Source organism: Botrytis byssoidea (genome assembly GCF_014898295.1).
Source record: "Botrytis byssoidea strain MUCL 94 chromosome Unknown BBYS_017, whole genome shotgun sequence".
Lineage (NCBI taxonomy): Eukaryota > Fungi > Ascomycota > Leotiomycetes > Helotiales > Sclerotiniaceae > Botrytis > Botrytis byssoidea.
Window position 1 is genome coordinate 788,226 of NW_024065858.1, and position 58,227 is coordinate 846,452.

General features: G+C 42.1%; 18 protein-coding genes across 18 annotated transcripts; 10 read left to right on the forward strand and 8 right to left on the reverse strand.

Moving 5' to 3' along the window:
* Nucleotides 1-571: 571 nt before the first annotated feature.
* On the forward strand, nt 572-1,366 carry EAE97_008301 (uncharacterized protein; the record flags this gene model as incomplete). The annotated part of the gene is made up of 1 exon (XM_038878815.1): nt 572-1,366. The coding sequence occupies one exon, from the start codon at nt 572-574 to the stop codon at nt 1,364-1,366; it is 795 nt and encodes a 264-aa protein (XP_038730495.1).
* Nucleotides 1,367-3,661: 2,295 nt separating this feature from the next.
* Nucleotides 3,662-5,192, reverse strand: EAE97_008302 (uncharacterized protein; the record flags this gene model as incomplete). The annotated part of the gene is made up of 4 exons (XM_038878816.1): nt 3,662-4,035; nt 4,089-4,633; nt 4,693-4,847; nt 4,953-5,192. The coding sequence occupies 4 exons, from the start codon at nt 5,190-5,192 to the stop codon at nt 3,662-3,664; spliced, it is 1,314 nt and encodes a 437-aa protein (XP_038730496.1).
* A 4,907-nt stretch (nt 5,193-10,099) lies between these two features.
* On the forward strand, nt 10,100-10,795 carry EAE97_008303 (uncharacterized protein; the record flags this gene model as incomplete). The annotated part of the gene is made up of 1 exon (XM_038878817.1): nt 10,100-10,795. One exon carries the CDS (start codon nt 10,100-10,102, stop codon nt 10,793-10,795), a length of 696 nt encoding a protein of 231 aa, XP_038730497.1.
* A 1,308-nt stretch (nt 10,796-12,103) lies between these two features.
* On the reverse strand, nt 12,104-13,497 carry EAE97_008304 (uncharacterized protein; the record flags this gene model as incomplete). Its single annotated transcript, XM_038878818.1, has 2 exons — nt 12,104-12,981; nt 13,035-13,497. 2 exons carry the CDS (start codon nt 13,495-13,497, stop codon nt 12,104-12,106), a joined length of 1,341 nt encoding a protein of 446 aa, XP_038730498.1.
* Nucleotides 13,498-14,306: 809 nt separating this feature from the next.
* Nucleotides 14,307-16,031, reverse strand: EAE97_008305 (uncharacterized protein; the record flags this gene model as incomplete). Its single annotated transcript, XM_038878819.1, has 1 exon — nt 14,307-16,031. The coding sequence occupies one exon, from the start codon at nt 16,029-16,031 to the stop codon at nt 14,307-14,309; it is 1,725 nt and encodes a 574-aa protein (XP_038730499.1).
* Nucleotides 16,032-17,640: 1,609 nt separating this feature from the next.
* EAE97_008306 (uncharacterized protein) lies at nt 17,641-20,326 on the reverse strand. Its single transcript, XM_038878820.1, has 2 exons — nt 18,072-20,326; nt 17,641-18,016 (listed from the first exon to the last, which is right to left on the reverse strand). Exons 1-2 carry the CDS (start codon nt 20,282-20,284, stop codon nt 17,857-17,859), a joined length of 2,373 nt encoding a protein of 790 aa, XP_038730500.1. The 5' UTR covers nt 20,285-20,326; the 3' UTR covers nt 17,641-17,856.
* Nucleotides 20,327-20,763: 437 nt separating this feature from the next.
* Nucleotides 20,764-22,950, forward strand: EAE97_008307 (uncharacterized protein). Its single transcript, XM_038878821.1, has 3 exons — nt 20,764-21,601; nt 21,724-22,373; nt 22,422-22,950. Exons 1-3 carry the CDS (start codon nt 21,286-21,288, stop codon nt 22,488-22,490), a joined length of 1,035 nt encoding a protein of 344 aa, XP_038730501.1. The 5' UTR covers nt 20,764-21,285; the 3' UTR covers nt 22,491-22,950.
* A 448-nt stretch (nt 22,951-23,398) lies between these two features.
* On the forward strand, nt 23,399-24,444 carry EAE97_008308 (uncharacterized protein; the record flags this gene model as incomplete). The annotated part of the gene is made up of 3 exons (XM_038878822.1): nt 23,399-23,473; nt 23,587-24,053; nt 24,114-24,444. The coding sequence occupies 3 exons, from the start codon at nt 23,399-23,401 to the stop codon at nt 24,442-24,444; spliced, it is 873 nt and encodes a 290-aa protein (XP_038730502.1).
* A 3,852-nt stretch (nt 24,445-28,296) lies between these two features.
* On the forward strand, nt 28,297-29,683 carry EAE97_008309 (uncharacterized protein; the record flags this gene model as incomplete). The annotated part of the gene is made up of 3 exons (XM_038878823.1): nt 28,297-28,303; nt 28,373-28,738; nt 28,794-29,683. 3 exons carry the CDS (start codon nt 28,297-28,299, stop codon nt 29,681-29,683), a joined length of 1,263 nt encoding a protein of 420 aa, XP_038730503.1.
* A 2,257-nt stretch (nt 29,684-31,940) lies between these two features.
* Nucleotides 31,941-34,027, reverse strand: EAE97_008310 (uncharacterized protein; the record flags this gene model as incomplete). Its single annotated transcript, XM_038878824.1, has 5 exons — nt 31,941-32,165; nt 32,219-32,689; nt 32,738-33,629; nt 33,682-33,763; nt 33,901-34,027. 5 exons carry the CDS (start codon nt 34,025-34,027, stop codon nt 31,941-31,943), a joined length of 1,797 nt encoding a protein of 598 aa, XP_038730504.1.
* A 5,424-nt stretch (nt 34,028-39,451) lies between these two features.
* EAE97_008311 (uncharacterized protein) lies at nt 39,452-40,569 on the forward strand (the record flags this gene model as incomplete). The annotated part of the gene is made up of 2 exons (XM_038878825.1): nt 39,452-39,711; nt 39,786-40,569. 2 exons carry the CDS (start codon nt 39,452-39,454, stop codon nt 40,567-40,569), a joined length of 1,044 nt encoding a protein of 347 aa, XP_038730505.1.
* Nucleotides 40,570-44,312: 3,743 nt separating this feature from the next.
* EAE97_008312 (uncharacterized protein) lies at nt 44,313-44,717 on the reverse strand (the record flags this gene model as incomplete). Its single annotated transcript, XM_038878826.1, has 1 exon — nt 44,313-44,717. One exon carries the CDS (start codon nt 44,715-44,717, stop codon nt 44,313-44,315), a length of 405 nt encoding a protein of 134 aa, XP_038730506.1.
* A 592-nt stretch (nt 44,718-45,309) lies between these two features.
* EAE97_008313 (uncharacterized protein) lies at nt 45,310-46,690 on the forward strand (the record flags this gene model as incomplete). The annotated part of the gene is made up of 2 exons (XM_038878827.1): nt 45,310-46,232; nt 46,318-46,690. 2 exons carry the CDS (start codon nt 45,310-45,312, stop codon nt 46,688-46,690), a joined length of 1,296 nt encoding a protein of 431 aa, XP_038730507.1.
* Nucleotides 46,691-47,512: 822 nt separating this feature from the next.
* Nucleotides 47,513-49,560, reverse strand: EAE97_008314 (uncharacterized protein; the record flags this gene model as incomplete). The annotated part of the gene is made up of 7 exons (XM_038878828.1): nt 47,513-47,981; nt 48,036-48,261; nt 48,314-48,419; nt 48,521-48,864; nt 48,921-48,989; nt 49,041-49,253; nt 49,401-49,560. The coding sequence occupies 7 exons, from the start codon at nt 49,558-49,560 to the stop codon at nt 47,513-47,515; spliced, it is 1,587 nt and encodes a 528-aa protein (XP_038730508.1).
* Nucleotides 49,561-49,916: 356 nt separating this feature from the next.
* EAE97_008315 (uncharacterized protein) lies at nt 49,917-50,782 on the forward strand. The gene is made up of 4 exons (XM_038878829.1): nt 49,917-50,228; nt 50,281-50,337; nt 50,400-50,643; nt 50,706-50,782. The coding sequence occupies exons 1-3, from the start codon at nt 50,036-50,038 to the stop codon at nt 50,549-50,551; spliced, it is 402 nt and encodes a 133-aa protein (XP_038730509.1). The 5' UTR covers nt 49,917-50,035; the 3' UTR covers nt 50,552-50,643; nt 50,706-50,782.
* A 239-nt stretch (nt 50,783-51,021) lies between these two features.
* EAE97_008316 (uncharacterized protein) lies at nt 51,022-54,029 on the forward strand (the record flags this gene model as incomplete). The annotated part of the gene is made up of 9 exons (XM_038878830.1): nt 51,022-51,221; nt 51,268-51,312; nt 51,364-51,655; nt 51,720-51,847; nt 51,900-52,279; nt 52,327-52,550; nt 52,597-52,871; nt 52,922-53,388; nt 53,446-54,029. The coding sequence occupies 9 exons, from the start codon at nt 51,022-51,024 to the stop codon at nt 54,027-54,029; spliced, it is 2,595 nt and encodes an 864-aa protein (XP_038730510.1).
* A 275-nt stretch (nt 54,030-54,304) lies between these two features.
* On the reverse strand, nt 54,305-55,262 carry EAE97_008317 (uncharacterized protein). Its single transcript, XM_038878831.1, has 2 exons — nt 54,862-55,262; nt 54,305-54,773 (listed from the first exon to the last, which is right to left on the reverse strand). The coding sequence occupies exons 1-2, from the start codon at nt 55,152-55,154 to the stop codon at nt 54,338-54,340; spliced, it is 729 nt and encodes a 242-aa protein (XP_038730511.1). The 5' UTR covers nt 55,155-55,262; the 3' UTR covers nt 54,305-54,337.
* Nucleotides 55,263-55,548: 286 nt separating this feature from the next.
* EAE97_008318 (uncharacterized protein) lies at nt 55,549-57,942 on the forward strand (the record flags this gene model as incomplete). Its single annotated transcript, XM_038878832.1, has 1 exon — nt 55,549-57,942. One exon carries the CDS (start codon nt 55,549-55,551, stop codon nt 57,940-57,942), a length of 2,394 nt encoding a protein of 797 aa, XP_038730512.1.
* Between the last annotated feature and the right edge of the window lie 285 nt (nt 57,943-58,227).

Consider the following 58,227-nt stretch of genomic DNA (forward strand, 5'->3'; position numbering starts at 1 on the left):
AATCGTTCGATTGTAAAAGAAGAGATAATTTCTGGAAAGAAGATGATTTTGGTTAACTAAACAAGTCGTCGTCAATTAAAATATTCGATTCTCTTTCGAAAGCTTTTCAATCAATCGCTATTCTATACTCAGGAGTGAGGCATTTCTTTCGTTTCTCCTTTTGTTCAACATCTAGATCAGCGACATGCCCCTCCCGCTGGAAGACGTCAAGTCAAGCTTTTGACAAGCCTCTAACTCTCAACACCAATTTCCTTGGCAGAAAACAAAATGAAACCATTGATACTACGATGTTTTTGGATGTTATCACTTGCAGTCACAGTCAGATTGTCAGATATATGCAGCGCAGTCACAAATCTCATCGCACTTTCCCTTCTAAGGTCAACCAAATTTCCACAGAGTCGAGTAACAGCAGGTAGGTGCCTAATCAAGTATGCTTCACGAGGTGAGATGAATTATTCATAAATTCCGTAAGACTTTCGCAAAAGCATCTCTTTTCTCTCTCTACAGTGTTTGTATTTTTCATATCAGATCGCGAAATCTAGTATTTTCTTTTGTATTCTCAAACGCCACCATGCATCCACACTCATACCTCGGCCCAATCGTCCTCCTCACGAGTGTCACCACCATCGTATCCGCTCTTCCAGAAAAAGAAATCCTTGTGCCCATTCTGCCTCGTCAATCCTCCGAAGAGAATTATCTCACCTCCGTCTGTTCTCCAAATATAACCTCAGGCACCATCCCCTCCTGCATCGAAGTAGTAAACATCCAATCTGCCTGCGCCCCCAACGGCACCACGCCTCTTGATTATCTCGCTCACGCACAATGTATGTGTAATGGTGGATTTTTCAGCAATTGGCTCGGATGTCTCAATTGCGATTATGTACATGGTGGACGATCCCCAGCGGTCGTCAGCGCATTTAATACTATTATCACCAGTGCGTCCAATCAACTCTGTACCGGTACACCTACAGCAAGTTTTGCGGCAATTTTCAATAGTTTGGGAGGAGGTGATGTAGCAGAGGGAACGGCAACTCAATTGACGGATTTGTATCCGAGTGAGACGGCGGTCAGTCTTTATTATACTGCGAGTGGAAATCAAGGACTAGGCGCTCTTACGGGAAGTGCAACGGGAGCTACGAAGACGGGTGGTACGTCGGCGAGTGTGGCGGCTACGGGATCGTCATCGGCTTCTGGTGTTTCGGCTACCGCTACGAAGACTAGTGCGGGAAGTGCTGGTACGACGGCAAGTGGAACTGGATCTGCAACTGGAACTACATCGAGTTCGACTGCAGGCGCTGCACCAACCGGGGTCATGAGGGGTTTCTTGGGAATGGCTGTTGGTGGGGTTGTAATGGCTGCATTGTGATTGATGTGATCGATGAGAATGGGCGAAGAAGATGAACGTGCTGTATGACTATTCGAATTATTAATTTTTAATGCCAATACCATGAAGACAATGTGCAGCTTCGAGATCTTAAATGTTCTATTGTTCCCCTCGACCCCTTCGTGTATTTTAAACTCAAGCGAGATAGTCAGATATTCAAGTATCTACTGGGTAACTAAAATCAGGAGTTTTGGGAAGTCAAGACCATCACTGGGTTGAATCATATGGGAAATAGATCCCCACGCAAAACATCAAATTTGAGGCTCATCATTCAAGCCGGATACAAATGCCTGGAACATCGTATCTAAGATAAACATAGATTCCGGCCAGTTGTTGCGCGAGATCAATCTTCAAATCAAGGCTTCGAAGTGTTGTCAAAGAATACTTTATCGGTGTAGGTCCTCCACTCACAAAGACAAAGATTTCTCTCTTCTCCAATCCATCAGTATAATGAGTTTCCCTGATTTGGTGTGTATCCTGCCTAATCCGTATCAAGGGAGTCGAATGCAAAATTGCAATATGCACTATATCATACAATTTCCCCAGTTCCTGCTACATGGGATAAAAGTTCAGGACCCATGAGTTGGGTCAATCCTATAGATTCTTCATCCCCTAGATTCATCTCTGTACAATGGTACAGAACCAATTTCGTTCTATCCCCCAGGTGTCGTTTATCGAAGTCACTTGAATGGTCAGTCACACCAATACAATCTTTTCACCTCCCAACAAAACTCTAAAGATCACAATGTATGAAATAGAAGTCTCCAGGATGATACCTCTCGAATGAAAAAGACAGCAAGTGTGATATCGATCGACCTCACACTTTCTCTCAAAGTCATTCATCCATCCATCTATCTTCCTTCTGTTTTCCTTCCGAGTTTCCATCCAAATATGGATACGAACGCAAAGGAATTTCCTACTCGATCTCAAGTTTGTAGTCATCTAGGGAAGAACTACCTTCTTTCAATCCAAATGCCCATCTTCTTCTTCTTCTTTTTCATTCTCCTCTGTTTTTACAGACACATCAATCAAAAAGCCAAATGAGAGCATTCAATAAATCCAATCAACCTATCAAACAAGTGAACTAGTGGAATTTGTCACCATCATAACCATAACCACCGCACAGAAGATTCAACCCAAACTAACGTGGTCAAATATGGCGTGAACGGTTGTCTCCGACGAAACATTATATAAACCTCGTAGAAATGTTTCTACCGAGTCTTCACATCTCTCGGGGAAGAAAATGGTATTTTAGAAGATTGAAAGAGGGGTACTAGTAAGAATGAAAAAAGACTACGAAAAAGGAGGAAACTCATCATATCCAACCCACCCTGTCACCTCTTCATCAAAACCCCAATCCCCCCCAAAAAATCACTCAAATATCCCATTCAAGCCATCCACCAATATCTCCCCTCCTACCATAAAGCCACACCAAAATAACTAACACACGCACACACACACACACATGGACATAGCCTACCTTCTAATATCTTATCCCCGTATATACATACATCTCTCCTCCATACCCATCCTATACTCCACAAGAGTATTCACTCGCATCTTAAGTCTTGATACATGGGTCATACACTCGATGAAAATGAAATCCCATACAAAGAGAAAAGAAAAGATTTTTTTTTTCATCCAGACGGCCATCTCCATTACAACCTCAATTTCAATCTTCCTTCTTCCTTCAAAGTCCCTCCCATCTCTCCTATCCCTCCCTTCACTCCCCCATCAAATCCCCCATCAAATCCCCTCAAACATTCCAATCTCCCAACCTCCAAGCCTCTCATCAACCAATCACCGCCACCCTCTTCCTTCTAGTACCAAAGCGCCATTAGCGATACCTACATATATACAACCTCGGATCCAAAGAGTTTTCTTTCCATGATGATCCGCCGATTCGTGCAACCTAATATGACGGAGACACTCGATATCTCCAATTTTTAGAGCAGAGTGGAAAGGCGAATGCAACACCTATACCCCATACGGAGCTAATGCAATCAGAAAGATTCACTTTATCACAACACAGTAGAATTACTTCTATTATTCAAATGAAGAAATCCAGCCTTCAATAGTCTGAACACCAAGGTCAACCATAATCATATCTCATAACGAATTTATCACTCAAGGGTAGAATTAAACAATTTGACAGATAATTTATTTCATTTCATTTAATGTCATATCACATAGTAGCAGCTTGAACCATCAAAGCCGCATACCTAAAAACCCATTTCCTTTCCCATCCCATTTCAATTATACAATCATCTTCCCTACTTATGCCTTGTTGGCACCAGAAGAACCACTGTTCTTCGCTCTCTCACCATAAGCCTTGGTGGCATAATCACCACCAATGACGATCAGATCCTCTGGTCTGTAATCATGCTTGCCAGACAAGTAGCTCTCGAGAATAGCCTTGGTACCATCGGCATATCTCTTTTGAGCATCCAAAGATGTACCAGACATGTGAGGAACCATGGCGTTTCCACCACCGAATGGGTTCTTTGCGTAGCGGAGTGGGTGGTCCTTTGGTGCTGGTTGAGGGAACCAGACATCTCCTCCGTAACCGCGAAGGTGACCAGACTTGAGAGCCTCGGCAACATCTTCCTTGACAACGATGGCACCACGGGCGGTGTTAACCAACCAGGATCCTATTTTTTATATTAGTTTAATGATGAGTAAACGGATGAGAATTGGAACATACCCTTCTTCATCTTGGAGATCAACTCCTTGTTGAAAAGACCACGGGTCTTCTCGTGGAGAGGGCAGTTAATGGTGACAACGTCACATTGAGCCAACATCTCCTCCAAATCGGTAACACGTCTGCAACCGATCTCTTGCTCAACCTCTGGCTTAAGAGGTTGGTAATCGAAGTACAACAATTCCTTGCAGTCGAATGGCTTCAATCTTCTCAAGACACGCTCACCAATTCTTCCAACAGCGACGGTACCGACGACCTTACCCTCAAGATCGAACTCGTTCTTGGCAGCAGCGGCAACATCCCATTCACCAGCTTGGATTTGCTCGTGTGCTGGGACAAAGTTACGGACGAGAACCAAGATGGTCATGACGACATGCTCAGCGACGGAGACAACGTTGGATCCAGTAACTTCAGCAACGGTGATACCACCGTTGGTCTTGTTGGCAGCATTGAGATCGACGTGGTCAGATCCAATACCGGCAGTGATGGCGATCTTGAGGTTCTTGGCCTTGGCAAGACGCTCGGCAGTGAGGTAACCTGGGTGGAAACTAAGAAGGGAAGCATGTTAGAATCTGCGAATTGATATGTAGGAAGATGGGTAGCATACGGAGTGGTAATGATGATCTCTGCGTCTACCAAGTGCTTGTCGAATTCGGAGTTCTCTCCCTCCTTGTCGGAGGTGGTGATGAGCTCATGTCCTTGATCCTCGAGCCATTTGCGGATACCAAGCTCGTTCTCAGTTGTGCCAAGAAGCTCTGGAACCTAATTGTATTCCTGTTAGTCAATTGATTCAAAGATAGATACTCAATTGAAGTAGTTGGACGACTACCCGCAATTGAGTAGAGGGGTAAAGGAAATAAAACATACCTCTTCGGCGTGCTTCTTTCCGTCGTACAATACGAGAAGTACCTTGACCTTTTCACGATGATTACCCGTTAGCATTCTGATATTTCCAAATTTCTGATTGAGCTTCTGTGGGCCAAAAGCAGTCGATCGCGTCGTCCATGTTGGTGTGGTTCTCGCAACAGCAGAAGCTGTGAAGATTGACCGAGCACAGGGAGACGGTCTTGTTGCCAAACGAGAGAGGGAACGAGTGAAAAATACCATTTTGAATTATTGTTTTATTATTTGTAGTTGAAAAAAGTGTTGATTGATTGTTGAATAAGTAACAAAGAGGATATATCTGTTGTATGGAAGTTGTGTTAGATGTATGTATATTTAGGAAAGTGCGGGGTTCGGGATGTATTAACCTATATTGGCAACCACTGTTAGTAACATGTACATCGACCAATTGACAAGATAAATGGAATGTGAGGCTTCAAGGATCAGAATAGAGTTTGGAGGATGCCAATGGTGTTGATCTCTTGACCATATGAAGCTATCCATACTTCCCATCTACTGTTGTTGTCGATGGGAGGGGTAGAAGCTTACCTTTGTTTTGAATGTCTGATATATGAAAAAGATGAAGATGTAGAGGAAGTATACGACCACGAAGACGGGAGCAGCTCTTCAATATATATAATGTTCGATACCTTCGCTGCCTCCGATACCCCTCAATAAATTCGGGATATCACGACTACATTCCATAGTAAGAAGTCTTGGTATTTTCACCACTTCCCCTCTTTTTCCAACAATATTTGGTCCAAACTATCCACAAATGAAAAGTGGTCGACTCGGAGGACATCATCGCATTCTCCACTTACAGCACATAAATAACCAACGAGGTAACTGGTACGAAACTCATGAGACTCGGAGAAGGGAAAAGAATCAATCATTCATCGATCGTCCTGCCGTGTTTGGCTGTATTGTGTGGTCAAAGGCCCATTGCCAAATTGGTCCGCGTTTCCGAATGGCAACGGTATGATGGCATGATGGTTGGATGGGTGAATCGGTATTCGGATTCTTTGGACTAGTTGGTCAAGGTGATTTCTCGTAGATTCGTAGAATATTTCTAGGGGTAGCTCGGTAGCTTTACGGGGAGCTATGATTCCGCACGTTTCCGGTACATGTATGGTCCACTTTACTCAAGCTAAGCTCAGGAACAGAAAGAGCTTCACGTAGAAGTGGATGAGAGACGATGCATTACATTGCTCGCCACTATCTAGAACGTTGGGTATGTGATGATGATCATGAAGCACACGATGATCATGTAAAAGTATGGAATCTATGGAATCTATGAATGTACTATGAAGCACATGGTGATCATGCACAAAGGAGAGAATCTATGGTAGTATTGTGAAGCATTCGATGATCATGTAAAAAGTATGTATGTATGCCCTATGAAGCTCAATAGACTGACTGCCAGTGACTGGTCGATGTTTCACCAGGTAGTGATAATCAATCCCATTCTTAACCTTTACCTCTTTACCTCTAAACTTCACCCAGCTAGCTGTCTTCTCTTCCCCAACCCGTTGTAACACATATGCACCTTTCTGTCGTCTGGCCTCTAGACCTGCATCATAGACCCTACATATCATGTCCACTCACTTTGTATGCATATCGAGAAACTGGCATAGCTGTCCTTCTGTTTGCTTGTTTGTCTGACTATCTGACTATCTGACTGACTGACTGTCTGCCTGTCTGTCTGTCTGCCTGTCTGCCTGCCTGTCTGTCTGTCTGTCCTTCTGTTTGCTTGTTTGTCTGACTATCTGACTGTCTGTCTGTCTGCCCTCAAATGATCATTTCCCATCAATTCTCCTTCCTGCGGGCCTGCGGGGTAAAGCGTTATTGTGTTACATCACATCCCAAGTTCCCAACCAATTACCCGCCGGACATCTCTCGGCGTGGACCCCACCAGCCATTCGGTATCTTATCAAAACCACTCGCTGGTACCATGCGACTCTCCGAACTTCCCCTTCATTCTACATACGTAACAAAAATTCGGTATCTACACATCATCACGATAACCAACATCGAGAAATCTCCGTCTACCATGGACGACGCTCCAAATCTGGTCTGACCGTGCCGCGAGCGTGCTTCAATTCCGCGTTCAATAAATGCACCTCAGAAGTTACGCGGGGTATAGGTCGTGAACAGATGTGCATCCGTGCCTAGTCCTGGTTCGACATGTGCAGTGTGCAGACCAGTCAACGTTGAATGGGTGTGGTGGCATTGCATTTGGGGTCCAATATACTTCTTGGCAATGTTCGAGACCGATGATATGATTTGCACGGGACCAAGAATAGGGCGGCTTCAGTGGCAGGTATCCGCGGTAATTAAGAGGCCCTAATTAGTGACTAGTACACCTTGTTGTCTTCATATCCAAATCAAGACGAATTAATCGGGTTTCAAAGTCGCAATGTAGTCTTGGCAATCACTCCCTCATTTTCCTAAATTAAGAACGTCAATCAAATGAGTTTTTTGCATGTCAAAACGCTCAGTGGTCAAGATACGGACTCTGTTCTAATACAACGACTTAGTTATTTCATCTTTTGGATGTTAATGCTTCCACAATTGCTGCCAAACGCTTCACGAAAGAGCGACGCGGTGTATAGAGCAGAGAGCAGACAAACCTCCGCATTGGAAACTTCGCATCTCTGAAACAGGTTAGGTGGCTCTCAAGATTGTTCGAGCTGTGATGGAGGTTGAAAGCCAGCCTTCAGAGAATCTTACGGTGCATCACTACAGAGCAATGATCTCGCATGGCCGTGTTAACCAAGAGCACGAGAAGAAAAATTTAGAAGGCCTACATTTAAACCCAAGGGTTACATCTTGCCTCCTCCTCTTTCCGAGCTTTGGAACTCTTCTTTGTCCCCTAGAAGTATTCCCGTTCCTCTTTATCTGCTCAACCCTCCAAAGTAAACTCAAACTTTCCTTTTCTTTGGATTGAAAACGGGATCGGAACATTTGGAGATTTCTCTTGATAGTCTCGATTGAAAAATACCCGTTCAATCATCTATGACACAAACTAGAAGTAGTACGAAAGCCGTTTTCTCTTTTGGTCAAGGAGAGGAAAGGAACTAGGTGAAGTGAAGCAAAAATAGGTATGCATAGTTTGCAACGCGATCATTATATTCGTGCTTCAGCTTGAACATTTGATCACTATGATATTTTGCTTCATAACTAAGATTAAGCAATCTTAGCTTTCTCATTCAGATCTATCTTGCTTCATCTTCTCAATCCATAAATTTCGTGTACCCCCCTCCTCAGTTCTCAGATCACACGAAAATCTTTCATACTTTAATAACCGATAACTCCTTTCCATTTTTTAAGGACTTTTTCAGTCCTGATGTCCCCCACCCAGCGCCGGTATCTCAAATTCAATTGTATCCAGAACAATCACATTCATAAGCAAGGATCGGTATTGATACAAATACCCTTGATCACAGATCAGGAGCAATCACTTTGCTTGTTCTGAAGGGGTATTCACTCATAATTCTTTCATCAAATTGTTCCCAGCCAGCAATGTAGTTATGTCGAGGGCTTTTCCAATCTTTCATTTCTTGTTCTAGTTCGAGATGAAGTACATGAAGATATTGTAGATCTCGACAAAGATTTGGAGCTAAGACACGATATTCAAGCTCGGAATGAATATTTCATGTTGTTCAGAAATAGTACCTATCCACGATATCGTAACCAATCACGAAAGTGATCCCTATAGAGCACTTTGCCGCTATTCTCCTGTTCGCTTGTTTCGACATGTCCTATCGCAGTTGCTGCTCTATGGTAAATCTAAATCAAGCCAAAATTCCGAATATTTGATCCAACAATGAATGGTGTAAATTATCTTGAGATTACTTAGTAACATTCAGCATTGTTTTTTTCGGGATTGTTATAACAATTCTCGATTGTTATCCCATTTCTTCTCTTACGTATGATATCAACTTGAGATATATATAAAGAAGTTATTTCTAGTATTGAATGAGTGCGCGGGATCAGATTCTCGGGGCTGGGAACTCATAGTTGGCTATTCTGTGAATGCTATGGCTGTTTTCATTTATTATTTCCTCCCTCGCAGGCAATATTCACTTGAATATAGACAGCTTTTGAATACACTTATATCTAAATGTATTTTTAGAGTAAAACAGCTCATTCCTCAGTGGTTCTGACCTGAATACCTATTTTTGAGTGTATCATAGCCTGGTGTGAACATTTTCGAGTCACCATTCCGTCGTCTGAGACTCATTTTCGTGAACTTTTAACTCCAGTACCTGGTTCTTGTCACTTTGATACCCCTCAAGTGCATCTTTTGAGTCAGAATACCCTCCATTAGGACTCATTATCCGAACTTCAACTCGAACACCCTATTACAGTCACTTCAACACTCCAATATCAATGTTTTCGAATCAGAATACCCTCCTTCTACAGTCATTTTGCATGCCACTAGGGGAACCGAGCAGGGGGGTCTTGGAGATAATAGAGGACGTGTAGCCCATCAAGTTTCGCTTTTCACAACGAAACATTCTCACAATACATCAAGTACAACAAACTACTTGCAAACTTAAGAGAATTCTTTTATCCTATTTCCAACTCAAATCCAGAAACACCTACCTGATACTGAGAGCTTAACTCTAGCCATCTCCAAAGCCGATCCGTTACATCAAATCTCCCTTAGCCAGGATCACTCATATTTGGACGAATCCGACTCTTTTTATTGCTCGTAGCTACCTAGTCAGGCCTCAGAGTTGTACCCAGCTGGATTCAGACCATCTTCTCTTCATTTAAAGTACTCAAAGCTTGATTGATATCCACATTCGTGCCACTAAGTTATGTCTAACTCAAACCGAGAAGCACCAAACTATGATGGACGGGTACGAAACAACCCTTTCAGAGGAGATGTAAATATTCTTGTCGGAGGGGTCGCACCGTGAAGATCAACTTCTTGGGAAGTAAATACAGCTGGAAGCTCGAACGCGACAGTTGGAAGAGGCCGAATCACACCCCAGCTTTCGCGAATCATAGGGTCCACTTCAGCTGATGTATATGATCCGCAAGGCAATTTCGATACCCCGAACATACCATTGGAATTTTGGCGATCAGGAGGATTGACACAACTAAATCCACCCGCACAAAACATGGAGCCATTTGGTCCACGTTATCCGTGGGGAACTTACGTAACGGATTATATATGGAGGACGTTCTTGCTGAACAGCTGGCATGGGGCGTTCCTTGATATTGACGCGATTGATCTATACCTATTCGTAAGACTGTGCTGTAACCTTCGTCTTACAGTAGAAAACCCTCCAAGTCCAGAGGGTATCGCCGGTATTACCGCCATCTTGGATGACCAATATTTAGAAAGACAAGAAATGATATTTCCGCCCCGTGCAGTGTCATATTTGAGTCCTTTCAATCCAATTTTGGTCCGCGACCTGTTTGAATTCCTCGGGTATACAGGAAATCCATATCGGCAATGGCCTGTAGATAGAGTCATCGAATGGGTCGACACAGTACACGGCGATGGTCACGAACAGAACGATCAACTGATTTATCTTCGGAACCCCTTAAGTAACTCTATAGATCGGTATTACCGTTCACATCCACAGGGCCCACCCAGACTCGTAGCTCGAGCTAATATTGACTGGCCTCCCAGCATTCATAGATTTATGGATATTCCAGTACCGGTTGTTGTTAATCTACTAGCTACGCCCGTCCAAAGTGATGCAGGATCAAGCGGCCATCACCGTCATTCATCGGGTTCCTCGGGCTCCTGGAGAAGTCATGGATATAACGAAGGACATGGACACCAGAGGAGAAGACATCATCATTAGGACAAATATCAAAGATTCCAGATTTTGCGCCTGTCGACAGGAGATTCGTTGCCAGTTTTATTCGTCCAGGGTTGTTGGTGAACTGAGAGAATACGGTTGGAAAGCAAAATTACATAGATATATTGATTAGAGTATGGATGCACGGGCCGCACTGTTAGAATATAAATGGATAGAGAGAGGTCTGATGCGCTAGCCGCACGACTGAGGACTTTTACTTGGAATAGGGCGCAGATAGACACTGATTACGAGACGCTGAATGCGGTACGCTGGTCACACTGCCTGGAAATGAATCTAGACTACTTAGAAACCAATAGAGAATATTTAATAACGTCGCTTTTTACACTATCTACTCTCGATTATTACATTTTGATACATCATTCCATGCTCAACCCTTAGCGAGAAACTAGGATCAGAGTTCCCTTTCAATACAGTACATGAAAGCTACGAAAATGACAGTAAATATCGTTCAGCCCGAGTCATCCAGATCGAAGTGTCAAGGCCTCATTTTAATCTATTCCTCCATTTTATCATCTATCGCCATGGGTACAGTTATAAATCTTTCGAATGTATAAAAAGGAGTCTTCTGGAAATGTGTCACTTGCATCTCCGAGAGTATGAATTGAAACTTGTAGATAGAGTACAATTTAGAGGGGGAAAATATATTTTCTGTCTTTTACAAGCGTAAATAGAGACAATTTGATCAAGTGAAGCTAAATCATGTCAAAAATTTCATGAAACTTGACACGGCAAAGTAAGTTTTTATAGATTAGTGTCTCTTATAGCTTGATTTGAGATATATTTGAGGGTTCCATGATTGAAGATGGTCTGTGATACCATTCTTGTTTCCCATATTACTGAAATATTCTAAGATGCGTGTAGATAGATTTGGTGCTTCGGGGTATACATTTGGGTGGTGATACATATTTATAGTCACCATGTTGGGAAAACAAGGACCAACGCTGAAGGCATACTCAAAGACACTCGATCAGAGGCAGACATCGACTGAAGCGATATCGAAACTAGAATGTTAAAAAATTGAGTGTGAAAAGCAACGTTGCTAAATATTATCTATCTATCTCTAAGTGTTCTACCCATGTCTTGCAGTAGTGCGACCAGCGCCTCTACGTCTTGCATCTTCCCATGCCTTAATTAAGCAAACCCTCAGTCGTGCGGCCGGCGCATGAGACTTTCCGGTATCTAATTATGCTCTAATGGAGCGACCAGCGCATCTAATGTCTAAATCCCTCTATGAAATGCCGCCAAAGTTCTGCAGAGCGCTCTGTCTCCGAATATCACGTTCTTTTGCCTTCAATTCAATGACGTGGCTTTTTTTCCCTTGCCTGTATACTCCACATCTCGATTAGAGGACTGTGAGTGATGATGACTATGCGAGGAGTTTGAAGTCGAAGCTCTAGAATGTTTAATATTTCGTCTCAAATGTCTTGATGGCTCAGGTTGTTGTTCTTTTGAAGTTGACCCTGGAGCTTGACTGCCTAATTGATTGAGCTTCAATTTCCAAACCGCTTCTCCTTTGCTATTAACTGTTTCTTCATAGATGAACTCTTTGATTCGCCAGTCCCATCGGAGGGCTCTATCCGTCAGGGCAGTCTGATAACTGTGGTTCCAATGACTCACAATGGTTTCTGGCACGTTGCGAAGAACAAGTCGAGGGGACCATCCAGAAAGCCACACCCATCCCTCCAATATGTTGAATGCTTTTCCACGGTTGATGTTGTTTCTATTGGCCATTATGGCGAACAAGGACCTCACTTGCTCCACAGTGAAGGCGCCTGGTCGCCTCTGAGATACTCCTCCGAAGCCTGGTGGTCTGCCGGCTTCATTGAGTATCGCCACTATGTCACGTAGCCAATTTACCAAGTTACCTCCGTCAGGTCCTGTCATACCTTCAACTATGGTGTCAGGTCTTTCCACTGATCCTAGATGAACTGTAGTGATGTATGCTAGTCGATATAAGTCTACATGATCAAACATAAGACAGATCCGTTCTTCCTCACAACCCTCTTGACCCTGCCATGTATCTCTCCATAGATCGGCCCCGGGACCCTTATTATGAGGATAGGGGCTGTGGAACGCCGGATTATATCCTGAGTCCCAAGGAACAGGAGACCATATTCCATAGAGTGGTTCTTTAGTAACTGTTCCCAGGTTGCCGGTGAACCTGTAGACTGGGGGTGGATGGAGGAAGGCGCCCGTGAGGGCGGGGAGATTTGTCGTTGACGTTCAACAAAATCGCGAGTAGTAGTCTGTCTCTCAGCGAAATTATGAGCAGCTGCTAGACTGCCATAATTCTGAACTTGCTGAGGTTCTATTATTGATGGATTAAAAGCACTTGAATTCATGGATAGTAGCGGTGAACTATGCTGCTGGAACTGTTGCGTGGTCTGTGGTTGAGGTTGGGCAATATTTGGGTTGTCAAATGTAGATCCATATTGTCTTCCTGGGTCTGCCGTATAAACTGCTGGAGTTTCGGTATTTGAATATGAATGTTGGCTTCCTGATAAATAATGTTGGGAATCGTATGAGGGAGTATATGAATGATGATCTCCTGACGCAAGAGAGGGTTCACCTTCCAGCGGTATCCTCCCGAGCACTGGGCCCGCCGCACCACTGATGATTTCATTGCGAGACCAATTAGCTCTACGGTATTCATCATACGTAAAGGGAACTCTGTGGTCAGACATGACTGTAGAGTAAGATTTATGAGCAGCTCCTGGCTTATTGGTCGATCTAGGCTGGTAAAGGGTGATAATGCTGAACTTATGAGTCTGGCAGCCAAATACTGCAAGTAGATTCCCAAAGCAAGCTTGGCAACGGGAATGCCTAGAAACGTTGCTAAACAGTAAGGTAATGTGTTGCTGGAGATAAAGAATAGACGGTGATAAAGTGTGATATGGGGTAATGTTAAGAAGATTGTCTTGCTTCACAACTGTTTTGTTATTGCGTTGTATTCTAAAGTTGTTTCGTACTTTGCAGACTTGAATCAAGAGGGTCGCACCGACTCCTATTATTCTCAAAATCCCCCTGTAGTCCTTCTCTGAAAGACTTCCAAGATGACTATAAAAGAAGAGCATTCTGACTCGAAAAATGCATGTGAAGAGTGACTCAAATATGGTATTGGAGTCAACGACACAGGATATTACTCCAATGCCTGACTTCTTTGGCTCGCACATGCTCTATCAAAAGAACCTTCCGGTTTCTAGTTTCTATTCAAAGGTAGATATAGAATAAAGTGATACCAAAACTATTGTGTTAAGAATTTAGTGTAAAAGCAACGTTATTAAGTATTATCTATCTATCTCTAAATACTCTAGCCTTTTTTGCTTCATTATTACAACCATTGCATCTATTCTTGCCCACTATCCATGTCTTGATTAGACATATCCTCAACCGTGGGGCTAGCGTATCAGACTTCTATATCTAACTACATACTAATAAATTCCAGCGCATCTACTATCAACCAATTGTTCTCTATTTCCTATTCAAAAAACCCTCACTGGGTCCCCCGCTTGTAGTGAATTTTACCATCTTTGCCCATATATTGAACCCTCGTTGTATGTTTTTGAGAATCCGAGCTGTTTGTCTCTGGATGTGGATGTTTAGATGATGATACTCCAGGTTTTACGGTGATGACATTGGCACTTTTTCCCTTTTCTTGTTTGCGGCGCCATCTTTCCTCCTCTAGTGCTAACCCTTCTGCCTCCTGTATACTCGACTCTCCCCAACCCAATCGCTCTAGTCTTTTCCCCGCAAAGTTCAGTTCTTCTGGATCATTCTGGATATATTCTTGGTGGTCGTATTCTGCTTGCTCGGCAGTTATATTGGTCCAAAAATGAGCTTCAGGAGGTACTGGTGGTGGGGATATAAAGGTTTGTGGTAAGTGCCAGATGAGTCGGTCACCGTCTCCTTTCTCGCGGTAGAGGAAATAGTCAATTCTCCAGTGCCAGCAGAGCCTTTTATCCGCAACAGCAGTTTGATAATCGTAGTTAAAGTAACGCATAATAGCTTCTGGCAGACCTGCTACGAGTTTCTTGGGAGACCAGTATGGATATGGCTTAGGCGTGGAACTCGTAGGCGAGGGACTCTTATGCTTAGAACTCTTGCGATGCTTCTTATTATCTTTGCTTTTCCTTGCCTGTTCTTCCCTTTCTCTTATCTTCTGCTTTTCGCGTTCCTGAACCCGGCTATTATTGATTTTCAGCCATCCATTTATGCGCCCAACTGCTGCAGCACGATTTTTGTTGCTTCTATCGGACATAATGCGGAGAAGCCCTCCCACTTGCTCCACAGTGAAGCCACCTTTTGGCCGTAAATGACTTACAATGTTAAATCCATACGGTCTACCAGCACTGTTGAGGATTTCTGTTGCCATCCTTACACACGTCTGATTATCTTGAATGCAATCGACAGTTGAACTCAAAGTCGTAATAATGTACATTAGTCGATAAAAATCCACATGATCAAACAGGCAACAGATTCCCATTTCTTCTTCAGTCCTGTAAACACCAGCCCATAAGTCAGCCACAGGGCCTTGGCCTTCACTTTTGAAACTGGGATCATCTCCTGAATTCCAGTTAGCTGGATAGTCGTCAACCCCATAGGGAAGTTCTCCTTGCTCTTTGTACGTAAACACGCTAGCGGGAAACCTTGTCATTACGTCCTGATAACTAGCTGCGGACGTATCTGTAAGCCTGCTGGGAGTATTTGGATGAGTCGGCAGCATGGCATAATCAGAACTATTTGGTGTAAAAGATCTATTTTCCACTTGCGGCTTCAGGTAACCCAGACCAGCTACTTCATAAATATCTTTGAAGGATGTTGTATCAGGCACATTTTGATCTTGAAAGTTGTTTCCAGACGAGGCTGATGCCTCAGTTGTTGTTGTTTCCGCGTAAGAAACGGCTCCAGTACCAAAAGACGATCCTTGATACACAGGCGGCGGCGCATCAGACTTGGGAGCCGGTCCTGCTGCAACGTCATCCTGCTTCTGGTACTGCCCCTGGTAGTAAGGGGAATTATCGACTTCATCGTATCCTTCTGTGTAGTGCTGTAATAGTGGTGCTGGCGCTGGTGCCGGCGCTGGCTGGACAATATTCTGTTGACGATCTCTTACCTCAGTGTTTCTGACATGGTGTGAAGATCTATTTGGTGATCCATGGCTTGGAGCACCTTCCGTTGTCTGCCTTTTTTTTCCTTTCTCTCGACGATGGGAAGACATTCTCGTAGGAATCGATTAGCCCTTAGATATTTGGAGGTTCAGAAGTCTCAGTCTAATGCCCACTAGAGACGACGTCTAGAAGTTTCAGTGTCTATCACTATGTTGGACTTGCACAGTCTTGACTGAGGATAATACGCCGAAGCTGCTGTCGAACAATGAAGGGGTGTATCGATGATGATAAAGCTCAAATATTGGCGTAGGAGCCGGTCAAAGAAGAGAAATAGGCGTTGTGTGGACAAGATGGTTCTGCTCAGAGTTGATATTATGCTAGAGAAAAGGTTGCTCCTTGATTTTGAAGTACTGTGTTTCACTTCAATGTATTTCGAGGATGCCTTGTTGATTGCAAACTCGAATGAAAAGGGGTGCACCGTTCCTTAATATACCCACGAACCCCCTGTAACTTTCTCCTGGGAAGCATTTGGAATGACTGTAAAGTGAGGTTATTCTGACTCAAAATGCTCATGTTGTCATTAGAATGTATACTGAAACAGGCATTCGAGTCAAAACAACCGAGATATAAGTCCCATTGAATCCAAAAATACATCTAGAGACCTCGGAAGTATGAATATATTCTTTATAGAATATACGAGTCAGTTTCGCTTGTAAACAATGACGCAATAACCAAGAATATTCATGTTGATACCAAAAATAGACAACTATGAGCCCTTGTTGCGATATAGGTGAATACGTACATATGAGCCCACGAGCGTATTGAATATAGCTCTCGTAGTTTTGAAGCTAGAATGGATATACGCAATACCAACCGATAGATTACAACTATTTTGAAGATGTTATAATCATCACCCAGGTGATACCAGTAGTCCCAACCCCTATGACTTGGGTCCGCATATTTATTCACTCCTACGAATAGTCTCCCTATACACCATTCAAGTCCAAGTCATATGCAGATGATAAGTAAATAAGAGGAATTAGTCCCACCATTCCGAAAATAGACAGTAGTGAATCTCAAAATCCTCGCCATGCCCCAGACTAGTCATTGTTGACTCGGGTATACCGTATCTTGACTTGAAATAAATAACTCAACGTCGAAAAGTAAATTTCATTGATATCCCAGTCAGATTAAAAAAGGAAGACTGTAAAGTAGGTATTCTTCGGACTCCAAGACGTAACTGTAAGTGACTGGATATGAACACTATGAATTGATATCATTTTGAGTTAGCGAAAATAATCATTCCTGACTCCAAAACTATTGTATCTTGACTTGAAATCTTTCTCTCGAGATATGGATATACTTGGAATAGATATCCAAGTCAAAAACATGTGTACATAGCTAAAGACACTTAATATAACTACGTGACTGGCGGTCTATTACTTGATGAAGGCATCATGAATGGATGTACATTCTTCAAAATACGCGAAAAATGACATTATTGACACGAAGTTAGAGGATGTCGCATTGATGTCGTTGATTATGAATAGGGCTGTTATTTCTATGATTGTATATGGGCATACTGTTGGGAATGGTTAGGATTGTGAGTGGAAGTGTCCTTGAAAAAATGAAAAGGAGTCATCGGTTATTCAATTTGGGGTAGTTGCACGTGATTTGAGGGGTAGGAAACAGCATATGCTATTATTGGTGGATTCATGGGTATCAAGTATGATATGAATTTGAAAACCAGTAATTATTGTTCAGCCATCAAGGCAGGTATCATATTAATCACACAACAAGCTTGAGCTCGAAAATAATGATCGCTTCCTCATATATGCAACCCCAACTATGTATGTTCTACCCCATGAACCTCACTTCCCTCTTTTCCCTTCGACCTCCTCTCTCCGCCTGCCAGCCCCTTCATATACCATCCAGCTAAGCGCCACCCTTTCTATTCCTCCTCATCATTCTCTTCTTTTGAATAATTTGTGCCTTCTTTTTTTGTTTGCTGTCATCATCGCCTTCGGCTGCTTCGTTCCTTGGTCTCTTTCTATCCTTTTGTTCAGATGCGTCGTCTTCGGCTTTACGTTTACCCCTATTTAATAGTTAGTACGTCATACTTGTTAATGCAAAAGGGGGCGTAGACTTACCTGAGAGCGATTCTATCGAAACTCTTTTCCTTTTCAAATTTCCCACCTTTACCAGCTCCCTTGATGCCCTTTCCACCCTTTCTCATCGATTTCATTTGTGTATCTCTACCTGCCAATTTCTTCGAGCTGACGATTTCGCCCTTGGCAATCTTATCGGTCACTTCTTTTGAGCGATTGCGAGCTTTCTCTTCGTGTTCTTTTCTTCTGGAAACTACTTGTGCGTTCTCAATGGCAAATTCTACGATCATTCTTTGTGTTTTCCCTTGGGAGTTGATGAGTGCGTGGCCGTTCAACCATCTTAAGCCCATGAGAGCCCATCTGTGACTCGAATATTCAACGAAACCATATCCTCTTGATTTCCCGGCACCGCTCTCCTCGCTAACTTTCTTGCCTTCTCTACCCTCAAACACAACTTTAGCCTGTCGAACGATACCTTTGCCTTTGGCCTTTCTTTGCTTTTCAGCCTCACGCATCTCTTCGCCTCCTCGTGAGATTTCTTCCTTGGAAAGTTGCTGACGTAGTCCTGCCTTAACATCTGTAGCAAATCCAACAACGGCTTCACGAGCCAGAGCTTTGAGAGCTTTAGAATCGATATTGCGGGGTATGTTACGTATGGCCAGACGCGTGAGACTGAGATGTAGAGTTGGGTTTCCTTGAATAAGCTTCTTTCTTTGCATGGCACTATCCTCGCGCATCTTTACCTCGGAAGGTGGGAGTATATCGTAGAGAGGGGTGCCCTTTGCGACAGTACCTTCTTGAAGAAGGTAAAGCTTTCGTTTATCTTTGTCGCGGTTATCACGGAAATGCGATCCCTCCTCTGTAAGCTTCACTGCTTGATCTTTCTCAACAGCCTTGGATATCTGAAGTAGTCTGCCTTCGATGGTATAAGCACCCGTTGAATCTGCGTTTTCAGGTTCCAGGAGAGAGTGCTTGATTTGTGGAGTATCACCTTTCTTAATTGCATTTGCGCCGGTAGGTTGATACTTGGGGCAATTTCGGAAACAAGACTCAGCATCTTCGACGTTGTAGAAACAGACAAAACCGGTCCCCTTAGGACGGTCTGTTGCCTTATCCATAACCACTCGAGCATATCTAACAGGACCGAATTGTTCAAAGTGTGCCTTCAAAGTTGCGTCGAGAGTCGTAAAGGGGAGATTGCGAATAAAAAGTGTTGTTGAATTGTCGGTAATGAAATTTTTCTTTGGCTTTTCTTCTTCCATCGTCTCATCTTCAGCTGTATCATCAAAGTCGTCGTCATTTTCAATATCGTCGTCTTCGTCGTCCTCGTCGTCTTCATTCTCTTGATCGGCTTCAGGATCACTCTCGTCCTCAGACTCTAATTGATCTCCAAAATTCTTCATGAAATTTGCGACATCATCGTCCACATCGTCGTCGTCTGCCTTGTCTTTTGGCTGTTTGGGCTCATCCTTTGGTTTTTCCACATCCTCACTAATACCTGCATCCTCGTTCTTCTTCTTCTCCCAAACATCCTTTTCGACAGCCCAATCAACGGCCAATTGTCTGCCATCAATCTCACGCCCATTGATTGCAGCCAATGCCTTCTCTGCATTCTTCTTGCCCCGCATAACAATAAATCCGAACCCTGCTTCCTTTCCTTTGACCTTGGGCATTGTAGCGAACTTGACCTTTCCAAAACCCATGAATAGCTTGGCCAATTCGTCGGGGGTTTTGACGCTCCATGGCAGATTTCGGATGATAAGTTTGGGGGGTGCTTTTGATTCTGCCAATTTCTCTTGTCGGGCTTTCTTGACAGCAGCTGCCTCGGTAGCAATCGCATTCTTCTCCTTGGGCATTTTTAGTCCATCGTCTCCACCTTTAGCTGGCGCATCTCTGGAACGTGGTTGAGCAATTTCAATTTTCATTTTACGACCCTGAAATGATTGGCCATTGAATTCATCCAAGGCTCTCTGAGCGTCTTCCGCATCTGCAAATGTAACGAATCCATAACCCTTTGATTGTTTTGTAACAGGATCGAGTACAACTGTGGCATGCTTGAGAGGATAATTGTCGGAGAAAAGCTCAGTCAACGATGCGGTTGTAGCTGTCGCAGGTAAAGAACGAACAAACAATGAACGGCGGGCAGATGCATTCGTTTCTTTTCTAGGTTTCTTCGAGGTATGTGTTTGGGTTTCTTCGGATGCTGCCTCAATGGCAACATCATCGTCGAATGGTCTCTTTCTTCCTTCAGACATGGTGGTGTATTATTCAGTGTTTCTTGTTGATTTTTGATTCAAATATCAAAAATAAATACATTCATAGGGAATTTTCTCGATATCAAAAAATTATTTCCTATCAGTAACAAACCCGGCAATTTCCATTGGATCTAATCTACATCTAGTTTAGCGCACACATGCTTGGTTCAAGTTGAAAATGGGGCTGGAACAACTCAAAATGCGTTTGATCGATTCTGGCTAGAGAAGAGCTGGGAATCATACGGAGTGTTTAATAATGAGTTTCATGATGGAATTGTCCAATTTGACTCTTTTTGAATCTTTTCCAACATTTCTCAAAATGGTATATATTGTTGGATAATCACATTCATTTATCATATTTATTCACATCCATTCAATAAGGATTACGGTCAAAGAGGAGAGAAGAAAAAAATTTAATGACTAGCTGACCTCGGTTTAATTTACACGTGACTGCGGCGCTAAATCTTTGGTTCGGCCAATTCATTGACAAAGCGGTGCCTCCCAATCCTATTGACCTCACATGAACGATCTGCCCAACTACGCAGGAAATTCAGCACCATCAACGACAATAACGAAACCGACGTTGATTATACGAAAAACAATATCGCATTGATAACACGATCTTAATGACCTACATGAAATAAGAGCACAGGTCGATTTAACGCTGCCGTCGGCGGTGTAGGTCCGTTTTTGCGACAATCGTTCTCGGTCCACCTTCTCCTTCATTCCCTCTCACCTTTCTTCGAGCCTCGAGAATCCGATCGAAAATAGGTTCCTTTTATCCTCGACACTCGCTCGATACTCTGTACAATTATTACTCCGCATTCTTTCTTTCTCAATAAACTCGAGGCGCATTTTGATACCCTTATACAGTCTTTTCGATAAGAATAAACTTTTCGCTACGGCCGAAGCCGCAACAATCAATCCTTCTACCACCACATTCACCTTTTTTCTTTTCTACAACAACCTCGATTACTTTAATATTCAAACTTATTACCGAAATGCCTTCTGATCTCCCACAAACACCACAAAGTCCTTCCAATACCCCAGGCTCTACCGATATTTTGTCAAAGAACGTAGTTTCTCCACGAATCAATACTTCACTTCCGACACCAGCCCACAGCATCAACGGCAGCATGTCAACCGTCAATTCCGCCATCGAGGCATCTCAATCAATGGATCCTTCGACCAAGCGCAAGAGAGATTTTGAAGATCTTGGTGATCAAAAGCAGAAGAAAGTTCATGTCGAGGAGAGCAGACCTAGTATTGACGATCTCCATCAGGATGTCGGTAAAAAGTACCTTCTCTGCAGAACTCGTAAGAATTCCTTCTTTCTAGTTGATCTAACTTGTTGGTGGTTACAATCTCAAGCATATTCATCTTATATGACTTGTCCACCACTTGGATAAAAGATTTTGTTAACATGGAATGACATACAGTTCATAAGAATCAAAATTTAAACGTACAACAAGATTTATACGATCGATTCGGTTTGAACGGAATTGCCGCCAGTCTTGCTCGTGTCACAGCAGATGGGAAGAAGAACACAGTTCGAAAAACCTACAAAGGATACATAAAATCCTTGGGTATTGCTGGGCAGTTCGATGCAGTCAAAGGTCCAGAACCTAATCAGCCTGGATCACTCACTTCATTAATTGATGCCTACGGACCTCTTGGGCCCAGGGAAGCATGGAATCAATCTTATGTACAAGGAAAAGAAATCAGTAGAGGAATAGAGGATCTACTGCCTCAAATCAAGACGGCTTTAATTATGGCCAAAGGCCCTGTTCCAAAAGAACGTTGGAATCATTCTGTTCTTGGTGAAATCAGTTCCCAAATTGCCAACGATCCCTTAAAGGCTGTTCCTGCGAAGGCAAAGGCTCCAATGCCGATGGCGCAAGGCACGATGGGTGTGCCAAAGCAAAATAGAGGCGCGGCAGATATCGCACGTCCAAAAAGAACCGCAAAGAAGCGCTCATACGGTGATTCAAGTTTTGAAGGCTATGGCGAGGGTTACGTTGATGATGATGGTGGATATTCCACCGGCGATGGCGATGACAGAGCCGGTGGTCGAAAGCGACCAAAGAAGGTGGGTAGTGTGCTATATCCATCAAATGTGTAAGCTAACAAAGGAAAGACTCCAACATCTCACGGTTTCCAAGGACCCATGCGTCAAAGTTACGGACCTGGAATGGTTGGTGCTTGAACTTGACGAGAGAGATTGTCTTGACTCCAACCTTATTGACCTTAACAAAAAATATTGGGCGTGTTTTTTGGCTCGTTGACTCGTTGCTTGTGGATTTACACGCTTCTATATACTGCCAATATTGCTGATCCTTCCCTATAAGAGGTCGAATGATCAAACTGCTCTCGAGAATGAGCTCCCAGAACATAACGTTGGTTTAAAAATATAGCTTACAGAACAAGCTATAAACCTTCCGGTCTGTGTATGATAGAGAACGGCGGTGCTTTTCTTACGAGAAGCCTTCATTTGATGATAGCACACTTTTTGGGGACATTTTGCCTCGAAGGGCTCTTGATGACTACTGGACTGGGAAAAACTGGTAATAGCAAATGTATGCATGGCATGGATAGTATTGGGCATCACGTATTTACGGACCCAACCAGCAAAATAATGAAAAAATGATCAAAAATTGTTTGCTCGAGTGGTTGACTGCCGGTGATGTGATGACGTTAGTTTTGTGTACTCTGTAGAACATGAATGACTTCTACTATGTCTTTCTACCTGCTGCTTATTAGATTCACCAATCTGCTCAACTTCCTGCCTTTGTTGATCTATGATGATTCATAAAACTATTCTTCAGCATGTCACAATCTGTCAGCAAATATTAATTACTACATTAAAACTATTGGACGAACACTCGAGCAAATAAATGTCATTTCTCTATTTTGTATGACTTCATCCCAAAATTGGTTTACTTGCTGCAGCTACTGGGATTCCCGAGCAATGGCAACAATTCATACGCTAGTTGCCGAGAACACATTTCTAGAAGCTGGGACATAAATTCGTCATAATACCATCCGACCACCTTTTACTTCCACATTCCCTCTTTACCTTTTCTTCTATCAATTCATTCAATTGATCTGCTCATCATGGTTTCCTATAAGTTTACTACCCTTGCTCTTCTCGCACTTCGTGCTGTCAGCGTTTTTGCTGCACCAGAAAGTGTAAGTTTAATGTTTTCCCATTAATGACAGCTGTCATAAGCTTCAAATAGCTATCGAGAGCTAAAGAATACCATTGAAACCCAAAATAAATACTAATTTATATTCATCAATAGACTGAAGATCAACGTACAGAAGCAGCAGCAGAAGGCTTCGAAACTCCCCCTAGCAATCTCGCCGTCTCAGTCGTTGCTGCATTTCCTGAAGCAGAAATCTTTGGTGTTAAACTCGTCAATGGCCATGCTTCTCGAGCCCTCCTTACATTCCAAAACGATGAAGCTGAAGCTGTTCAAGTAGCTGTTGTTGGAGGCTCTTTGTCTACTCTCCAGACTCTGCCAGAAGGAACTCATCCTAGTGCTGCTATTGTGCGCAATTTGACCTCGACAAGATATGATGTTGAGATTCAGCCTGGTGAGGCAGAAAGCTTGACATATACTTTTACTACGGATTTGAACCCCCAAGATTTGAGATTGAACATCATTGCGGTTGTGGCTAGTCAAAAGGGTGGTGTTTATCAAATTCAGGCCTATAATGAGACTGTTGCTGTTGTTGAAGCTGCTACTAGCATTTTCGATCCTCAAATGTGAGTGTTTTCTCCGCAGTACGATTGTACAGGAAACGAATCAAACTAACATCACAATAGCATCTTCCTCTATCTCTTCCTTCTCGCAGTCACCGGTGGTACTCTCTACTTTGTTTACATAACCTGGATCGAATCTCTCTTCCCCCAAACTCGCAAAGGTGGAAAAGGTGGTGAGCGCGCCAAGCGTTCTTCTGGAGGAAGCAAGAAGGCAGTCGATGTTAAGGATCAAGTCTCTGTTATCGGTGCTGACGGACCAGCTGTTACAACTCAATCTTTGGCTCAACAAGCTTATGATGAGAGCTGGATCCCAGACCACCACATCAACCGTCCTTCTGCAAGACGTGTTAAGAGCGGTGGCTCGAGAATCAAGACAAAGGTCGTTTCTGAGTAACTACACAAGCGATACAAGTTGCACATATGAATGGATGAGAGATGAAATGGAATGTGGGAGGTATGGAAACCAGGGGATTCAATTCTTGATCTAAGTCGAAGCGATCTTTGTATTAGGTTGACGAAGGATATCTGTATGAATGAATGGGACGGAAAATGGAATTTGTACTATACAATTTTGGTGAACGGCTGGCTAATGGCTATTTTGGGGTCGAAGCATAGTATTTACTGTAACGATATCAATTTTAGCATGTACAAATCTGTTTGAGTATTTATCTGCTATTCTTGCAAGATTTTTTCATGTATAATGCACAGTGTTCTGGACTGAGAAAATGATCGGAAGTTGGGTGTTGGTATCAACTTGGTTGATAAGTGTAAGTACTTTGGTCTATTGTGGTTGTATTCGTTCTTGATCATTATTATCTATGGAAGCTAGTACTTAATATAGGAAAGCGCTAGTGCAACGCTAGCTAATACAATGCCCTCTTTGATCACATGATCGATACCCCGACAATGGGTAAACATAGTGTATGCGCAAGATGTTGAGGAGATAAGTGTCTCATGTCACGTTGGACAATGATCTTGAACGGAAGACTTGAATTGCATTCAACTTCTCTCTGCGTTCTCCAGATCAGCCACATGCAGCTCCCGGTCACATGCGACCACTCAAGTCTTCTCTCGATGACTAGAAATGGCAAGTCAGTTTAATGATTGATACGAGGATCGATGCGATGTGGGCGTGGGCTTTTTTCTCTTTGTTGGAGCTACAAGATAATATCTTGCTATCTGCCTTTCTGCTGAGGCGGAGAGATACTTTCTTACTATCTGTCTCTCCGTTGGAGCCGAGATGGTCATTGTCGTCAACCTTAATTCGGAAGATCAAAAGACACTGTCCTTTCATGTTGATGGTGTTACCAGAGACATAATACACTGTCCTTCCATGGTGGTGGTATTACTAAAGCCAGAAGACACTATTCTTCCAAAATGATAGTATTACTAAAGACCAAAGAGACTATCTTTCTATAGGGGTAGTATTGCTCTCTAATAGAGAAAAAGACACTATTCTTCCATAACAGTGGTGTTGTGCTTTTCTGGAGGAGAAAAAAGATATTATCCTTTTATGGCAATAGTGCTGTATTTCTCTGGAGAAGGAAAAGACATTCCTCTTTCATGGCGGTGGTGCTATGCCTCCTCTTTATACTGAGTTCAACCAAAGACAACGAGGCGAGGAGGTGGAGGGGCAGAAAGATAAAAGGAGGGGTAGGGAAGAGGAGAAGATGAAAGAAACGAGAAATTGAATTTATGTTCATAAAATTAGTATCCTAAGCATCTTTTATTTTGTGGCGAGAGGAGCAAGTGGATGGATGATCTTTAACTTAGAGAAAAGCTACATTTGGTTGAGAAATCGTTTGTAAGTTACAATTACGTTTTTGGATATAAACATCTCTGATAACTTCAAGTGGGTTTACGTTGTGAGACCACCAAACTCTCATTCATACTTTCCGATCTAATCCCGTATCAACAAGTCTAGATGGGTATTCTTCTTCGGGGCGGAGCTTGAGTGAGATTCTTCAAAAGATTTTTCTTGTTTAGAATCAAGAGACAACTCAATGTTTCAGAACAGCAATGAGCCGAAAACAATGAATTCCCTTATACCATAGTTATAATCTATACTCTGACATATGTGTCCAATGGATGATTTCTATCCAATTACCATTCATAACCTATCTACAGTCCTAATAAACGCCATAATCCTGTGTCTCTCGAGCAGTTTCTGGATCCGTAACCATTTTGATACATGAAGTTCAGTCGCCCACTCTAATTTGGCCCAATCTTATAGAAACTCATCCCATTGCATACCCTTCTAGCTGTTGAATCTTCCAGCCATCTCTGGGCTCACGACATCAGGAAGACTGAAACGAGTATTATTCAGGAGTTCCGTCATTTATGATTTTCGTATAATCTGCCCAATGATATACACATACCCATCCAGCACATCACATAGATCAAGATATTCAGCACCGCATTAATCTTGCAAATGTATACACGATACCAAAATCCAACTCCACATAACCCCTGGTGTTCTTCCGTGTTATAATCCCTCCCCAAACCCCCGCATTAGACTCCTATTTATTCTCGCATCTCATTTCCCCATTTCAATTTCCATTGCATCCCCCCGAGCTCTCTGATCACATTTCTCATCTCTCCCTGTGAAATTTGTCCATACGTTCTTTGCTTCGATTCCTAGCAACAGAACAAATCCAAAAGTGAGAGGTATATCAAACACAGCAGAATTCCTCTGCATAGGTGTTTTATTCCACCACCATACTCGAATATTATCTGCCGGGCTTGATTGGCGAGCTGCAAGACGCGCGAGATGGGATGCAGGTGGTGGGCGGGGGGGGGAGGGCTCTGTCGAGACGGAAAAGGCCCTTGAAGACTTTGCGGACCAAAAAGGAGGGGGGCATTTTGATGTGAGTGAGACGTCGTTGTTATTGATTAATACAAGCCGGGGTAAAATGACGGCAGGGCTCGATGTGTGTGGAGCGAGGTTGTGGTTGGATGATGCGAGTTCAACCACAAAGCGCAACAGCTTGACGAGACACGTAGTAGGTATCGTTGTAATTTAATGGCAACGAATGTGATTACTTGAGGGTTTGATTGTTTGAGGATCTAATTCTTCAGGGACTCAAATATTCGATACAACAGATATACAATAATAGTGATAAAGACCAAGGAAAGAAGATGATGGTTATAAATACCCTGCACTGGAGAAAATTATCATGTCTTACGGAGAATTATCTTGGTTCTTTCAGTCGGTAATACTAACGCCTTGAGGTAGATTTTTGAGGAGCGATGAAATGGCGACAAACTAATTGAACTTAAACCCAATACCAGAGAATCACAGAAAACTCAAATACTAAAGAATGTTAGTAATCTAGTGTTTACATAGACTCACTTCTGGTCCTTTGACTTCTTGATTAGCTAATATATATGAGGATATCTCAAAGAATCTAGTCGACCATTTTATAAATTGTGTAATGTAACTATTATCAAAAGATTATGTGTATATACCTAATTAACTTTATAAAAAGACAAAGTATTCAATATCGGGATGTATAAATAAACTACACACATGAGCAAATCATATAATTCTTTTTTCTTTGTAAGGAGTGGAAGAATTATATCTAAATGATTTTATGTCTCAATTTATATTGTTCAATTTATATAGTCTTTTATGATGTTGTGTTTAGTGATTCGCATCCGACCCCTCCCCTCCACGTGGTTCCAATAATAGCAATATAAGTCATTACTTACTTAAAGCTTGTTCTTCCCCTTCTACCTCGTTCTCCTTCAACATCTATTGTTCGGCGTGGTTTTACCTTCCATTCATTTACCTTAGGTAGTCATCATTATCTCCATCAACGTTCTCCAAACTGCTATCTCATGCTATTTTTCGTAGATCTGTCTCCAGTCTGAGCTCCAACACTATACCACATATCCACGTGCCGTCCAAAGACCGTAAAGATAAATACTTTCAATTCCCCATCCCATTGCTAATAAACTGTAGCCCTTTTCCCGTTCACGTACACGAGCGGGCGATGGTTGCACCGCGATAAGGAGCAACGCGCCTTGCGACGTGTTGATTTCCATTTCCAAGAACTTTGCAACAAAGTCTTATCATTATGTCCAGAGGCCTCCCACATAATCAGTTATGAGAAAAAGGAGGGTGGCTTCAATCGGGTTCTTGTATTCCTCTTGGATGATGGGAGCCGAGTAGTGGTGCATCTGCCAACTCGAGTCGCAGGCCTTTCAGCTCTCACCACTAATTCTGAAGTTGCTACCATTGCATATGGTAAGTAAGCATCACGTATACTGTGATTCTTGCATGCACCACTTCAACTCTGGTGATTGACAGGATGACCTAGTAAAATCTCATACTACAATTCCCGTGCCCCATATTCTCGCTTGGTCAGATGACGCGAGTAATCCCATTGGCAGCGAATACATCATCATGCGACATGTCACCGGCGTGCCACTACGAGAGCGCTGGCTTACCATGGCCGGAAGTCAATACACGAGGTGTGTTCAATCAGCCTGTATGACGATGAAGCAGTTGGCAGCACTTGAATTTCCAGCATATGGGAGCATATGTTTTGAGAATGCACCATTTGACTCGACATTAAAGATACCCCTCAAAGAAGGCTTTTGTATTGGACCACACTGTTCAACTACATATTGGGATCGTAAGTCCAGTCAAACGGAAAAGGGGCTTTCGGTTCTTGCTGGTCCTTGTAGGTGAAATTTCCGCGTTATTGTATCATTCATGTTTCTGACAAACCCCGTTAGGGAAAGATCTCGCGGCATATGCATCAGGACTCATAGCCAATGGTCACTCCAAACTTCCATCCACCTCCTCCCAAATCGATTCATCACGGCCATCCTATTTCGGCACTATCAAGGAGCACCGAAACCTCCTAAATTCGGCTCAGAATTTACTTCAAAATCTTATAACGCAACCACAAATCGAAAATGCTTCGGTACCAACCCTAATCCACGCAGATTTACACACCCGGAACATATATGTTTCGGATGAAGACCCAACCCTAATCACATGTCTCATCGATTGGCAATCGACCTCCATCGAGCCCGCCTTCATCTACGCAAACGACGTGCCAGATTTTGCCGCCGCTCCTGAAAAGTCACCCGAAGAAGCGAATTTAAGTAACGAACCTCCTTTATCTGCACAAGACATCAGAATGCAGAAAGTTGCTGCATACTGTAACCAGGCATATGAAATTTGCATGGAGGCTTTCATTCCCAAAATGCGGGTGGCGAGATCAGTTGATCAGTTACTCATCCGACCATTTCAGTACTCCCACACTTCATGGAGAGATAGTGCGACTGTGGTACGGCAGGAATTTCTGGATCTCGCAGAGAACTGGAATGAACTGGGTCTGGCTGGGAAATGCCCTTACAGTCCTACCCAAGCTGAGCTTGAAATACATCAGAAAGAACACAAGGCTTTTGAGCACGTCCAGGAGCTCAAACTAATGCTTATAAAACTTCTACATACGGATTCTGATGGATGGATACCCATTGAGCGCTGGGAGGAGACGAGATGTGCACACAAAGAAATGTTTGAGCTTGCTCTCGAAACTGCACGCGAAGGTGAAGATGACTTGATGACCGAGAAGGATATGAAAGAGTTGTGGCCTTTTGATGATTGCAAGTCTTGAGTTACATGCATTAGTCGAGCGGGATACCAATATCGATAATTAACCCAAATCTCGTTGCGCAACCACGGGTCATGGAGATTCCATTCCTTGACCCTATTGCAGTCTAATTATCTCCACGACAGTTGGCCCAGGAGAGCTAGCGGAGCGTCCAGTTTTGATCAATCATTCAATTGACTGCAGCCACTCTTCGAAGTCCAAACCCCCGATATTTCCCAGCGTTTGAGAGTTTGATAGTTTTCCCCTGTAGCCCATTTCCATGTGCTTAAAATTCATATCGAGATCTGGAAAGTTCAATTCAACACCACTATTCATTCCATTTGAGCAAAATCCACAGACATGAACGATCAAATACAAGTACAAATATCCCAGACCTACCTCAACTCCAAGATTACAACCCCGAACCGCGCACAATTTGAATCTCGGAAAACATAGATGATTGATCAGATAGATGTATGGCCGAGTTTATTAAACCCTCATCACTATATTTGTTGCGAAGCTGCGAACGATGGATCATATCATAGTTAATCAATACTCTTGATTTATACATTCTAGGTTCCCCAAAGGAGCTTTCCTTTGCTTTTCTATCCGCTGATTTTGTTATGTTCATTTCCCTTTTGCTAGACTTGAGTTAGGGACCCAGATCTCTGAAGAGATTTTCTTTTCTGCGGATGGGAGAGGGTGAGTTGGTTTCTAGGTATTTACAGTAATATATCCATAGAGATCTGAAATTACCATACCCGTAGACGTCAAAAATAGCTACCTAGATATTCAACATACCTACTTGTACAACATACATATCCATAAAACTTCTATTCCCTTACCCTCCCCCTTCTTCTCCTTCTTCTCCCCCAACCCTAACCCCAATCCCCCCCTTCTCCTTTCCCGCCCCTTACAATCCCAATCCCAATCCCAATCCCAAATCCAATAAACATAGGTTCCAATCCTCCAGCCTTCCAATACACTATAACATCTCTCAAAAATTGAAAATCCTTTTGAATGAATATCAATAGAATCACACTCACACTAACACTCATTTGCACCCCATTCCTATTTCCAACTCTACTCCAACTCTACTCCAATTCCAATTCTATTCCAAATCTATTCCAACTCCAACTCTACTCCAGCCAAGATAAGAAGAATATATATGATATATAAACAGACGAACACTCGAATACTACTAAACTCCCCAGTATTTCAGAGTATACAATATAGCATCAGCATTACTAAATCGAGTATCTAATAAAACTCTTTTTTCCTTTTTTTTATCTTTTTTTTATACAGTTCAATTCTTTATACAATTGAATTCCGAAAACGTAATCGCATTATATGACTATATAATACTCGTATAAGCATATACAAATTGCATCCCTACCTAGGTAAATATTAAAAATGGAATATAATCTTATATACGCCATATAAAAAAAACTCCATAAAATCCGATGCATAAGTTTCTTTTGCTATGCTCCGAAACATACCTATATACCAACTCGTTGCTAAAAAAAACAAACATAAATATAAATATAAAATCTTCACTCTACATAGGTACATACATATACACATACACCTGGGCATACAATATAAACCAATCAATCATAGACTCTATCATATTAAACATATATAATAAACAACCTTAACATTACAGCTTTCCAAACCCAACCCAACCCAAGAATATAAAATTAGAAACTCATTTAGATAACTCGCAGTTCTTTTCTTCTCCTCCTCCTCCTCCTCCTCCTCCTTCTTCTTCTTCTTCTGCGAGCACTTCAGGCATGAATCAGGCCACCTCCTAGGCCACCTCCTAGGCCACCTCCTCTCACCATACAACACATCTACATATTACAAAGCACCCCAGCACAATATATCACATCTCATTGTTGGAAAAAAAATTACATCTCATTGATCTATCATATCAAATATATTTCATTTCTCCCTCCCCTTCCCATCAAGTGATTCCTATAAGAAAAACGAAACCCATGCATGCATCGCATCCCCAACATCCAAATGAGAAACCTCCCTCAGAGATACATTGCCATTTCAGTCCACCATGAACTTGCCAAGATAAAACTTCTCAATGAATAAAGAGTCAATCAGATACCATATTCACCAGGTTCAACATACCAAGTACGCCATTGATCGCCTCGCCTTTGGTATGATACAATACCATGTTTTTATTTTTTCTTCTCCTAACCTCTTCATTTTCTTTCATTTTTCCTTACTTTCATTCCCATCACAAGTTCTTCATTACATCAACTGTCTATTAGATGTTCTTGTAACTCCAGATTCTCGCTCTCATATCACCCGAACCAGTAGCGAAAGAACCTCCTGAAGGACTTGGTGCCACTGAAATAACAGAGTTCTTGTGACCTTGTAACATAAGTTGAGTGTTACCAGTTCTTGGATCCCAGAATTGAACACCTCTATCCTTTGATCCAGAAAGAACCCAAGCTCCATCTGGAGTGAGAGCGACGGAAAGAACAAAGTCCTATCAAATTTTATTAGCATAAAGATTGGACATAAAAATGAATAGTAGCTTACCTTGTGTCCTTCAAATGTACGTAGACATCTTCCACCCTTTGGACCTGTATTTGGGTGACCGCCTCTTGGAGCGACAAGTTCCCACATCTTGATGGTTTTATCCAAACTTCCAGAAACGAGGTCTTTTCCATTGGGTGCGAATGCAACAGAATACACACTGTCCTTGTGACCATCTGGGCCTTCAAGTCTTTCCACCAAGTAACCGGTAGCGGCATCCCAAACGCGAACACTCTTGTCAAGAGAACCAGCAGCGACGTACTTGGTATCGGGTGAGATGGCGACGGTTGTAACACCATCTTCAATACTAAGAGTCAAAATGTTTTGACTAGCTTCAATATCCCAAAGACGAACAGTACGATCACCACTTCCGGAAGCAATGGTACGGCCATCACGAGCGAAATCCAATGAATAGATATCTTGTTCATGTCCTGAGAAGGTATTTCTAATTGTTCGTGTAGCGATATCCCAAACCTATTTATAGTCAGCACGTGAAATGTTTTAAAAGAGGGGAAAACATACCCTGATCAATTTATCCTCTGCACCTGTAGCGAGATATCTTCCATCTGGACTAAAGCAAACACTTCTAATGTAAAGATCTCCAACGGAGTCTACAGAATCATCTTGAAGGACGCAAACTTTGTTTCCACTGACGACATCATAGATTTGAGCGGATCTATTGCAACCAGTTGCGACAAATTTTCCATCATGACTGAAACGAACACAACAAACCACGGATTCGTGAATGAGAGTATGAACGAGATCAACATCAAGAGTCTTTGGAACATCTGGGTTGAAAATCGCGAACCAATCGGCCTCTACTTTCTTAAATTGTGGTGGTAATCGTTCGAGGTCCAATTCTGCCAAAGCGTTTCCCACATTGCCGACTGGATATTGAGGTCCACGAGCGATACCAGCTAATGGGTGACCGACTTGTGGTGATTGTCTAGGATCGTTATTGTATGGCAATTGCTGTGGCATTTGAGGAGTTGCTGGGCCACCTGGACCACGGTTTTGGCGTGGGCCTCCTTTACCGGGACCTGGAGACGCGGTTGATTGAGGAGGTTGGGCACCATATGGACCATTCTGTGGAGGACCTTGTGGAGGATAGCCACCTTGGAAAGGACCTTGTTGATTTGGCGGAGGACCTTGAAGGGTTGTTTGTGGTTGTGGCATCGCGTGTGGTGGAAGTGGACCTTGCGCATCTTGTTGTTGTGGCGGAGGAGCCAAACCTGGACCTCCCTGAGCTGCTTGACCAGCCATTATACCTCCAAAAAGATTACTTGGACCATGTCCGATTGCCGGTGGTGCTTGGGATGGAGCATGTTGTGGAGGGCCACCCATAGCAGGTGGACGAGAAGCGCCTCCTCTGGCCTCGAGTTCGTGGCGAAGGCGTGCAATTTCTTCGTCATATCTTTTGAATGTTAGCAAAATTAACCTTCTCTTATATGAATCCATAACCCTACTTTTGCTTCAAAGAGAGATGTTGTTGTTCCATTTGATAGACCTTCTCTCTAACCATTTGCATCTCCTGTATTTGTTGTGCAACTAAGAAGACATGATATTAGCATCGCGCCGGATATTAGATCATGACCACAGCAAGTCGGAGATTCCCAAGAATTCCTTCCTCATCCTGCCATTCATCATCCTGATCACCTCCCTAGCCATGGTGATGTGCGACTCACTATTATGTTCATATTCCCCACTTGCTCGTTGTTGTGTATCAAATTCGGCGCGAATGCCATCCAATAATTCATTCAATCGAGCGGTACCTGGGGCAGGGCCCAAACCGCGATGATTGTACATAGACATCGTGTATTGATCGAGCTTTGATGCGACTTCGAAACTGTTGTGGATGATATGTCTTCAGATGGTCAGCAAACTCAAATTGGAAGGTTGAGGGTTCCAGCTTTCTCTGGAGATACCATCACGATCTCTTTCAGTGCGCTGCGCCCAGGCGAGAAAAGCAGAGATGAGAGAGAGATGAAGATGATGGGAGATGAGATTGGTAAAGTACTTACTTTTGATTGTGCGCAACAGTTTGCTTATAGATTGACGTTGTGATTGAAGTGTGGAAATGCGCGTTTGCAACTTTTTTTTATTTACCTAGGTCTTACAATCTGTCGCAACACCACCTATTCCAATGATGCCAAGTGAACACTAAATTAAAAAGCTATTAATCGCATTCGGCAATTCGAAAAAAAATAATTTTGGTTATTGAAGAGATGAATTGATAAAGATTGAATTAAGTAAGGTTATTGATTGATCCACGCTGATGATGTTCGGGATGAGAAAAGGAATATGATTGATGTTGTTGATGTTGAAGTGGGTGGGTGAGGATGTGGGTGTGAAAGTGGATTTTACTAATTGAGGTTGGAGGATGGAGTGAGATGGATGGATGTGAGATGTGAGATGTGAGATGTGAGGTGGAAGGGTGTAGGTAGTAGGTAAGGTTTTGTGTGGGTGGGTGATGGATGGATGGATGAATGGATGGATGGATGGTGGTGGTGGTGGTGGTGGTTGTGGTGGTGATAGATGGATTGTATGGTATGTACCGGTACCTATGGTATGGATGTACTAATTAGGAAAGAAGTGGAGGTCGAAAAAGAGGTGAAAGAGGTGAAAGAGGTGAATGAGGTGAATGAATCTTTTCAGTCGATTCAAACTTCAGATTCTGTACCGTACTATGTGTAGTATGTAATAGAGTAGTAAGAGAAAAAGGTATATAGTCAAAGGGCTACCGGTAGGGGAGAAGATAGAAATTACTAATAAGTACCAGGTAGGTAGGTAGGTAGGTAGGTAGGTAAGTAGATATTTAGTCAGTCTTTCCTCCGTATTGGTACTAAGAGAGGGAGAAGATGAAAAAAAAGGAGGATCAGATCAGATCAAAGCAGATCAAAGCAAAGCTCACACAATATACCATGAACCACAGACAAAATGGCGTTACGCATAGTATTTTGGGATTTTTTGATAGAAAAGTCAAATCAGGGTCAGAACGGAGAGAGAGACAGCAATGGCAATGGCAATGACAATGACAATGGTAAGATCAAGGAAGTTTAATACTATGGATATCGTATACAAGACTGAATTCATCACTTTATTAGTCAGGGCTGAATGAAGGTAAAGGAAGTCAAGCTTTTCTAGTATTTCCCTTCTCTTCTTCTCTTCTTCTCTTCTTCTCTTCTTCTCTTCTTTTCTCTTCTCCTCCCCTCCTCTCCTCCTCTCTCCCTCTCTCTTGATCTACCCAGTCGACCCAGTCCCAGTATCGTAAAGATTCATCAAGCAAACTCGCAAACTAATGAAAACGCTTAGAGCACTTCCATCGATCGAAATGTCACATGTCATGTGATCAAACCCACAAACTCACCTAACCCACAGTTGCCACAATTTAAACCTTGTCTCACATTTGCTGATCCTTGTTTAGTCCGTCAAGTAATCCTGGCGAAATGTGAATCCAAGGATGATAACTAGGGGAGAGAGTGGGGTCATTGACAAAAAGCATGCGCCTTCCGAAAATAAGCGAAGACATACCCAGGTAGGTAGGTATGTACTAGGTAGATACTGCTTTACCCAGTCCAGTCCTGTACTCTGTGGGTAGAATGATTAAAAATAATCCAAGACGGCTTCCTACTCATCAGTATCTGCACGCTGCAAAAATAACAATGAAGGGGCAGAATTACCTAATCGGAGTTTAGAGTCAGAGTTTACAGTCAGTCATTCTTCCCATCAATCATTTGATTAAGTACTACCTATACACTCGCGGTTCACGGCCCAGGTAAAGACAAAGCACATCTTATTCAATATTCGGTTCATTATCGAAATCAAATGCAATGTGCCTTTCCTCATTGCCGAATGCTTCATATCGGACGGACCGGAACAATATCTCATACTTACCGGTCGATACACCTACTAGATGTCCAATTTTTCATCAACAAAAATGTAAAAGTCCTATCAATATCGACAATCCCCGGTTCTGAGGAGTCAAGTTCATACGAATTCGTTATGAATAACCTCATTGGTGAATCAATTATTCCTCGGTAGTATCACAGCTGGCCACATGCAACCAACACCCTTCCTATATCACCAAGAGGCGCACCATGAGTACGAACGAAGTAGGCTTCCAATTGCTTGCATGTTATTTACTAAAGTACTAGGCAGATGGATTAATTATCTTGTTCCCCCATGTATGCATGTACGGGCATTAGCTTTCACAAGTTATTCTCAATGAGGCATAAAACTATCCTTGAAATCAGCAAGACGCCACTGTAGGTACGAGATATGCAGAGAGGAGGATGCTGCCCGTTTCGTCACAAATTTGTACTTCTCGTCGCGGATAGGCTAGAGAGGATACTAGGTAACATCCTCTACAGCCACGTTCTAGAGAGAATCCATTAAATTGACTTTGAAACTAACGACTATACTAAGAAATAGCTGGCACTGTTACGACTGTCGATTCAGATTACCACTTCATTATCAACCTTTTTCAACAAGCGCACACCAATACATCATATCATTGCAAGAAATCGTTACAAGTAAGTTTTTTGAAGTTTAAACCAAAGGTGATGATTTCGCATACGTGTGCTTATTGAGGGGAACCTCATCCACCCGAGCCACCCTGGATTCAAACGCTTCAGACTATCTTGTACATCAATATCACGTTTATGGTTTGCCGTACTTAGCATACCTAAACCCTTCACTCGGAATTGTATCAATCATCGGTAAGTAAAACATGGGTGGAGAGACGAAGGATGTGTGTGTAACTGGAACCTTTCGGACGGGATAATAATTCGCGCCATAAAAGCATTCATGTTTGACGGCCCCGGATCAATTGCTTAACCGAAAATGCCGGTTACGGGAAAGGTCATGTGACTGGCAACTTATTGACTGTAGAGTGGCTCAAGTGGGTAAAGAATAGGGGTTTGAGTTTTGGATGCCTTGGTCTTGAGGGATATAGAAAAGGAAGGTGTTTCTAGAAGTTTTAAGGAAAGAAACAGAATTGTGACAGATCGGCGTAGATTTCTGTAACTGACATGAGGTATTTTTGATATTCATTAACAGGGCTTTCTTTCTTTTCTTCGGGATACTACTTAAGTATGTTCTTATTGTTTTCAAGTACCAATGAATGTAAAAGTCAATAAAAATATTAATCCGTCTGAAAAGTTCAAGTCTTCGGCTTCTCTGCATGAAGCTATTTCCAGATGTTAGACAAGGTGGAAAGATGGAAATGTGAAAGGGTGGAAATATGATATTGATAATTGAGTGCTGTGGGATCTTCTTTCCTCTTCATCCAAGGTCTTCCAACACAAGAGGTATAGCTGTTATTCCCTAAGGATACTTACTTGAATATAGTAATCATGGACCAATAGACACTAAACAACAGCGACGACAGAATTTGATACCACGATCGATCAGAATAATCGTAGCTAGATACCAACTTAAATGTTATTATACTTGAAGCCGACTACCTCATCTCATAAGCACATTTACAAGAAAACAAAAATACATAAATAAATACATAAATGAATACTGGTAGATCTACACAATAACATACCGACAAACCAAAGATAAGATTAGATCCCATCCATCCATTCCACTCTAACCAATACTCTACATCCATCGACCACCTCGAGACCACCCAGAAAACCCCCCAACTTTCTCCCTCCTCCAAAAGCAGGTACAATCGAATCGCATACAGACGGAGATAAGCTGCACCCATATACCGATGCACCAATGAGAGGAAGTTGCGCGAGAAAATATCCGAATGCGTCAGGCATTACCTGGTACATAGCTACGGAGTACGTACGAAGTACCTGGTCGAGGCCGATCACTCTGAAGTAAGAATGAGTGAGCTGATTCCAGGGCGCCGGAAAACAAAGATGCCGTTCTTGTTCGTATCTTTTGTGTGGGATGGGGGTGTGGAAGCTTGGGAATGGGTTGGATAGGTATCTAGGACGAGGGATGGGGAGATGGATAGATGGATAGATCGGAAGTTATGATCTTATAATCACATCATATGGATCTTTTGCATGGCTAACTTGCTGGCCCCTTTGTCTAGATGTGGAGGAGAAGAACATCCGTCGTACTATCTACCTAGGGACCTACATACTTCGCAGTAAATACGTACCAGCTACAAGGAACGCGGGATCTATGTGAGCTGTTGTGTTGCTGGTAGACTCACTCGAATGACAATCCCACAACCAACCCACAAACGAAAGATTCTCGTAAGAAATTCCAGGTTTTATGGAGAAGACTTATTACTATTCGAGTGTAAGTACAAGGTTACGAAAAGGAAGCTAATTTTATCAGATCGGATATCGTGAATGACTTTTGATTCGTGCGGGATTTGATGAATATCTATCTAGTACGATGGGTATCTAGTAAATATTTGAGGATATTTGAAGATACCTTAACTTCTTCATTGGATTTTAGTTGGGGGTTTTCTTAATTCTTTTTTTTTTCCCCCAAACCCCTTATTATCTAGGTAGGGAGAGAGGGAGATCTAATGCTAGGTAGGTAGTTCTAATTGATATTTCCTACGATTGAAGAAATTCTATTAGTCAATTGTAATAAAATCGAAAATCCTAAAATCCACATTCTCGAGTTTCTAAAATAGTCACATCGGATCGGATCAATTGTATATTTTATAATTTACCTCGTATATATCCAGTAATTACCTACAAACTAGCTATATTCTATTTAGAAAAGAAGAAAAAGAGGGTCTTTCGATTAGAGAGAAAACAGTTGAAATATATCTACCCTACTACCATACCTACCTAGTATGGTATATCTATACCTAGTAGATATCACAGTACATACATATCCCATCCTCATTTCTCCTCCAAAACTTCCGATTGTCGCATCAACATTCGAAATCAATTTAATAAAACATACCGCCACTCTCCTTTTTCTTTCCTTTTCCTTCTTGCTCTTTAATAACTTTGATCACTCGCTGGTGATATATTCACCAAGTCTTTCTTTTGCATTTCGAAGCTTTCAATCCGTGTGTCATTTACCTACCTAGGTGATTACAACAACAATACCTATTCACTCAACAGAAAACTAAAGGAAAGAAAAAGGAACGGATAGGAAATATAGAATCCATTCATTTGGCTTCCTCTTTCCCTACATTTTCCACCTTTTCGACGCCCTTCAAGAAGTCGATATACTTCTCCTTCTACTCCCATCGATAATTGTCTTTTCACAAAAAGATCTCTGCATTGCAGACATTCTGAAACCATGGATATCGCGTTAGAAGTCACCGACAAATACTTCTTCGATCATTTCTATTCCGCTCTCCTCCCCGCCAAACCTATACTCTTGAACGCCATTGGAGAACAAATTAATGGTACACTACTCGATCCGAAAACGGCTTCAACATGGCAATATCATCCTTCGAATTCTTTTCTTCAGTTTGAACCGTCAGACGCGGCATACACCAGTCAATGGGATAGAGATAATATTTTTCGACAAGCTTTCTCATTGTTCCTGATTACTTGGTATGTTTCTTCACTTCCAATGCGATTCAAGATGTATAGGATATGAGCAAATACTAATTTTAATTCAATTGTAGGATCGCAGGTGCAGCCATTTACTTTACAATCTCTACTCTCTCGTACCTATTCGTCTTCGATAAAACTACCTTTCAACATCCCAAATTCCTCAAAAATCAAGTTCGCATGGAAATCTCTCAAGCATGTAACTCGATGCCCTTGATGTCCATTCTCACCACTCCCTTCTTCCTCGCAGAAGTTAGAGGCTATTCCAAACTATACGATCTCACATCTGAAGGACCGGGTATGTGGTACAATTGGTTCCAATTTCCACTTTTCCTCCTCTTCACAGATTGTTTCGTCTATTTCATCCATCGCGGTCTCCATCATCCTTCCGTATACAAGACACTTCACAAACCACATCACAAATGGATTATGCCAACTCCTTACGCTTCAATTGCTTTTCATCCCGTAGATGGCTGGATGCAATCTCTTCCTTACCACGTCTTTCCCTTCATCTTCCCACTTCAGAAATTCGCATACCTCGGTCTCTTCTTCTTCGTACAAGTCTGGACAGTTTTTATTCATGATGGAGAATATGTGGCCAACAGTCCAATTTTGAATGGAGCCGCTTGTCATACGATGCATCATCTTTACTTTAATTATAATTATGGTCAATACACAACACTTTGGGATAGATTGGGAGGTAGTTATAGAAAACCAAATGAGGAACTTTTTAGAAGAGAAAGTAAGATGGGACAAAAGGAGTGGGAGAGACAAGTTGCGGAGATGGAGAAACAGGTTTTGGAGGCGGAAGGAGAGGATGATAGAGTTTATGGTGGAGTGGAAAAGAAGATGAATTAGTTTGAACTTTTGAAGATTGGCAAGGCATGTATATATGTCAAATGGCCTTTGGAGTGGGAGGAAGGGAAAGGAAGGGGATGATGCATTGATTGTATATATTGCATGGTATGACATGAAATGGCATTTTTGATGTAGATTCATGTCAGTTTGAGAATAATGGATGGATGGATGGATGGATGGGATGAATTGCATATGAAGGCGTTCCAATGTTATAAAACATTACGGTAGAAATATTAATGTGGATGGATAGATGATGGGTGATGGGTGATGAGCCAGATGAAGGTTGATGGTAAAAGGATAGGGATAGGGATATGGACTATATTTTGTGTCTTTCCTAGTTGTATCACTTTACCTCATCTCTCATCTCATCTCTCATCTCTCGTCTTTCGGTTCGTTAGATGTTAGATCACTTGTGTGCTTTATTTTACTTTATTTTAATTCATTTTACTCTCTACTTTACTTTATTTTTAATTTTGTCAGATTTGAATTTTATAATTTGAATTTTATATTGTGTGTGGTTGGGGCGTATAGTTTATATGAGGTTTTTGTGTATAAAATGAGATTTATATATTTGATTTGTATATAGTTTTTGTATATAGTTTTTAGGTATGGTTTTTAGGTATGGTTTTTAGGTATGAGTTGGTTCATGGGTTGGTTCATGGGTTGGGGTTTGTGTAAGGGTTTTGTATATGGTTTTTATATATAGTTTTTATATGTGGTTTTTGGGTGTGGTTTTTGTATATGTATTTTATAAGGTTTTTGTGTGTACGGGTGGGTTTGTGAATGTAATTGGGTTTGTGAACATGGGATGGGCTGGATGGATATATGGATAGCAGAGAACCCTAGCGATGTGCGACTGGAGGATGGAGGCTGGGAGATGAAGATGGACTAGAATCATAACTGGAATAGATGAGTGAAAAAATGGATAGATGGGTGTTTTGAATGTACTTCATTATCTAGCTATTAGCTCGATGTTGGGATTTAGATGTTAGGTATTAATATATTTGACTTGATTGATTGATTAAACTTCGAGTTATTGAGACTGGGGGCAGTGGTTGGCCTAGGTTGGGAGAAGGAATACAAGAGGGGATGGGGGATAGGCGAGGATGAGAAGAGAAGAGAAGGGAGAAGAGGAGAGGGAGAATAAAGAAGAGGGAGGAAAGAAGATCAAAAAGAGAGAGTTTGGGAGAATAGGGGGTGGAAGAGGTACAAGGAGAGAGTGGGATGTTTGGAATAGGATATTTGAAATAGAATGTTTGAAAGGAAGGGTTAAAGAAGTAGAGGAGGAAAGGAGGAAAGGAGCAGAAAAGGAGGAAAGGAGAAGAAAAGGAGGATAAGCGAGAGAGAGAATGAGGGGGGACGAGACAGTTTTTTGTCTTTGTTTTCTGGATTGTATGCGGGTATTTAATGTCAAGGGCTTTGTTTGATTTGTTGATTTTTTTTGATATCACTTGTTATGTATAATTGTAATATCTATATAAAGTGAAGTGATAAAATTATAAGATAGAAGAGAATGAGGGGAATAAGATGAGTATAGGGTAGAGTAGTGAGATTGATGACGATGACGATGATGATGAGAGGTTTTACTATGTTTGTTTGTTGGATATCTAATTCTGTCTTCCGAGAGAAGATATGGGAGGAGATATGGGAGGAAAGAGGAGACAAAGAAGGTTAATATATAGACCATACAGCAATAAATTAATAAAGACGTTCAACAACCTTCATTCTGAAGATAACCTAGTATTTATTTTATATATAAAATATATACATATAGGGAAATTAGTTTGATGGAAGTGTTTTGATTGTGTTATGGATGAAGAAAGAGGGAAGGGGAAAGAGAGAGAGGGGGAGGTAATGAGGGGGAGTCAATGAGGTTTATGGGGCTTGTAAGGGGTGGTTATAGGGTGAAAGGTGGGTGGGTGGGTGGGTGGATAGGTAGGCAGGTAGTCTAATGTGATAATGGGTTAATGGGTTTGAGGGATGAGAGGGATGAGAGGGATGAGAGGGATGAGAGGGATGAGAGGGATGAGATGAGATAGTGAGATGATGAGATAGTAAAAGCTCTTGAAAAAAAGACTTCCATCCATTCACACACATCTAGAGCATAATGAAAGATAAACCTCAAAACAATGAATCAAGACAGAGGAAATATCTATATATATATCAGTTATTTTCATAGTCTTATTACTCAGGGGGTTGAATTTATAGGTAGTGAGTCAGTAGATAGATAGAAGATATGTGCAAATGGAAATGAAAACTTATACGTATGTACATCTATATGTGTGCAGGAGATAAAAATATATTAATTTCTAGTATCCTACTTAATACTTCTATTCTAGACTTCAATCCAATGATTCACAATCTATAAAATAGAACTCCCAGCCTCATCCGTATACCAGTAGCAGTCCAAAAATTCCAAAACTCCTCATGCCTTTATAAAATATAGATATAGCCATGTGTAGCACATGATGTCTAAATACCAACTCCGACTTCAGCCCATTTCATACCATCTAACTTTTCTAACTGTGGAAACTTGAAATCGTTCTTTTGACTTCTAGGTTTTGAGATGAGTGGGATAGGTATTGTTGAGGATCTCATACGTCCTGACCCATAGTATACAGATACTTAGATAATGTGACGATGTGGGCATGCTGACCACCACATGAGTCTTTCAACCATATGTACGAATAGGCCCAGCTGATTGCACACTCCTTCCACCTTCCCTTTACTCTCCCCTCCAAATAATTACTCAACCTCATCCAAGTCCTCCTTCTCTGTCTCCATTCCTCTATCACTCTCCCATATCCTATTTCCAACACCTTCGACATCCTCGACACTCTCCAAATATCTCTCACCTCAACACCCACCAATAAGCTCACTCCCAAAAGCAATGGAATATCAATCACAGCTGAATTTCTCTGCATATGTGTTTTCTTCCAATACCATAATCTCATTCTGTTCATTGGATTTGTCAATGATGAACAGATAGCTAGATGAGCGAGATGGGATGAAGGTGGTGGACGAGGAAAGAGAGCTCGGTCGAGACGAATGAGGGTTTTGATTGTTTTGCAAAGGAAGAGTGAGGGTGGCATTTCTTTTATGTGTATAGATATTTTCTAAAGGAGTAGGATAGGTTGAGATAGGTTGATGAATATGATGTGTGTATATATAGTGTGTATGTATAGTATATATGTGTAGTGTGTATGTATAGTATATATATGGTGTATATATGTGTATGTATAGTGTGTGTGTGTAGTGTATGCGATATAATGTTGGAGTGTTGGTGTCGGAGATTGTCATCATATAACAATCTCGATACAATTTGAAGTAGTAGTCTGACTATTGAAGAACTCGAAGTAGTAGGTGTGATAGTAGTGATCGACGTGGTGTAGTAATACTCCTTATTCAATAACGAAGAAGAAGAAGAAGAAGAAGAAAAAGATATATTGAAAGAGAAACCAGTCCCGGAAAAGTTTCTTGCCGTGCCGGCACTAAGATCTTAGGGCAAGTACGGAGAACTATTCGATTAAAATTTGCAGTTTTAGTCTCTGAATTGCTGGATGATTGATCGATCGATTCAGTTTTGGTGTTTTTTTGCAATTCGTAGATTCTGGATGATAGATGGTAGGTAATGAACGGTGGATGATACTGTAAATGGCAGACGATAGACGAGAAACAAGCGACAAAAAATTCCTCCCTCCTTCGATTCTAAAAATCGAAATTCCATCGGAGAAAATCAATCCTTAGATAAATCCGACAGCATCATCGAGTTGAAAAACAATATCATCCCACCATCTCTTATTTCGAGGTCCAATGATGGGTGCCAGCATACCATTTACATCACCTCCATCTCCATCTCCTCCTTCACCCCCCTTTCCTCTTCTCAACAATTTGTCCCTAATCTTTTCATCTGCTACAACCCCAATAAGCCCTCCTACAGCCAATGCAATAGGAATTCTCTTTCCGAAAGCAAACTTCTCCCCCTTTATTTTCTTAGCCCACCATTCATAAATTCTCGTTTGAGGTGTAATTGTGGGGGAGGAATCTAGATGGCGGGGTTGAATGACGCGAGATCTCGGCTGGATAGGTGGGAGAGAACGACATGGATGTGTTATGAGAGATCGAATTGGATTGTAGTGACCACGCATTTTTACGTCCGTGTGTGTGGATTTTTGACTGAAGTGGAGTGGAGTTTATGTTCAATATGTACTGCTACTGGCACAATTTTCTTTCGGTTGTGAGAATAGGAGAAGTAATCTTTCGGTGTAGAGTTGATATCGAAGAATCTGTGTAATTTTCACCATAGAATGGTTTTTGATTAAAAATTAAAAATTAAAAATTGTGTGATTAGGATTTTGTGTAATGAATAAGAAAGGAAAAGAAATCTGTTCAAAAGTATTTATACCTTTTTTTTTTTTCGCACCAGAGAAACGATCGAAACTCTTGAAGAACTACTGAGTACACTACTACTGTACCAACCCACCAAGCGAGAGGTCCATTACTAAGGTTATCTAAGTCTGAATTAGTGCGGCACTACAGTACCCCACCACCCATATGAATCATTCGAGCATTAATACATCCCAAAAGTTGAAGAGTCATTATTTGACTCCATTTCTTTAAAACCATTCAATTGAAATAATCTCAAAGTCTCAAAACATTCACCGCAATTCAATTATCTGGAATAAACTATATAACTCATAATCACAAGCACATTCATCCCTTTTGCCAACTCAATCAACAATGCCATCCCGCTCAGAAATCACTTATTTCGGCGCTGGTCCCGCACTCCTCCCCACCGATGTCCTTGAAACCGCAGCCGCAGCCCTCGTAGATTACAACGGTACTGGTCTTGGTTTAGCAGAGCATTCGCATCGATCTGAGCTCGCCGCCAATGTATTGAATACCGCGAAAGCAGATTTGGCAAAATACTTAGAGGTTCCAGACGATTATGAAATCCTCTTCATGCAAGGAGGTGGCAGTGGAGAGTTTTCCGCAACGATATACAATTTAGTTGGAGTCTGGGTCGAGAAGAGAAAACAAAAGATTCTAAAGGGTTTGGGCATTGCATCAGATAAGGACATTCCAGAAGATGCGCTGGTAAAGGAACTTCAGAAGGCGGTAGATGAGGAGCTTAAAATCGATTATTTGGTTACGGGATCATGGTCTCTCAAAGCTAGTCAGGAGGCAGCGAGATTAGTAGGCGCGGAACATGTCAATATTGTTGCAGATGGACGAAAGATCAATGATGGGAAATTTGGAAAAATCCCCGAGGAGAAAGATTGGAAACTCTCGAAGAATCCAGCAATGGTATACTATTGCGACAACGAAACGGTCGATGGTGTCGAGTTCCCCGGCTTCCCAAAATCTCTAGAGCCAAATGGAGAAGAAGACGAACCCATCGTAGTAGCAGATATGTCTTCCAATATCCTCTCGCGACGAGTTCCCGTCAAGAATTTCTCTGTCGTCTTTTTCGGTGCACAGAAGAATTTGGGATGTACAGGAGTCACCGTGGTGATCATCAAAAAGAATCTCCTTCCCCCGGTCGTCGCAACACCGGCTCCAACTCTCCTACGTAAACTTGGATTACCAATTGGTCCCATTGTTCTCTCCTACGAAACAATCGCCAAGAACAACAGTCTCTACAACACCTTGAGCATATTCGAGTAAGTCTCTCCATCTCTATCCCCCCCCCTTTCCCATGCCCACCCTATCTTACCCTACCCAACCTCCCACTAACACCCCACCCAGCGTCTACATCGCCGGACTCGTCCTCCAAAAACTCCTCGCCACCTACCCCGACGGCATCGCCGGGCAAGAAGCCCTCTCCAACAAAAAATCCACCCTCATCTACACCGCCCTCGACGCCCACCCCTCCATCTACAAAGTCGTCCCCGACGTCTCTGTCCGCTCAAGAATGAACATCTGTTTCCGCGTCACCGCATCGGAAGATATCTCTGAAGCCGAAAAGTCATTCTTAGCAGGTGCCACCGAGAGAGGTTTGACGGGTCTGAAAGGTCACAGAAGTGTAGGTGGTATTAGAGCCAGTAATTATAATACTATTACCTTGGAGGGAGCGGAGAAGTTGGCAGCGTGGATTCATGAATTTGCCCAGAGGAAGTAAAAGTATTTTAAAGGTAGGTGGGCGCGAGATCGTTGGTTGGAAGGACATGAAATGTTCGATATGAACAAAGTATCTGTATTATATTTACAAAAGTTTTGCCATCGACAATGAAATTTCGAATTTAAAAGTGGTCACTTGTTCTCTTTCAGGAAAATGGGTAGATCCGTACGGCACACCTATTCATTCAGACCAGCGATTGAGTGACAGAGGCATATGTTACAAGAAGTTTTAATCTCTGTGTGATTCGGAACATGTACTATATTCGTCGTGTCAATGATAGGAATTATATCACATTATTACTCATCCTGAAGGGAGAGTCCCATCCTTTAAGGTATATTTCATATTTCACGAGAGTCCTCGAAGATACCTATGTAGATATGCACTTCTTCCCCCTAATCTACTACTCAAAGCCCACAACTCATGGCCGGCATCTCATACATCCGTTGATTCCAGAAGAAACTAGGTAGCCAATTCATAAATCAGCGACTAGCAAGCTGCAAATTATATCTTTGACCTCATCGTCCCAGATCCATCCTACCATAAAACTCCATTCGCTGCATTTCCCATGGCTTGCCAAGCAAATCATTGGTAATCCAACCTATCCATCCCAGCCAGATGCAGACCGAAGCAAATTTATTCCAGAAAAAGTCATCATAGCCTCCAAAACGCCCATCTCGTATCATACCAACCATGTTCAAGAATTAAAAGAAATATCGTACAAGGAATTAGGTAGCTAGGGAAAACAGGTTCGAAAAGAAATCACGGATGCTAAAAAGCAAAAATATTGTGAATCTACTCTTCCCTAGCTAACACCTGTTCCAGTCAAGAATCCAGGTAACTCGGTCTAGGAACAGGTGCTACACCGCTTAAATAACTTGGTCCAGAGAATGACGAAGTCATTTGCCTTTTCGGTGGAGGCCTTGCAGGCGATTCTTCTTCTTCATCACTACTGCATAGATCAATAACTTCCGAGATGGGTCTTTTACCACCTGCTGATAAGTTTAATGGATTAGATCGATTGGATGGTGCTGCCGATAAAGAGTCGCGACTACTTTGTGCTTGATTCAAAGTGCCGTTTGAGGTTCCATTCTTGGCAATTGGTGTACTGGCCTTCCTTCCACCTGGGGAGACTTCGATCAAGTCATCATCGTCATCGGAGAAATCGCTTGAAGCTACACCGGGTCGTGATGACATGGCATCGGGTCTGTTGTAGAGTTTCCACTGTCCTTCTGGTTCAACTGTGACTTGATCAACGGATCTTGATGTGTTTTGTAATATATCCTTGACGTATCTTTGAAATCTGTCAGCAAACGTGATCCAGCCTATGAAAGGACAATTAACTTACTCATCAACGACTAATGTATCAAAAGGTGCAGAATTATTGCATATTGGACATAGCCAAGTTGGTCCTTGTTCTTGTAATTGAAGATAGGAAGTAGCATCAAAACATTGGTTATGCCTACACGATACTGATCGAATAGGCAAATCAATTCTTAAAGTTGACAATGGACACTTCAATGATAGAACTGAAGCAGTGGCCACAATGTCCGCATCTCGTGATTTATTGATCACTTGTGTAAAATTAGGTTCTAGAACACAAATTTTGAGGGAAGGACATCTTACTATCGTTGATCACAGATTCCCTTGTAATTTTCTTGCCAGCCTGTAATCGTTTCACCAAGTCTGGGACAGGAATTAACTTGACCACATATAAAACCAAATAGAATTTCTGAAATTTTTGTTAGCACTGCAATTTAGCGGAACAAAAGTTAATAAACACATTGTAAATCCTGGAGAAAAACATGGTAGGATTGCATGGTGTTTATTCACCTCTGATGCTACGAAAGCTGCATTGAGACCTGCCTTTGTAGTCAACGCATAGGTCATCTCGACGGTGTTTTGATATCCAAGAACCTTCAACCTCAGTTCCTTGGTGATATCCACCGGTCGAGTTGATCCAGGCTTGTTTTTCAATCCTCTCAAGTTTGCCTTTACGTCTCCTCCATTCACTTTGACCTCTGATTGATGAGGGAAAGCAATATCATGTCTCCCATTGCCTTCGCTCGCACAGAATATCATTACTCTCAACGTGGGGTCGTTTTGGGCCTTTGACAAGATCGGATGGTTCTGAGCTTTGACTGGTATGTTGACGGTATGGCGATGTTGATTCATGGCTATTTAATCATTATTAGCATAGTTTAGATAAAACCTAGGAAAGGACCGTATCTACCATCACACAATTTGACCTCTCCAATTTGCTCGACGATGTCGTAAAATGGACTTGGTTTGAATTCAAGCTCTATGCATAATTAGATCGGGCGCATAATCCTAATATCGTGGGCTCATATACTCATTCCATAACCCATCGGCTTATAAGGCTGCATAGCTGCTCTAGGTGCAGAATAATTTGTTGCGCCGTTGGGAATCGAATTGGCAGCTGGAGAAGCTGATCCTTGATATGGACGTGAGTGCACTCCAGCAGCTACAATCTCTGGATGATCTATAATACGCCCTAGCCGATTGAATTTGATTTGGTCTGGCGCATTCGCATAGAGTCTGATTCCTATAGCGAAAGAAGTAAATCGTCAGCTTTATTCTCTCTCCTTACCAGCTGTTGTAGAATCTTGCGCCGGTAGACTGTAGTTTGAGACTACGCAGTGCGGCAATTCGCGATGCGATTATCAACTCCTTCAAGATGCAAACGACTTACTATCAACAATTCTCGTCTGTAATTCTGCCTTGACGCCATTTACTTTCATATCCTCAGCTAAACATATGTTCTTCAGTGTTTGGTTGAGCATGCCACCATTTTTCACCTTTCGTACATATGGTTCTGGGTCGAGGAAACTACCACCCCCCATCGAGGCCATTTCCTATCCTTGGATGGTGCTGAACAAGCTAAACAATTAGTTTTTGAGGAGTTTTGAAAGTCTTAGAAATGGTGAATAGATGTGAAATTGTAAAGAGTGAGATGTCGATTTTCCTTACGGTATTGACGATGGCAACAAATTGATCTTTGTTTTTGTTCTTCCAAATACTCCTTTGCTCTTTCGCCTTTCTTGTCGTAGAATAAATTGTGAAATTCAATGTTCAACTCCGAGTCGTAATAGAAGGAGATCACGAAGCTGGATTAGGCAGGCGGTAAATGATGAGTACGTGGCAGAATAAATTTACTGGATTTAGATTTTGCCGCTAAGATAAAAGATTAATCGAGTGAGTGAATGGAAATCTATCAAAATCATTCATTGCGCTATTTGGAGAAGAAGAAGTTTACATTGATTTTTCTACAATCTGCCACAACATTCAACAATACTCTACAATATCTTATCATATTCAAACACAAAAATGGCTAAGGGTGCGCGCTCAAGTTCTATCAAGGCAAATAATTCCGCCTTAAAAGCCAAAGTCTTTGGTCCGGTCGAGAATGCACGAGCAGAGAGATTGAATGCGAAACTTATGGAATTGATCTCACAACCAAAGCCATCAGCGAAGACAGAAGATGTGAGCATGGAAGTAAAAGAGGGAAAGGACGAAGAGGGTATGAAATAAACATTCCTTTCGAAGGATTTGTTCTCTAATCTTCTATTTAGCATCTGCAAAAGACACCTCGAAAGCCACCGCCGCCGCTCAAGAGAAGCCATCCGAAGGTATTTTAAGACTTCACAATCTACCGCCTACTCGAATCTTTGACTGACATATGAAACTGCAGAAATGGAGGTAGATGCCATCAGCAAGGTTGGCTCCAAGTCAAAGAACCGCATTTCGAAGAGAAGAGTTAGCAGTCGCAAATCCCAGATGACTTTCACTACCTACAAGAACGGCAAGAAAGTAGGAGGAGGCAGAAAGCAAAAGATCTATTGAGGTGCATTGAGATGCTGAAAGTCGAAAATCAATTATAATTTATAGGCGCATCGGACTATTGGTTTTGGGGGGCATGGAGTTCATGGTGAGGGGTTTGTTACACCTTCTGGCAGATAAAAATTGAGGAGTAGTTCTAAAGACTTCGAGATGTTAGATTATACCAAGAATTCGAAAGTTTCAACCTTTCCGCCGTCTCCAGTATACAAAAGACCCTTCCCCTCACACATGCATTGCACAAAAAATATCTGATTTATTATCCATGTCAACTGATAAGGATTTCTTATCCAAGACGCCAAAACGCGTTCGCCAACCTGACACCTAGCTTCTCTCAATACGAACTTCTTAAATTATTCTCTTACATAAATACAAATGGCAGAGAATCGTTTGAACTACATAGTTGTCTTATTCTTAAGCTAACATATCATTGATTCCACACAAGCAATCAATGGGTCAGGACTAAAAGGCACAAGATGGCCTCAAGAATACGAAACTCTTTGCTCGTAGTAGCAAATGTTCTCATTCCAATTGCTATATTGATATTTGCTAGTGGTTTCTTTCCTTACAAGCCCTTTCTATCTGGATTGGCACAGTATGAGTCTCTGGAATATGGTACTCCCCCAGAAGCTCCATTCGATAAGGTCATCTTCATGGTTGTTGATGCGCTGAGAAGGTAGAAGCTCTGAAGCAGAGTTTGGCATCAAAGCTAACCTTAACAGCGACTTTGTATTTTCAAACAATTCAGGGTTCCAATTTACTCAAAGGTTGATCGCATATTTGCAACCTTGTTTAAACCGTACTAACTCTTTCCACAGTCTCATTTCAAATGGCGCAGCTCTTCCATTCACAGCTCATGCGACATCTCCTACCATTACTATGCCCAGAATAAAAGCCATAACAACGGGTTCTATACCTTCATTTCTCGACGTGATTCTGAATTTTGCTGAATCCGATACATCTTCTTCTCTGGCGACTCAAGATACATGGCTGGCGCAAATGAAAGCAAAAGGAGGAGGAAAGATGATCATGTATGGAGATGATACTTGGTTGAAGCTGTTCCCAGAAACTTTTGACAGAGCAGATGGAACTTCAAGCTTCTTTGTTTCGGTCAGTGATCCAGTGGCTGAGAATGTACATAGAATGAATGTAGCTGAATATAAATTTCTGTTAGGATTTCACTGAAGTGGACAATAATGTGACCAGACATGTTCCGGAGGAGTTGATGAAGGATGATTGGAATACCATGGTTCTCCACTACCTTGGACTAGATCATATCGGTCATAAAGCAGGTCCACGGAGGTGAGATTTCCTATGGTGAGATTTTTACACGGGAGACTAATCCCTTGACTAGCCCGAATATGATTCCCAAACAGCAAGAGATGGATGGTATTGTCCGGTTGATCTATGAGAATATGGAAGCTCAAGATTACTTGAGCTCGACCCTTTTGGTGTTGTGTGGTGATCACGGAATGAATGATGCTGGTAATCATGGTGGATCTGCTCCAGGAGAAACCTCCCCAGCTCTCGTCTTCATGTCGCCAAAATTTGAGGACCTCAGGCATGAGCGTCAGCGGCTCGAGGTACCTGCTCCATTTGAAGAGGAATTCCAGTATTATAAAACTGTTGAACAGTCTGATATTGCTCCTACACTTGGGGCTCTACTTGGATTGCCTATACCAAAAAATAATTTAGGAGCATTCATTGATGATTTCTTACTATTCTGGCCTGAAAGTATGTTTGTCTATTCACAGTCAAGCTCGTTCGCTAATTTTGAGCAGGAAACGACCGTGTTCAAATTTTATTGAGAAATGCTAGACAGATTCTCAGCGTTGTCACTGCAACATTTCCATCGTTTGAAAACGAAGGGCCTTCCGAGAACTGCCACCAACTATCAAGTAGTGTTGATGACTTGGCATGCCAATGGAGAAGCATTACCAAAGGCCTGGTTGGTCTTCAAGCTAACCAGCAAGATCACGCTGTATGGGTCGCGGCCGTAACAAAGGTAGGTCTTACTTCATGATCATGTTCAATATCTAACAAAGTTTTAGTGGTTGAAGGAAGCTCAAGAGCTGATGAGTGGCACTGCTAGTAATTATGATGTCAAAAAGTTGATTACTGGTCAAGTTATTGCTGCTCTGGCTTCAGTTATGGCAGGGGTGGCGGCAAGGCCATTCATTCTGAACAATCTTAAAGCCAGCATTCCATTTATAGCTACCTGCTTGTCCTACGGTATTATGATGTTTGCTAGTAGTTATGTGGAAGAGGAACAGCATTTCTGGTATTGGACGACTACAGGGTGGTTGTTTCTCTTATCGATCAAGAAGTATGGTTCTTTTAATTTTGCCCTTGAATTCAAAATTAATAAACTCCTAGTATACGTCGCCAATTTCATGGACTTTGGCTATTGAGCATCAGCTCTGTAATGATTCTCGTCGCCACCAGAATTTCTAGACGCTGGAATCAAACAGGCCAGAAATTCGCTGGCGATCCTGATATCGCTCGAACATTTTTCTCTCAACATCGATTGACTCTATGGACACTTGTAGGCGCTACATATCTTTGGAACCTTCAATCACTCGCCAGTAAAGGATTTTCTCGTTTCCCACAAATCCTTGCTGGTGTCATCTCAACACTTTTGGCGACCGCAGCAATTACATTCAAACTTGCATTTACAAATGAAGATTCACCTGAACTTCTTGCAGGTATAGCGAAGACTATGGCAGACAATGATACTGGTATCCCGCTTGTTCTCCGGGCAAGATTGGTCTTCATTGGGATTGCATCTTGTCTGGTATACACCTTATTATCTAGTTTTAGCCTATCAGTTAAACGCCAGAATGGTAAGTTCCTTTTCTTTGCTGCCACTGCAAGTGCTCTCGAAACTAACCAAACTCAAGTTCCCATGCGCACGATTCATGACCTCATAGTTCTGCTTTTAATCACTCAAACTCGCGCAACCAACATCCCCCTGATTCTAGTCTTTGAACTTCAATACTCACTTCTCTCAACCCTTGATCTCTCCCTCATAGAGATCACAACTACCACCCTCCTCCTACAACAAACTTCCTTCTTTGCTCTCGGAAACTCAAACGCGATTTCATCAATCGACCTCTCATCTGCCTATAACGGCGTTGATTCCTACAACGTCTTCGCAGTCGGCGTCTTGATCTTCGTCTCTAATTGGGCTGGCCCTCTTTACTTCACATCAGCTGGTAATCTCCTACTATTGAAGTTATGGGAAAAGGGCGGAGTGAAGCGAAAGAGTGTTTGGAGTAATCATATAACCTTCTTAACAGTATTCATAGCGAGTAGCTTGACGGCGACGATGACAGCCTGTACGGTATTGAGAACGCATCTTTTTATTTGGACAGTTTTTAGTCCCAAATTTTTGTATACCATGGCTTGGAGTGCGGGGATGCATTTGGGAGGAAATGTGTTAGTTGGTGGAGGATTGTGGTCTTTGGGGAGGATGCTGAGTTAAGGGAAGGTAGTAGAATTGTAGGAATAGTGTTATAGAAAAGGAATGTTGAGAATTTTTATTCTCTAAGGATCGGCGGGGAAGAACGTTGAAGACTATTATCAAAATAGAAGCAAGCCAACTTTTCGTCAAAACCTAATGAATCGGTAATAGAGCTTGAAAGTGTTTGGAACTTTTTTGATACTTGATATCAGTTATTGATATTATGACATGAATCTCATAAGAATCTCAAAATTCTCAACGTGAATCAAAATTGTCTCGCTTGTATTATTGCTCGATAGGGGCATCAAATTTTTTAATTATTCCTAGAATTAGATCAACCCAGCAAACAAATCTTCAATGGCGTCCCCACCCTTCTTTTTTCTCTTCTTCTTCGGAGGCTTTGCCGGCGTCGAATCTGAGGAAGCTAATTTGGAAGTCTTCGGCTCCACCACTTCACCATCCTGTTTCCTCTTTTTTGGCTTTGCTTTCTGAATATCAGTGTTGTCTTCCTCTTTTCGTTCCACTTTCTGGCTATCTTCCATTTCTGAAACTGGAACATCTCTCACGATCTTCTCCCCCATATCCTCTTCTATCTCTGCCTCATTCAATTGTGGCGTCTCTTTCACGACTCCTGCTTGTTCGGCAATTTCCTCTGCAGTAAAAACTCTCAATGCACCGAGAACTTTATACAATCGCGCCAAACATCCCATTAACATCAATCCTAAAGTAGCATATTGATTATTGGCTACTAACTGACTGAATGTCCTATTTCTCACACACATTAGAAATTTATCCTCAAAAATCCCTTACTTTCCCTACTTCTCCAATCTAACCACGAACGAAAATAACTTACAGATAACATCCTGGTACCACATCCTCTTGGATAAATCTAACCAAACTCTGTAATTCCCTCTCTTCCCTCTCTTTTCGTTCCCGAGCTTTACCTTTCACTTTCCCACGTGATGACTCCATCACATGTTCTGGGATGATGGATAGAAGACGAGATACTTGGCGGCGGAGGATTCCAAAGGATATGTACCATTTTGAGAGACGGTGTTGGTTTTTATTGCGGTGGTGTGTGAGGTGAAGGAGGTGAGTGAGTGAAAGAAGCGATGCATGGTGTGGGTTTGGGGTTAATGTGTTCATTTTTGCGGGGGATTCAAAAGGGGTGATAGTTCAATGGCTTGTTTTCTTGGCTTTGAAGAGTTTCTTATTTAAGGAGACTCAACTTGCGTGGAAACATTATCGTTGTGCGTGGTCTAAATTTTGGAAATTCATGATGACAGAGGAAAAAGATACAGAAGGTAAGGCTTTAATACTGTCAGCCCTGCAGGAAGGCTGACGCACGGACTTTACGTCGAGAACAAGTATGCAGACCAGAGCTTCATTGACAGCCTTGACACATGCGATATGCGAAGTCTAGAACCTCGAATAATGATACGAACGAGACTATCAACTCTATGAATACCCAACAAATATTAATCCGCAATTCATGAATAACCAGATATAATACGAACTACAAACATTGTCTAACGCCAAAATGGCAGCTACTATTCCCCTCTCCACTACAACATGCTTGACCTCCTCAGAAGCATTCAAATATCCGCTTCCCCAGATTCGCCAATTCCATCGTGATCTCACTACGGAGCTTGACGAGAAAAATGCACGTCTGCGGACACTGGTCGGGGGTAGTTATAGACAACTACTTGGGACCGCCGAGCAAATCTTACAGATGCGACAGGATATTAGCGGAGTAGAGGAAAAGTTAGGCAAAGTAGGAGAAGGATGTGGGAGAAATGTGTTGGTTGGAATGGTTTGTGGATTGGGAAAACTACAGGGCGAAACGAAGAATGGGAAGAAGAGCGAGGAAATGCGGGTTGTGGCTAGGATGAAGGTATTGGAAATGTGTGGGATTGTAGTTGGGAAGCTCTTGAGGAGACAAGGAAGAATAGATGGGGATGGTGGGAGAGGGAAGGGGCTAGTCGTTGCTGCAAAAGTTTTAGTTCTAAGTCGATTGTTGGCGAAGAGTTTGGAAAATACGGAAGATAAGCAATTCGTCGAGGAAGCGAAGAAGAAGAGGTCGGTTTTGACGAAGCGATTGTTACGTGCAGTTGAAAAGACATTGGTTTCCCTCAAAGATTCTAAAGATAGAGATGATCTGGTACAGGCACTCTGCGCATACAGTCTAGCTACCAGCTCCGGGGCGAAAGACGTTTTGCGACATTTCTTAAATGTTCGTGGTGAGGCAATGGCTTTAGCGTTCGACGACGAAGAGGAGTCGAACAAACAGACCTCAGGTATTCTACGAGCTCTGGAAATATATACGAGAACTTTACTAGATGTACAAGCTTTAGTGCCAAGGAGGCTGAGTGAAGCCTTAGCTGCACTGAAGACGAAACCTTTACTGAAAGATGACAGCATTCGAGAGTTGGAGGGATTGAGGTTAGATGTGTGTGAACGGAGGTTTGGTGACGAAATTCTTTACTTCACACCTTATGTTCGGCATGATGATTTGGAAGGGTCGTTAGCAGTTGAAACACTAAAAGGTTGGGCGAAGAAAGCGTCAGAAGTGTTACTGGAAGGCTTTTCGAAGACTCTTCAAGGGGGCTTGGACTTCAAAGTGGTTGTCGAACTACGAACGAAGATACTGGAGGTGTGGATTAGAGATGGAGGCAAAGCAAACGGATTCGATCCCTCTATACTTCTAGATGGCTTGCGAGACGTTATAAACAAACGACTCGTAGAGTTATTGGAAGCTGGAGTTGATAAACTTCATCTAGTGGGGACAGAGATAGAGTCCACATTGGCAACATGGAAAGAAGGAATCACTGATCTACAACCAAGTCTCTGGGATGAAGATATGATGGCAACCGAGCTCAGCAATGGTGGTAATATCTTCAAACAAGACATACTTGCTCGCACGTTTGGACGCAACGATGCTGTTTCAAGAGTTGTTAACAGTTTTCACACTTGGAGACATCTTATTGAGGAAATTGGTACTTATATTGATCAACTGAAAAAACAAAGATGGGATGATGATTTGGAAGATATGGAAGATGATGAAAGTCTCGAATCACGGCAAAACCTTCTTAGCAAGGAAGATCCCCAAATGCTACAAGATCATCTCAATTCGAGCTTAGAAAAATCATTCCAGGAATTACACACCAAGATCACATCACTCGTGGACCAGCATAAAGATAACAAATCTGTCGGGAAAATATCGGTATACATCCTCCGTATTCTACGAGATATCAGAGCAGAGTTACCTAGTATTCCCGCACTACAAAAGTTTGGAATCTCTCTTGTCTCATCGCTGCACGAAAATCTCGCAGGTATGGTCTCAGAAGAACCAGTCTTGAGTTTTGCAAAATCTCTCAAGACAAAGAAGGTCGCAGGTAGAGCATTATGGGAAGGTACCCCAGAACTTCCTGTCCAGCCCTCCCCAGCTACATTCAAATTTCTGAGAGGTTTATCGACTGCTATGGCTGATGCTGGGGCCGATCTATGGAGTCCTGTTGCTGTTAAAGTGTTGAAAGCGCATCTAGACTCCCAGGTGGGAGACCAATGGAGTATGGCTCTGAAAGAAAAAGAAGGGGAGGCTAGTAATGGAACGACTGATTCTCCTACCATAGCTCCCCAAGCAGACGCCGAGGAAAAAGAAGGAGATTCTCCTGCTCCTACTCTTACTCCTACTTCTGTTGTAGAAGTAGATGAAGAAAAGCAGAAGGATTTACTAAAACAATCACTATTTGATATCTTTGTCTTGCAGCAAGCTTTCGCATCACAATCTGATGAAAAGGAGAACAAGCTTAAGAACTTGGCACATGAGGTGGATGCAAAGCTAGACCTTGAGGGGAGAGAAAAGAAACGTGTGGTTAATGGCGCGGCAGAGTATTGGAAGAGGTGCAATCTCTTATATGGACTTTTAGCGTAGATTATAGAGGGTTAGATGAAGAGAGAGACCTGTAATGAATGTTATGAATGGCTTACTTTTGGGTATCTTTCCTTTTGAGTTAAACGACTGAGGCGTTGGGTTCGTAAGAGCCGATTATTTATATGTGCATCATTTGACGATTATGGAGAATGTAGCTACATAGGCGCGTTTCATCTTTTCTGCTGCCGTTTATTTTTTACGATCTGTATTTGCTTGATCGATGTGTTTGGTGCTGTACTTTTTTTTCGCTGCCAGCGAAGTACCATCGACAATAGAACAGTGGAT

Excerpts from the sequence above, each read along its gene's own strand:
- EAE97_008306 (XM_038878820.1), bottom strand. The coding sequence starts at position 20,284 with ATGTCTGAAGGAAGAAAGAGACCATTCGACGATGATGTTGCCATTGAG. Across the intron at positions 18,017-18,071 it reads TTCGATAGAATCGCTCTCAG|GGGTAAACGTAAAGCCGAAG; the intron begins GTAAGTCTACGC and ends ACTATTAAATAG.
- EAE97_008307 (XM_038878821.1), top strand. The coding sequence starts at position 21,286 with ATGCCTTCTGATCTCCCACAAACACCACAAAGTCCTTCCAATACCCCA. Across the intron at positions 21,602-21,723 it reads GTACCTTCTCTGCAGAACTC|TTCATAAGAATCAAAATTTA; the intron begins GTAAGAATTCCT and ends AATGACATACAG. Across the intron at positions 22,374-22,421 it reads GTCGAAAGCGACCAAAGAAG|ACTCCAACATCTCACGGTTT; the intron begins GTGGGTAGTGTG and ends AACAAAGGAAAG.
- EAE97_008315 (XM_038878829.1), top strand. The coding sequence starts at position 50,036 with ATGGCTAAGGGTGCGCGCTCAAGTTCTATCAAGGCAAATAATTCCGCC. Across the intron at positions 50,229-50,280 it reads AGAGGGAAAGGACGAAGAGG|CATCTGCAAAAGACACCTCG; the intron begins GTATGAAATAAA and ends TCTTCTATTTAG. Across the intron at positions 50,338-50,399 it reads TCAAGAGAAGCCATCCGAAG|AAATGGAGGTAGATGCCATC; the intron begins GTATTTTAAGAC and ends ATGAAACTGCAG.
- EAE97_008317 (XM_038878831.1), bottom strand. The coding sequence starts at position 55,154 with ATGAACACATTAACCCCAAACCCACACCATGCATCGCTTCTTTCACTC. Across the intron at positions 54,774-54,861 it reads GTGGTACCAGGATGTTATCT|GACATTCAGTCAGTTAGTAG; the intron begins GTAAGTTATTTT and ends TGTGAGAAATAG.